This window comes from Mustelus asterias, chromosome 23 (assembly GCF_964213995.1).
Source record: "Mustelus asterias chromosome 23, sMusAst1.hap1.1, whole genome shotgun sequence".
Lineage (NCBI taxonomy): Eukaryota > Metazoa > Chordata > Chondrichthyes > Carcharhiniformes > Triakidae > Mustelus > Mustelus asterias.
Genome location: NC_135823.1, coordinates 51,402,127 through 51,474,215, shown reverse-complemented (window position 1 = coordinate 51,474,215; position 72,089 = coordinate 51,402,127). Strand labels below are relative to the sequence as shown.

Sequence of the window (72,089 nt, the reverse complement as noted above, 5' to 3'; positions counted from 1 at the left end):
GGAGGTGCGTCAACACCAAATTCATCAGCCGCACTCACAAGACAGCCCCGAACATCACCCAAGCACAACGTAACGCCATCCACGCTCTCAAGACCAACCGCAACATTGTCATCAAACCAGCAGACAAAGGAGGGGCCATCGTCATACTGAACAGAACGGATTACTGCAAAGAAGTGTACCGACAACTCAACAACGAGGAACACTACAGACAGTTACCTGCAGATCCGACCAAAGAACACACCCGTCAACTCAACACTCTGATCAAGACCTTTGATCCGGACCTTCAGAACACCCTCCGTGCTCTCATCCCACGTACTCCCCGCGTTGGAGATCTCTACTGCCTCCCGAAGATACACAAGGCAAACACACCCGGCCGTCCCATCGTATCGGGCAATGGGACCCTGTGCGAGAACCTCTCCGGCTATGTCGAGGGCATCCTGAAACCCATTGTACAAAGAACCCCCAGCTTTTGTCGCGACACGACGGACTTCCTACAGAAACTCGGCACACATGGAGCAGTTGAACCAGGAGCGCTCCTCGTCACAATGGATGTCTCAGCACTCTACACCAGCATCCCCCATGACGATGGCATTGCTGCAACGGCCTCAGTGCTCAGCGCCAACAACTGCCAGTTTCCAGATGCAATTTTACATCTCATCCGCTTCATCCTGGACCACAATATCTTCACCTTCAACAACCAGTTCTTCATCCAGACACACGGAACAGCCATGGGGACCAAATTTGCACCTCAATATGCCAACATCTTCATGCACAGGTTCGAACAAGACTTCTTCACCGCACGGGACCTTCAACCGGTGCTATACACTAGATACATCGATGACATTTTCTTCCTTTGGACTCATGGTGAACAATCACTGAAACAACTCTATGATGACATCAACAAGTTCCATCCCACCATCAGGCTCACCATAGACTACTCTCCGGAATCGGTTGCATTCTTGGACACGCGCATCTCCATTAAGGACGGTCACCTCAGCACCTCACTGTACCGCAAGCCCACGGATAACCTCACGATGCTCCACTTCTCCAGCTTCCACCCTAAACACGTTAAAGAAGCCATCCCCTACGGACAAGCCCTCCGTATACACAGGATCTGCTCGGATGAGGAGGATCGCAACAGACACCTCCAGACGCTGAAAGATGCCCTCATAAGAACAGGATATGGCGCTAGACTCATTGATCAACAGTTCCAACGCGCCACAGCGAAAAACCGCACCGACCTCCTCAGAAGACAAACACGGGACACAGTGGACAGAGTACCCTTCGTTGTCCAGTACTTCCCCGGAGCGGAGAAGCTACGGCATCTCCTCCGGAGCCTTCAACATGTCATTGATGAAGACGAACATCTCGCCAAGGCCATCCCCACACCCCCACTTCTTGCCTTCAAACAACCGCACAACCTCAAACAGACCATTGTCCGCAGCAAACTACCCAGCCTTCAGGAGAACAGTGACCAAGACACCACACAACCCTGCCACAGCAACCTCTGCAAGACGTGCCGGATCATCGACACAGATGCCATCATCTCACGTGAGAACACCATCCACCAGGTACACGGTACATACTCTTGCAACTCGGCCAACGTTGTCTACCTGATACGCTGCAAGAAAGGATGTCCCGAGGCATGGTACATTGGGGAAACTATGCAGACGCTGCGACAACGGATGAATGAACACCGCTCGACAATCACCAGGCAAGACTGTTCTCTTCCTGTTGGGGAGCACTTCAGCGGTCACGGGCATTCGGCCTCTGATATTCGGGTAAGCGTTCTCCAAGGCGGCCTTCGCGACACACGACAGCGCAGAGTCGCGGAGCAGAAACTGATAGCCAGGTTCCGCACACACAAGGACGGCCTCAACCGGGATATTGGGTTTATGTCACACTATTTCACATAAATATTTCTGCTTTTTTCCTCCTGAGTCTTTATCATGCGATCCTAGAATCAGAATTTATGTCACACTATTTGTAACTCCCACAGTTGCGTGGACCTGCAGAGTTTCACTGGCTGTCTTGTCTGGAGACAATACACATCTTTTTAGCCTGTCTTGATGCTCTCTCCACTCCCATTGTTTTGTTTCTTAAAGACTGGATTAGTTGTACGTATTCGCATTCCAACCATTATTCATGTAAATTGAGTCTGTGTCTTATAAGTTCTGTTTGTGAACAGAATTCCCACTCACCTGAAGAAGGGGCTCAGAGCCTCGAAAGCTTGTGTGGCTTTTGCTACCAAATAAACCTGTTGGACTTTAACCTGGTGTTGTTAAACTTCTTACTGTGTTTACCCCAGTCCAACGCCGGCATCTCCACATCATTTAAGAGTAGCCATATTGCAGTGGGTCTGGAGTCAAATGTAAGCCAGACCAGGTAAGGATGGCAGATTTCCTTCCCTAAAGGACATTCGTGAACCAGATGGGCTTTTACAACAATCGACAATGGTTTTATGGTCATCATTCGACTTTTAATTGCAGATTTTAATTGAATTAAAATTCAATAAATTTAGGGTTTTGCATCACAAAATCCATCCTTTTCAGTCCCATTTTCCACCAGTAAAATGAGGCAACATTGAGCTGATTTCTCATCTACCATTTTATGTTTCACCATTGCAGCCCTGGGGAATAAATTAATTATCGAGCAGACAATTAATTATTTGTGATAATATGACAAACAAATTGAATAAATTAGCATTATGTTATGAAGTGTGTTGACAAAGGTGGGATAGAGGTGTTGGATCAAACTAGCCACACCAGGTAAGGGTTAAAACCTCTGAACTTTACAGTTGTTTGATCTGTTAGTTACTTTATTGGTGGTTTTAAAAACAAAGGGCAAGAATTTCACTACAAATTAATTCTGCCATGACGTTTAGCACTGCTGCCTCACAGAGTCAGGCGCCCAGGTGATTCTGGCCTCGATTCTGGCCTCGGGTGACTGTCTGTGTGGAGTTTGTACGGTTCTCCCCATGTCTGCGTGGGTTTCCACCGGGTGCTCTGGTTTCCTCCCACACTTCAAAAATGTGCAGGATAGGTTGATTGGCCATGCTAAATTGCCCCTTAGTGTCCCAAGATTTATAGGTTAGGGGAATTAACGGCATAGAAATGTGGGGTTATGGGGATAGGGCCTGGGTGAGGTACTCTGTCGGAGAGTCGGTGCAGACTCGATGGGCTGAATGGCCTCCTTCTGCGCTGTAGGGATTCTACGATTCTGTTCGATGATTCTACATAAACCAATTACTGGGGCATCAAAATGCACATGATTTACTTTGACTGCCTTAATGCAGTCAGTTTAATAGAGGTAGGTGTGTAGGAAGAGATGTAACAGCCACCAGCATCTTATTAAAGACGTGATTTTAAAATGACTAATTAGAGAATGCAATTTTTATAAATGTATAGTTGATTCATTAAATAATTGACAGTGTTTGTTCATATGACTTATGTTAATAAAGGTACTTGTCATTATGTGCATTACATTTCTGATTAAACAATTTCTCCTTCATTTACTGTTCAGCTGAGCACGTCATGTAAAAGTCACTGCAGCTTAGCGCTGAAACCCAGTCCAGAGACCACTGACGATAGTCAAACATGTTCCTATAAACACTCTATGACAGATATATTTAATGAGTTCAAATATATGCAATGTCGCAAATGTGCAAATTGGAGTGCAGAAGTAGAATTATGGTTCAGAAAGGTATGCAGTAAGGAGTGTTGATTACTCTCAGAAGGTGCTCTGACACAAGATTACGAGAAATCCACTTGAATAAGGAACAATATGCACTTACAAAGCACTAAAGCGGTTCTGCAATAAATGCGGCATAAATTTCACGTGTTGAGATGTCATCCCTGTGTAGCTGGACTGTTGGGCTAAGCTTCAGGTAGATAGTTACATAGATGAAGATATAATTCTAGTTATTGTTGAATGATGTTAGATGCAGCATATTCAGAGAACTTTACACCTTTGAAGAAAGTCTTTCAGCCCACCATGCGTGAGCCAGATATTCGGACATGTGACCAGGATTTTACTCAGTGAGTCGAGAAATTAAGGAGCACATTACTTGAGGAGAGAGGGGTAGGCAGGCTGAGAGGTCCTGGGAGGGAGTTCCAGAGCTATGGGCCCTGATGGCACAACTTTGATGCGATAAAAACCAGGATTACGCAAATTGTACACAGGGGTACAAACATCGACGGCAAAGTTTAGCTAAAGGAAATACTGCAAATGGATTGTTTATTATTTGTGGGACATGGGTGTCGCTGGCTGGCCAGCATTTATTGCCCATCCTTAGTTGCCCTTGGAGGACAGTTGAGAGTCAACCACATTGCTGTGGCTCTGGAGTCACATGTAGACCAGATTGGGTAAGGGTAACAGATTTCCTTCCCTAAAGGACATTAACGAACCAGATGGGTTTTTCTGACAATCGACAATGATTTCACAGTCATCAGTAGATTCTTCATTCCAGATCTTTGTTATTGAATTCAAATTCCACCATCTGCCGTGTGGGATTTGAACCTGGGTCCCCAGAATGTTAGCTGAAGTTTCTGGATTAATAGTCCAGCGATAATACCACTCAGTCATCGCCTCCCCTTAAAATTGGAACAGGCCAGACATATAGGATTTAAAAATAAGAACACAAAATGCTGGAAAAGCTCAGCAGGTCAGGCAGCATCTGTGGAGAGAGAAACATAGTTAACCCTTTGGGTCTGTGACCTTTCATCAGATCGCAACTGGAGAACACATCAACATGGGCTGGTACCAGTGAACGGCTTGTATTCATAAAGAAGTTCCTATGTCATGGGTTTCCGAAAGCTCGTGGCTTTTGCTACCAGATAAACCTGTTGGACTTTAACCTGGTGTTGTTAGACTTCTTACTGTGTTTACCCCAGTCCAACACCGGCATCTCCACATCATGGGTTTATTAACCAGAGTGAGCCCCTTTCTGTGACAATGGCTGGAATTATCCAGTCTCACACACCTCGCAGTCACTGACAGTGGGAACGGAGAATCTGGCGCTCAGCCAAATCTCCATTCGCCACAGCGGGAACGGAGAATCCCAGCCATGGACGAGGTTGGAGAATTCCGGCCCATGTGTGTCTTTTCCGTTTGGAAGAACAGAGCCCTGGTGAAGGGTGTATTATTCTTTCTGCCTCTAAATTGACTCCTAAAAGTAGGGCATTTGTAGGGTCCATTCATTCCTTTGAACAGACAAGGGGACAGCACTTGGTACAATTTTTAAAATGAATTACTTTTATTGAACAGAACTTAAAAATTTAACATGGCAAAAACGAAAAGAAAAAGCAAAGCTTACTTGGAGACTAGCTTCTAAGCAAGCCAGTCCCTTCACTGATCACACTGAACTGGATCTCGAAAACAAACCAACTGAAAAACTGAACACACAGGGGCCGATTTTACCAAATCGGCTCGAAGTGCCGGGTGCGGTCGTAAATCAGACCCGCGCCCGGCAGCCGTGCTCCAGCGCCCCCATACGCCTTTTTTCGGCCCGGGTCCAGTGGGCACGGCCTAGCGTATTTGCATCTGTCGGAGCACTGACCTGCGCATGCGCAGTTCGAAGCCGACAGCACTCAGCGCGCCCGAGCGCGAACGTCAAAGGCAGCGCTGACAACACTGCTGTCTGTGCTGCCTTTGGCTTTCCCTGGGGGGGGGGGGGGGGGGGGGGGGGTTGGGGGGGTGGGATGTGACGTCTCTTCCCTGGGGGTGGGGGGGTAGGGGGGAGGGGATGTGACGTCTCTTCCCTGAGAGGGAGGGGTAGGGGAAGGGATGTGACGTCTCTTCCCTGAGGGGGGTGGTGGGGGGGGGGATGTGACGTCTCCGCCCCCCCCTCCACCCAGGGGCAGAGACGTCACATGCCCCCCTACCCCCCCCCCTCAGGGAAGAGATGTCACATCCCCCCCTACCCCCCCTCAGGGAAGAGATGTCACATTCCTCCCTCCTACCCACCCCCCCACCCCCCAGTGAAGAGACATCATCCTACCCATCAGGACCCCCGGAGCAAGGCCATGATCCAGGATCGCAAGATGCTTTTGACGGACACCAGCGATCAAGGTATGTTGGGGGCCCGGGGGGTCCGATCCCGGGGGTGGGGGGGGGGGGGCGGGGGGGCTGCTGGCAGGGCCTGCGTCCCAGGGTGGTCTGATCGGGGGGGGGGGGGGTGGGGGCCTGCCGGGGTGGTTCGCGGGGGTGGTCCGCGAAGGGTGGTCGGGGGCGATTCGGCAGTTCAGTTGCTGAGTTGAAGCCCTATCGGACTTGAACTCAGCAACACGGTAAATGCGCGGGCGTCGATCGGATCGGAGCCTCGTAAAGTGGAATCCTTGGGTGAGTTGGGCGCGGGCTTCATTATGCTGATTTAAATGCATGCAAATGCATTTAGAACATAGAACATAGAACATTACAGCGCAGAACAGGCCCTTCGGCCCACGATGTTGCACCGACCAGTTAAAAAAAAACTGTGACCCTCCAACCTAAACCAATTTCTTTTCGTCCATGAACCTATCTACGGATCTCTTAAACGCCCCCAAACTAGGCGCATTTACAACTGATGCTGGCAGGGCATTCCAATCCCTCACCACCCTCTGGGTAAAGAACCTACCCCTGACATCGGTTCTATAACTACCCCCCCTCAATTTAAAGCCATGCCCCCTCGTGCTGGATTTCTCCATCAGAGGAAAAAGGCTATCACTATCCACCCTATCTAAACCTCTAATCATCTTATATGTTTCAATAAGATCCCCTCTTAGCCGCCGCCTTTCCAGCGAAAACAATCCCAAATCCCTCAGCCTCTCCTCATAGGATCTCCCCTCCATACCAGGCAACATCCTGGTAAACCTCCTCTGCACCCTCTCCAAAGCCTCCACATCCTTCCTGTAATGTGGGGACCAGAACTGCACACAGTACTCCAAGTGCGGCCGCATCAGAGTTGTGTACAGTTGCAACATAACGCTACGACTCCTAAATTCAATCCCCCTACCAATAAACGCCAAGACACCATATGCCTTCTTAACAACCTTATCTACTTGATTCCCAACTTTCAGGGATCTATGCACACATACACCTAGATCCCTCTGCTCCTCCACACTATTCAAAGTCCTCCCGTTAGCCCTATACTCAACACATCTGTTATTCCTACCAAAGTGAATTACCTCACACTTCTCCGCATTAAACTCCATCCGCCACCTCTCGGCCCAACTTTGCAACCTGTCTAAGTCTTCCTGCAAACTACGACACCCTTCCTCACTGTCTACCACACCACCGACTTTGGTGTCATCAGCAAATTTGCTAATCCACCCAACTATACCCTCATCCAGATCATTAATAAATATTACAAACAGCAGTGGCCCCAAAACAGATCCCTGAGGTACACCACTTGTAACCGCACTCCATGATGAATATTTACTATCAACCACCACCCTCTGTTTCCTATCCGCTAGCCAATTCCTGATCCAATTTCCTAGATCACCCCCAATCCCATACATCTGCATTTTCTGCAGAAGCCTACCATGGTGAACCTTATCAAACGCCTTACTAAAATCCATATATACCACGTCCACTGCCTTGCCCCCATCCACCTCCTTGGTCACTTTCTCAAAAAACTCAATAAGGTTAGTAAGGCACGACCTACCTGCCACAAAACCATGCTGACTATCACCTATCAATTCATTACTCTCCAAATAACTATAAATCCTATCCCTTATAATTTTTTCCAACATCTTGCCGACAACAGAAGTGAGACTCACCGGTCTATAATTCCCGGGGAAGTCTCTGTTCCCCTTCTTAAACAATGGGACAACATTCGCTAACCTCCAATCTTCTGGTACTATACCAGAGGCCAACGACGACCTGAAGATCAGAGCCAGAGGCTCTGCAATCACTTCTCTTGCCTCCCAGAGAATCCTTGGATAAATCCCATCCGGACCAGGGGATTTATCTATTTTCAGACCCTCCAGAATATCCTGCACATCCTCCTTATCAACTGCGCGCCCGAATCGGCCCAGTGGCCGATTCGGGCGCGCGGCGGGCCGGCGCCCGGATCGGCCATTGGTAAAGGCGTGATTGGCCTTGGGTTGGGTCTGGACCGCGTTTTAGGCCCGACACCCAACTTTACCACGATTTCACGCCCGAAAACGGGCGCGAAAATTTGGTAAAATCGGGCCCACAGTTCCAAACCATATTTCAATTTTTATCTTGATATCTGAAGTGTTTTTCACATGCTGTCTCTCTGTCTGCAAAAGCAACTCTTGCACCTATGGTTGTTTGCCTGAATTGTGTACCCTTCAGGAATGCAGTCAATTTTCAGCTACCCCAGCATGCCTTCTGAGTTTTAAAATATAGTCAAGTTAGCAGACGATATTTTAAGCTTAGCAGAGTTAGATGCATTGACAGAAATATCTTAAAATGAAGTCTTTACATAATGAAGCAAACAGGGCTAAGCGTACGTAGGATCTCTCAGCATTGAAAGTCAGCTGACCAAAGATTAGGGGGGGAATTTTCCCATCCCACCTGTCACAGGAATTGTAGCAGGTGGGGGGACGGACCATACAAAAGCCTGTTGACTTCGGGTGGGATTTTCCGGTTTTGGGGCGAGCGCGTCCGGAAGGTCCCACCCGAGATATCATCAAACAGCCACGCAATCTTGGCTGAATAGACACACTTGTACAGAACATTAAACTGCAACTGTTTTAATTAACTATCATTTCATGCTGATGGCTTTCTGCCAGCAGCTAATTGATATTTTGTCAGTCTATTACCACAGGACAGCGGAATCTAATTGCCCCTGCCTGTGAGGTGTCTGTTATACTCCATGGGGGTGAAATGGGACCGCTCTGTGAAGCTGTCTGCTGGCTTGCTTCATGGCAATTGAATAACGAAAGAAGGTACATGCATTTCTGTAGCACCTTTCACAGCCTCAGCACATCCCAACATTCTTCACAACCAGTAAAGTACTTTTGAAGTGTTGTCACTGTTGAAACGTGGAAACAAATTTTCATGCAAGAAGTTCTCTTTGACAGCAGTGAGATAGCCTCAAGATGCATATCCTGATGATGGTGTTGAGAGATAAGTGTGGTGAAGGAGGGAATGTTCTTTGAAAATAGCGACGGTGGAATCTTTTACATCGCCTGAGAAGGATGGCCAGGCTTACCATCTGATCAGAAAAATAATCCCTCTGACAGAACAGCACTCCCTCAGCACATTGCTACCTGACTGGATCTTATGTTCGAGTCTGTAGAGTGGGGATTCTAGAATCATAGAATGGTTAAAGGACAGAAGCAGGCCATTCAGCCCCTCGTCTCCATGTCAGCTCTCTGTAAGAACTGCTCAGCTAATTCCGCACCTTTACCCCGTAACTCAGCAATTATTTTCTCTTCAGATAATTATCCAATTCCCTTTGGAGAGCCACAATTGAATCTGCCTCCTCCACATTCTCAGGTAGTACATTCCAGATCCTCATCACTCGCTACATAAGAACATCTTCCTCACATCACCATTACTTCTTTTGCCATTTACCTGAATTCAGCGTCCTCGAGATCTTGACCCTTCAGACAATGGGAACAGCTCCTCCCTATCTACTCGATCTAGATCCCTCATGATATTGAACACTCCTTTTGAATCATCTATCTACTTTCCCTTCTTTGAAGAGCCTTGAACTTATGAGTATCGGACTCAGTAGAGAGGTTGCCACTCACTGCTTAGCAACTGGAAGCTATCTTGAATATAAACTGAGGACAACATTGATTGACCATCCCCAATTGCCTTTGAAAAGGCAGTGGTGAGCCATCTTCATGAACCGCTGACAACCATGTGGTGTAGGTACAACCACTGTGCTGTTAGGGAGGGAGTTCCAGGACCTTGACCAAGTGACATTGAAAGCAATATAGTTACAAGTCAGGATGGTGTATGACTTAGAGGGACACATGCAGGTGGTGATGGTGATCTGATGTACCTGCAGCTCTTGGTCTTCCAGGTGGTAGAGATCGCAGCTTTGGAAAGTTTTGTCGAAGGAGCCTCGGCAAGTTGCTGCAGGGCATCTTGTAAAAGCTCACTGCTGCCACTGCGCACTGTTTTTATGGAGGGAGTGAATGTTTAAGTTGGTGGTTGGAGTGCTGCTCAAACAGGTTGCTTTGTCTTGGATGGTGTTGAGCTTCTTGAGTGTTGTTGGAGCTGCACTCAACCAGGCAAGTGAAGAGTATTCCATCACACTCCTGACTTGTAGATGGTGGACAGTCTTTGGGAAATCAGTGGGTCAGTTACTCCCTCCCAATTCCCAGCCCCTGACCTGCACCTGCAGCTGCAGTATTTATATGGTAGGTCCAGAAATGTTTCTGGTCAATGATAACCCCCAATCCCCCCCCCCCCCCCCCCCCCCACCCCGATGTTCATGATGAGTGTCTCAGCAAGGTTAATGTCATTGAATGCTAGGGGTTGATGGTTAGATTCTCTCTTAGAATCCTATAGTGCAGAAGGAGGCCATTCAGCCCATTGAGTCTTCACCGACTGCAAACCCAACCAGGCCCTATCCCCTTATGCATTTACCCTAGCTAGTCCCCCTGACACTAGCACGGCCAATCCACCTAACCTCTCCTTGTTGGAGATGGCCATTGCCTGATATTTGTGCTGCAAATGTTACTTGTTACATGTGAGCCCAAGATTGAATGTTGTCCAACTCTTACTGATATGAAAATGGACTGCTTCAGTAACTAGGGAGTTGCAAATGGAATTGAACCCTGTGCGATCATCAGCAAACACCCTCACTTCTGACCACATGTTGGAAGGGAGGAAGACCATGCGTGTGATTTTCTGGCCACGCTCGCCCCAAAACCGTAAAATCCTACCCGAGGTCAACAGACCTTGCATGGTTCCCCCCCCCCCGCCCCCCCCTCCTCACCCCACCATACTGCCCGCCACAATTTCCGTGGTGGGTGGGACAGGAAAATTCCCCCCCGCCCCATCTGTTTCCTGTGCAGTTAATTCTCCTGGGAATATAGTTCCACAGGATAATGCCATCTTTTACATCTCCTTCGATAGCACCTTCCAAACTCACGGCCTCTCCTTCCTGGAAGGACAAGGGCAGCAGATGCACAGCAACACTGCCACCTCCAAGATCCCCTCCAAGGCACTCACCATCCTGATTTGGAAATATATCATCACCCCTTCACTGTCACTGGGTCAAAATCCTGGAACTCCTGCCCAAACAGCATTGCGGGTGCACCGACACCACATGGGTGGCAGTGGTTCAAGAAGGCGGCTCACCACCACCTTCTTAAGGGGCAGTTTGGGACGGGCAAAACTTGCTGACCCAGTTAGCAACGCCCACAGCGTGTGAACGGATTTTTAAAAAACTGAGCAGGCTGATGGAGTGTAAGGATAAGATTCTCACCCAATGATGGCACCTCCAGCTAGGCTGCATTTCCACTTTACATCACTGAATTGTCACCCTTGGGGCAGGATTTTCCAGCCCCGCTCGCCCCAAGACCGGAACTTCCTGCCTGAGGTCAACGGAGCTTTGCATGGTCTGCTGAAGTTTCTATCCCGCCCGCTACGATTCCCGTGGCGAGCGGGACAGGAAGATTTCACCTTAGGTCACAAGTTCCAGCAAATGGTGAGGCTCAAAGCTTCTTCACTGCTTTCACCTAACTTACAGGGCAACCTGGTACATTATGCAGTAAGTAATATGGGTTTGAAAACAGCAAAAGTAAATAAAGATATGAAACAGGAATTAATTCCCCTTTCTTATTGATGCTTCTTCCCTTCATGGGCAGTTGTGTGAATCCAAAATATAAATAAATACAAGTTCCCATCTTCCTGTTAGGCTTCCTAACCATTCCTGTATGATGCCATCACTGGGTACGACACCTCTAATACAGTGTTTTAATATTCCGTCATCTGGCATAACATATCCTCCCCCACCCCCACCCCAGTGAATAGTAGGAGTTGGAAAATATCCAATTATCTCCAGATGTTAGCATTGCTACATGTGAGGCTGCAGTTGCCCAGATGTTGGAACAAAGACAAGTACAATATAAACAACAATAAGTGGATTTAATTTCTCACGAGCCGTGGGCTTGATTTATAATCAGGATTTAAGACGCAAAATGCAGGAAGAATGGGGTAAAATGAATAATGCCATTTCTCCCAGCTTCCAGCTGCTCTGCTATTGAAATCGCAGTGGAAGCTTCACAGAAGCGAACGGAAATCTAGGGACAGTGCCTTGTGAGCGAGCGGATTGATATAAAATTCACAGCATAGAAACAGAACATTCAGTCCCATTGGTACATGCCACTCTTTATGCTCTTCATCTCACCCAATCAGCATATCCTTCCATTCTGTCCTCCCTCAAATACCTCCCAACTTCCTATTAAATGTATCTGTACTATTGACCTCAACCATTCCCTGTGGTAGTGAGCCCCGCATTCTCACCACTCTCTGAGTAAAGAGGTTTCTCCTGAATTCCTTGTGAGATATATTAGTGACTATTTTACATTCAAGGCCATTAGCTTTGTCCCATGAAAATAAGTGGATGATTTGGATGGTGAATATTTGAATTTCAGAAAATGGAGATTCTATTATACGCAGTTGTCAATATAAACTTTACCAACTCATTAATTCTGAACTGGAACAGACACTATAGCGTGCTCATGACAAAACTGGCCCAGGGTTCATGAAGATGTGAATTGGTTTCATAGGTAATCTCAGGTAATGGATTCCAGGTCCTAACCACTCACTGCAGGAAAGAGTTTTTCCTTATGTCACCATTGCTTCTTTTGCCATTCACATTATATTGGCACTCTCTGGTTCTCCACCTTCCTGTCAATGGAAACAGTTATTCTCTATTTACTCGGTCCAGACCCTCATGATTTTGAACACCTATACTAAATCGTGTCACAACCTTCTCATCTCTAAAGACAACATTCCCAGCTTCGCCCACCCATCTACTTACGCAACTGAAGTCTCTCATGCCGGAATCATACTCAAAAATTTTCTCTGAACCCTCTCCAATGCCTTCACATCCTTCCTAAAGTGTGGTGCCCAGAGTTGGACACAATGGGTGGGATTCTCTGGCCGCACTCACCCCAAAACCAGAAAATCCTGACCTTTGCATGGTCCATGTCTCACCCGTTATGATTCCCGTGGTGGGCGGGACAGTAAAATTCCACCCTATATTCCAGTTGAGGTTGAAACAGTATTTTAGAAAGGCTCACCATAACTTCGTTTCTTTTGTACTTTATGCCTCAGTTTATAAAATCCCAGATCCCGTATGGCTTATTGATGGCTTTCTCTGCCTGCCCTGCCACCTTCAATGACTTGTATACATATCCCCACAGGCCCTTCTGCTCCTCCACCCTCTTTAGGATTTCATCCTCTATTTTATATTGCCTTTCCTTGTTATTCCAATCACTTTGTGCTTCTCTGCATTAAGCTTTGTCTGCCACGTGTTCACCCAGTCCACCAGCCAATCTACATCCTCTCGAACTTTATCACTATCCTCTTCGCAGTTCACAATCCTTCCAAGTTTTGTGCCGTCTGCCAGAGAAACTTCCATTCTGGAAATAAATCCCAGTGCCCTGACCAAGATACAACATAAATGGAAAATTAGAAGGGGAGCATCTTCAACTTTGGAAGTTGATATGTGAATGAATTTGGGTAGATTGGTCATTTTCTAACCAAGATGCACAGCCTTTGGTGAATAGCGGAGAGGGTAGGCTTACACATTGTTGGTCTACTTTGAGCTCAGGATTTTGGGTCTATGCTGGCTCAACATAAAGCTCTCCACAACTTCACAGCCTGTCGCCTCTTAGATTAGGGTTGAACACAGAGAAATATAGAAACATAGAAGATAGGAGCAGGAGGAGGCCATTTGGCCCTTCGAGCCTGCTCGCCATTCATTACGATCATGGCTGATCATCCAACTCAATAGCCTAATCCTGCTTTTTCCCCATAATCTTTGATCCCATTCGCCCCAAGTGCTATATCCAGCCGCCTCTTGAATACATTCAATGTTTTGACATCAACTACTTCCTGTGGTAATGAATTTCACAGGCTCACCGCTCTCTGGGTGAAGAAATGTCACCTCACCTCCATCCTAAATGGTCTACCCCAAATCCTCAGACCGTGACCCCTGGTTCTGGACTCCCCCACCATCGGGAACATCCTCCTTGCATCTACCCTGTCTAGCCCTGTTAGAATTCTATAAGTCTCAATGAAATGCCCCCTCATTCATCTGAACTCCAGCGAAAACAATCCTAACCTAGTCAATCTCTCCTCATAAATCCTGCCATCCCCTGAATCAGCCTGGTAAACCTTCACTGCACTTCCTCAGGAGCAAGAACATCCTTCCTCAGTAAAGGAAACCAAAACTGCACACAATACTCTAGGTGTGGCCTCACCAAGGCCCTGTATAATTGCAACAACACATCCCTGCTCCTGTACTCGAAACCTCTCGCAGTGAACATAAGAACATAAGAACTAGGAGCAGGAGTGGGCCATCTGGCCCCTTGAGCCTGCTCCACCATTCAATAAGATCATGGCTGATCTTTTTGTGGACTCAGCTCCACTTAGCCGCTCGCTCACCATAACCCTTAATTCCTTTATTGTTCAAAAATTTATCTATCCTTGCCTTAAAAACATTGAATGAGGTAGCCTCAACTGCTTCACTGGGCAGGGAATTCCACAGATTCACAACCCTTTGGGTGAAGAAGTTTCTCCTCAACTCAGTCCTAGGCCAACATACCATTTGCCTTCTTTACCGCCTGCTGCACCTGCATGCTTATCTTCAGAGACTGGTGCACAAGGACACCCAGGTCCCACTGCACTCTCTCCTCTCCCAATTTACAGCCATTCAAGTAGTAATCTGCCTTCTTGTTTTTGCTTCCAAAGTGAATAACCTCACACTTATCCAAATTATACTGCATCTGCCATTGATTAGCCCACTCACCCAACCTATCCAGGTCATTCTGAAGGATCTCTGCATTCTCATCACAGTTCACCCTCCCACCCAACTTGGTGTCATCTGCAAACTTTGAGGTGTTACATTTTGTTCCCTCATCCAAATCATTAATATATATTGTGAATAGCTGGGGTCCCAGCACCGATCCCTGTGGCACCCCATTAGTAACTGCCTGCCAATTTGAAAATTCCTACTCTTTGTTTCCTCGCTGCCAACCAGTTTTCTATCCATATCAATACACTTCCCCCAATCCCAGGTGCCTCAATCTTGCACGACAATCTCTTATGCAGGATTTTGTCAAACGCTTTCTGAAAGTCCAAATATACTACATTGACTGGCTCCCCCTTGTCAACTCTACTAGTTACATCTTCAAAGAATTCCAACGGATTTGTCAAGCATGATTTCCCCTTCATGCTGACTCTGTCTGATCCTGCCACTGCTTGCTAAATGCTCCATTATAAAGTCCTTGATAATGGATTCGAGAATTTTCCCCAATACCGATGTTAAGCTTACTGGTCTATAATTCCCTGTGTTCTCTCTACCTCCCCTTTTGAATATTGGAGTGACATTCACTACCCTGAAATCTGCAGAGGCTGTTCCAGCGTCTATAGAATCCTGGAAGATGCCCACCAAAACGATGAATAAATTCTGCTAGTTGTGGGCACCCCTCACCCATTCCTCTGCCAAGTAGAAACTGAGATGGGATGGGTGATGACTTTACATCCCGCCTGATATGCATGGCCTTTGAATGCTGACACCCCAAGCAGATATTATCATCCCAGCCTCCTTAAGAGGGAACTCCAGAGGTGCAAGGGAAATATAAAGGCAGCAGAGAGAGTGCAATGTGTCTCCATTCTCATTTCCATTACTTTGTCCCTGGGAAATCAATGTCTTCAGGCACAAAGCAAAGAAAATGTGATCCTCCCACCCTTGTACAGAAGGACAAGAGAGAACTGGATACTGAGCAAGAGTGGGAATCCTTCATTTCTTCCCACATGGAGCTTTGGAGTTGATCCCGGATATGGAGAGATTTTCTTGTGAGGAGGGGTTGAGTGGGTTGGGCCTCTACTCATTGGAGTTTAGAAGGATGAGGGGCAACCTTATTGAGACATATAGGATTCTCAGGGGGCTTGACAGGATAGATGCTGAGAGGTTGTTTCCCCTTCTGGGAGAGTCTAGGATCAGAGAGAATAATCTCAGAGTAAGGGGTCGCCCATTTAAGACAGAAATGAAGAGAAATTTCTTCTCTCAAGAGGGTAATGATTCTTTGGAATTCTTTACTGCAGAGGGCTGGAGAGGCTGGGTTGCTAACTATGTTCAAGGCTGTGATAGACAGATGTTTAATCAGTAAGTGAATCAAGGAGGATTATCACATTAGATCAATCACGATCTTATTGAATGGCGAAGGAGACTCGATGGGCCGAATGGCTTGCTTCTGCTCTCATGGAGGCCATGTTTAGTGTGTGTCATACCAGCCTGGGTAAGACTGGGAGGAAAATGGGCATCAGGCAGGAAGTAAATCTGGGAGGCTGGGGGATTGGGCGTCACTACACACACACACACACACACACACACACACACACACACACACACGCACACACACACATACACACGCACACACACACAAACACACACACAGACACACACACGCACACACACAAACACACACACCCACACATGCACACGCACGTACGCCCATACACAAACAAACACACACAAACACGCACACACCTTGTGAACTGCAAAATTAATATATTCACAAAGCAAATTAAATATTTTTTTCCAAATGAAAGCTAATGAATGAGTCAGAAATATTCAGTGAAAACATTCAAGTGCAGTTATTCCTTTTAGCATAATAAAAAAATCACACTTGAATATGCATGAGTCTATGTGCACATAAAGTGCAGTGCTAAACATTCAAGGTCAAAATCTGAAGTGGTAAGGAGCTGAATAAAATAGTTTTTTCCTCTAACATCAGTGCATGAATGCAGGCTGTGAGTTGTATTGAGAATCCAAGCAAACAAATTCAAGAGGATCCATAGTTAATAGAAATGATCTCCCCAATCCGACATGGGCTCACAATGTGAGAAAGTCCCCAATAAACTCAATAAGGGATTCAGTATAAACCTTTACCAAGGGGGTTTTAGTTAAGTCAGGCAGCATGGTCGGTGCAGGCTTGGAGGGCCGAAGGGCCTGTTCCCGTGCTGTAATTTTCTTTGGTTCTTTGTTTTTTAGAAGAGAATGATGAGAATGTGGAACTTAGTACCGTCGGGAGTAGTTGAGTTGAATAGTGAAGACGGGAATGGGTTAATGAATTCTAATACTCAAAGCGTCAAAGTGAACTCTGTGATATTTAGAGATTGTGTGAGAAACACTGTAGAACTCATGTTTACGTTAGGGTGTTTTCATGCTCATGTATCCAAGAACAGATAAGGGTAGCAGCTGTGGTATACAAGAATATGTTGTGCCGGCTAATCTGTTCCGGAATGTGGCTAACCTCGCCATTTTGTATTCTTTTAATATGTACCGCTGTGTAACAGTAGAAGCCTACATGTAGGCCTTCTGTGATTGTATAATGATACATTCATATACATTCATCATAACCTGTACCGATATACATTATACAAGTACCTACGAACATATATAAATTGTTGTATGCCAGTTAACTTGTTTGTACGAGACTGTAACCTTGTACGTTAGTAAGATACCCCACCTGTGTTCAGAGAACAACAGTCACGGCCTTGAAACAACCTTGAAGAAACCGCCAAGGCAGCAAGGTTCACACGATGGAAGACAAGGCACAGCCTGGGAACCTGTGAGGCCTGGGAAACTGAACTTGGCAGGGGGGGGTGTAAATATATGTTTTTAACCTGTATTTGCTGAGAAGTCAGAGGCCATGTTAGGCATCAGACGGTCTCCCACAATTGTGCAAATAAACGACTATATTTTGACCGACAAATAGACTCAGAGGTATTTTTACCTACAACAAATAGGAAGGATGTATTTAATGAAAAGCTTGGTAAGTACAGTAAGGGGCTCCATTCCCTTCCTGCTTACAGTGATTCTTGAACCCCGGAATTACAAGAACAAAACTTAATCCAAGAAAACCCCCTTTATAATTTTAAAAAACTTTTATTCCTTTTTTCAGAGTTACAAAGCCAACACGCAGAGTGGATGGGACCAACCCTTAATCCATCTCCTTGCTTGCTCCAAAAACCAATTCAAATTCAGATTGAATTCAGTTCATGGTCTCCACAAGAGAGACATACCAGATCCAAGCAGACAGGAGCAGGCTTTACCCCCTTGTTTTTGCAAAAATATACTTTATTCCTAAAATATCTGAAAGAACATTATGAACATTTCAAAGTGGCCATCACATGAAGTGCAATAATATTCACGTTCTCTACATATATCACTTGCACTCTGAGGTGCTTCAACACAGTCTAAGTGACGTTACAGACATTTCAAAATGGTCGTTACAAATGGTGTAATGGTGTTTAAGTTGTCTATATAGATCAAGTTGCACTCTGAGGTGCTTCAATATCATTACCCCTTTATTCATATAAATCTGAAAGACACATTACAAATCATTTCAAATTGTTATAACAGTAAAATGCAATGATATTTATATTTTCTCCGGCGATCAATAGAATATAGAACATAGAACAGTACAGCACAGAACAGGCCCTTCGGCCCACGATGTTGTGCCGAGCTTTATCTGAAACCAAGATCAAGCTATCCCACTCCCTATCATCCTGGTGTGCTCCATGTGCCTATCCAATAACCGCTTAAATGTTCCTAAAGTGTCTGACTCCACTATCACTGCAGGCAGTCCATTCCACACCCCAACCACTCTCTGCGTAAAGAACCTACCTCTGATATCCTTCCTATATCTCCCACCATGAACCCTATAGTTATGCCCCCTTGTAATAGCTCCATCCACCCGAGGAAATAGCCTTTGAACGTTCACTCTATCAATGTGTTCAGAGGTGCTTCAGTTCAGTAATGAAACATTACAAATATTTCAACATTTCAGAGAGTACAATTCTTTACAAACTATATACATCGGTCATGTTGTACTCTGAGACGCTCCAATATATTTGCATAGGTTTAGGATTAAGCTCACACTCCAAGGGATTTTACACAGTTACAAGCCCCGTGGTGTACATTGGCTGAAAGGCCTTACACAGTGGCCTTTCCCCATTGTGCCGTGGCAACGGCCGTCCCTCAGCACATTGCCCTGGATCTTGGAATGTGCCAGTCTGCAACACTCGGCCATGGACAATTCTTTGCGCTGGGGGGGGTCAACATGTTTCAGGTAGCTAAAGAGCATCTTTCACCGAGTCCAGCAGCAATTGATATTTGTCCCATAGAGTGCAGAGTCCTGTGTCACAGATCTGCTCAGGATGAACCCTGAAAAATACCACTGCATCTCGCTCCCGACAATTACCCCTTTATGATTTGATTGAAACACACAGTCACCCACATAAGTGGTTGTTACAGGTGTTGGATCCCTAGTTCTGGAGGTGACTCATCCCAGTCCTTGTTCATCTGACTCTAGTGCACACACACACTGTTATCCTTTTTTTATATGGTGTCTCAATCACACGGCCACACACACGGGCCTCAGGCAGAGATTTAGTTAACAGCCTACTAGATAACCTGGTCTCTCGTATTTCTTTATCTTTGTTTCTCAACCTCTGAGAAGGTCAACTGCAAGGCCAAAGACATTTCATTATCTCCTCCCCCTGCTACTTACACAACAGAAGATAAACACCGGAATTCTCCGGTCTCACTTGCCCTGCCCCCGCTGCCAACAAAGACAGAGGGCAAAATTCTCCCAAAAAAATTCTAAGTGTCGAATTCGTGTGAAAACTGGCGTAATTCACTCTGGTTTTTCCAGTGGGAGTTCAGACAAGAATCTCCCACTCTCCATGCACTGCAGAGGCCACCAGTGTGAATATCATTAAATTTCAGGGGGGGGGCCTATTTCCTACTGGAGAGGCTGAAATCAGGGTGCTGAGCGGGCCACTGTGCATGTGTCGAACTGTCAGTGTCGGGATCGGCGCATGCGCAGTAGCCCTGCACTGACAACCTTCCTCTTTTCTGGTCAGCTCGATCAGAAATCCAGCCCTGGGAGACACAAGCGCGGCGCGAACGCTCACAGGAACCCCCGCGAATTGGCTGACGCGTGATCCTCCCGGCCTGACGGGAGAATTTGGCACTCAGACAAATCTCTGTCCACAGCAGCGGGACCGGAGAATCCCAGCCGCCAACGAAGTCGGAGAATCCGGCCCAAGGTGATTTTCCTGATGGTGGCCGGAGCTTAGCCAACAGCATTGTTCTGATGTTAATGCCCGACTCACTGTTTCCAGGAACTGACTGTGATTCACAATTACAGTTAATTTCTGGCATTGTCCGGTTCCTAACATTCTCCAAACCCATCATGAGTCAGGGTTCCAATTAACATACCTTTGCCTGTGCATCAAGGTTAACTGTTTCACGTCCTTCAGCCCATGAAGGAGAAGTAATTAGAAATGATTGTGTTGATAGGGTGAGATGAATCCGGGTGGGAGCAGGCTCGTGTGGAGGATAAACTTCAACATAGACCAGTGGGCCGAATGGCCTGTTTCTGTGTTGTAAATTCGATGTAATGCAATAGGTATTGAAGGTATTGAAATAAGTTAGCAGAGGCTGGTATCCCTTCACCAGGTTCCCTTTTATTTAAAAGCTCTATTCTAGTTCATAGAGTGTTCTGTGTCCGCATCCGAAGTGCCAGGAGACCTATGTACAGAATGTACAGAAACGGCTGTCTGAGCAATAATGAGTTCAATCAGGGCTTTCATATTGCAAGAGGCCAACCTCAATGGCCTCATTGAAGTCATTACAGGTATGCTCTGATGTTTTACATTTCCAAAGTTGGTCAGAAACTTTCTGTGCAATAATCGCCTCTCCACATGTCCCTTCTGTAATACTATCATGAGCTGGCCATTTGCACCATTTGCCAATAAATCCTTTTTAGCGGTCAATTTCCATGGGTTCAAGAATGAAATCAGACCATGCACCATGAATGGTTTTCCAGCATTCTAAACACTGCTTAGGATGTGTGCACCAGCATTGCTGATACGCTGGGGTAGAAGGTTACTCCAACTTGACCACTGATGATAACCCATGGGCCGGGGATTTCTCTGAACTGGTTCTGCCCCGCCGTTGTAACTTTGCCAAAAGTGCATCATAAATCCGGTTTACCTGCACATGAAACTTATTGTGTTCCCTTCAGCTTTTGTACCATTTCCCACCTGGTAAGGCAAACGAGCTGATTATTCTATTGAGATTTGCATTCTCGTGCTTTTTTAGTGTGATGAAGCAGCGAAAGGAGGGGATCATCACAAGAAAGCGTTGAGAAACATGTTGCAAATGGTTGTTGTGATATGGAATGCACTCATTGAAAGGGTGGGGAAGCAGGTTCATTAGTAACTTTGGGAAGGAAAAGTTTTCAAGTGGAAAACTTGCGGTGCAATGGGAAAAGAATGAAGGGAAGTGGAACTAATGGGAGAGCTCTTTCAAAGAAGGAACATAAACACGATGGAGCGGTTCACCTCTTTCCATGCTGTAAGATTCGATGATTCTATGAAATATTGTACCCCAGAAAGACAGACCTTAAGCTCCCTCTCTTTCATCTTTATTCAAAATGTCACAAGGAAGCTGATTTATTTCATTATAGTTTTCTGTCTCCAACTGGAGCAGGAGTAACTTAACCACGAATAATGGAATGATTTGCTTATTGCGAACTCTTGCTGGTACTGGTGAATAGGCCTGCACCTTTCACACTCAAACGCTTACTGCTGCAATTCCTTTTTTACCCGATCTAAAGGCAAGTTGTTGTGCTTGACAGGCACAATCTGTTTCATGTTTAGAGACAGAGAAAGAAACCCAGGGCTCCAAGGTTTGCAAAATTGGCAACTTGCAATCTGTAAACATCTTGCGAATCAATATGCGGACAATGCCAATGGATTTGCAACAACTTCTTGTCACAAGATTCTACTAAAACTTGCTGATTTGGCCTTTTAGATTTGCAATGCATCACATTAAAACATTGACTGTGCTTCAGAAGACTTTCATCAAACATTTTGGTTGATCCTGACTTCTGTAAAGACGCTATGTCAATGCAAGATCCTTCGTTCTTACACCCCCTTGGGATGGCTGAAACCTGTCTAGAGGAAGATCAAGAACACTGCACTGTTCCTATCAGAAACACCATCTTATCCAATTCAAATATCAACCCATTAATTTAATAGGCAGGAAACCTAGACCATGTTCTCCTTCACAAAGAGATTCACAAGTGCTTTGATATCTGAACTGTTCAGGGAGATATATCCCACTGGTACCTATTGTTACAGATTTTCCACAACTTTTTTTTAATGGAAATGTACGTTATTCACCTGAAAGAAACATTCAAAAACATTTCAAATTGTCATGACAGGGAAGTGCAATGCTGTTCACATTTTCTACAGATATCAAGCTGCACTCTGAGGTGTTTTGACAGTAATGAGAACATTACAAACATTCCAATATTTTTGTTACAGAGAGTACAATGCTGTTCGAATTACATACATCGGACGTGTCACACTCTGAGGTGCTTCAACACAGTTATGTTTACTATATATGGTCAGGATTAACCTTACAGTCCGAGGGGTTTTAAACACTTACCAACCCCGTGGTGTATATTGGCTGAAAGGCCTTACACTGGCCTTTCTCCATTGTGCCTTAGTGGCAGCTGCCTCAGGCTTTAGTGTGTCCACAGCTTCACAGTTCTAAACAATCAGCTTTGATGGACCTACCATTTGCTGTAAATTCACAGCATCACGAATTGCATTTTGATGGGGGGGCGGGGGGGGGTGTTTCCTGGGTCCTGTTTTTGAGTTGAATTGATTAACCTTCAGAGAAATTCTTTAACTCATCATGAAAGTGGGTGGCACGATGGCACAGTGGTTAGCACTGCTGCCTCACAGCGCCAGGGTCCCAGGTTCAATTCTCAGCTTGGGGTCACTGTCTGGTTTCCTCCCACAGTCTGAAAGATGTGCTGGTTAGGTACATTGACCCGAACCCAGGTGCCGGAGTGTGGCAACTAGGGGAATTTCACAGTAATTTCATTACAGTGTTAATGTACGCTTTACTTGTGACTAATAAACTTTACTTTTACTTTAAAGTTCGAAGAACAAGATTTCAAACTGATTCCCGATATTGGGAAAATAATTCTTGGCTTCCTGCCAAACCTTGCTGCCCTGCCCAATATGATTCTCGCTGTTGACAGCGGTAGTTAATTTCACCCATTGTGTGAAACAGGAGACTGTGGACCAGCCCCGGGTACTCCCCACCCTATTCCTTCACGGAGATGAAAATTGGTCAGTTTGGACAATAGATTTCTGCCCATGACAAAATCAAAACTGACCTCTGAGGCCCCACCTGCCGGAGCGGAAAAGAAAGGAGAAGTGAAGGGTGATAAGATAAGTAGCCAGAGACAACATAAGGAGAAGCATTGTACACAGTGGGTGAAGTTCTCTCCCGCTGTCAACAGTGTGAATCGTAATGGGCAGGACAGCAGGTTTTGGCGGGATGCCAAGCATCAGTTTTCCAATGTCGGGAATTAGTTTGAAATCTTGCTCTTCCAACTTTCATGCTGGGTTAAGGGTGGGCCAAGTGTCTCGTGGATCTATATCAGGGACCCCATTTGCATCTCATGAATCTTCATTGAAATCCCAGCACACTGGAATCTAGTCCCCCTTCAAAATTTAGGACCTGCCAAGTAGGAAGTTAGAACGTTCTGTTTCGCAATGCACCCAGGGAGCTGGTCTTCTCCCTGGACTTTCAGGTCAGTGGACACTGCTTTCATCTTCCTTTCACGCTGTCACTGTGAGCTATCAGCTGCCCGTCACACACGCTGTGCCAAAGCTCGGCGCAGGGGAGGGTGGGACTGGGGAGGAGCCGTGGGGAGGGAGTAGTCAAGGAGCAGACTGGAAGATCTGTCTTCCAGTGGCTGTCCGGCAGGCGCTTAATTATAGTGCCCAGACATTGGAGTGCATGAGGTGATGGTGGGGCATGAGACTTCCAGCCTGCCCGCCCCCCCCCCCCGCATGATGTTTGGCATGAACCTCGGGGCTGCATAATTAATGAGTTGAACAGCACAAGATCAGCCTCATCCCACTCTCAAGCCACCGGACTTGGTCTCAGGGGTGGAAAATTCTATCCATTGAGTGGTTAGGGTTTGGAATGCACCGCCTGGTCTGATTCAATATAAGCCTTCAAATGGAAACTGGAAAGTAGTTGAAGGAGAAAGCAATGGGCTAAAAGTGGCGGAGTGGGACCAGCTGGATTACTCTTCAGAAGAACCAGCGCCAGATCAATGGACTGGATTTGATCTCCTTCTGCACTGTCCTATTCTGTGGCTCCATGAAGGAAATGAGAAAGAACTTGCATTGATGTCCAGTGAAGTGTTTCTGAAATGCAGTTGCTTTTATAATGTAGGAAATGCAGCAGTCAATTTACACAGCAAACTCCCTGAAGGGCAGCACGGTGGCACAGTGGTTAGCACTGCTGTCTCGCAGCATCAGGGATCCAGCTTCAATTCTGGCCTCGGGTGACTGCCTGTGTGGAGATAGCACGTTCTCCCCGTGTCTGCGTGGGTTTCCTCCGCGTACTCCCCGTATCTGCTCCAGTTCCCTCCCACAGTCCAAAGATGTGCAGAGAATGTGGACTGGCCATGCTAAATTGACCCTTAGTGTCAGGGGACTAGCCGGGTAAGCACATGGGGTTATGGGAATAGGGCCTGGATGGGATTGATGTCGGTGCAGGCTCGATGGGTATACTATGTGATGACCAGATCAAATGTTTTTGTGATGTTGATTGAAAAGCAAATATTAACCAGGCCATCCAGAGAAACTCTTCTGCTCTTGCTCAAAAATTGCCATGGGATCTTTTAGCTCCACCTGAGAGGGCACACAGAGTCTCACAGTGCCGTGCTGAAGAGTCGGAATGCATTTCATGCTTAAGGCTGGGATTTTCCAGTCCCGTCAGCAGCAGGCATTGACGTGGGCAGAATGGTGAAAGATGGCCACTCTCCAAATTTTCCCACTCTGCCCACCATGATGCCCACTGCTGGCAGGACCAGGAAATCCTGCCCCAAGTCTCTGGGGTGGGACTTGAACCCACAACCATCTGACTCAGCAGCAGGAGTGCTAACTACTGAGCCATTAAAACACACGCTGAAATCTCGCTGCCGTTTACGCAGGCAGGGATTTACGGTCATGCCAATTGGCACACTCCCACCGCAGGTTTCCCAGTATGCCCACTGGGGAACCCCATTGACAACAGCTGGACCATAACATTCTGCCGCCAGCAAGCAGCTTGTTGCCTCCCACCGTCAAGAAACACACCACAGAGGGGGTGGAAAATCCCACCCACAGACTGCCCAAGACACCCAGCACGTCAATTACAGTTTTAAGAATGGCAAGTGCTGAGTCGGCACATAGTGCACAATCACTAACTCTCAGAAGCCCACTGCCAATTAATGCCCACTTGGGCATTGATTGGGAATGGGTGGGACTTCCGTCTGCCCTTGGAATCTTCCTAGCCCATCCAGGCACAGTGCTGCACTGGTCAGAAGAGGTACTGCAATGCTCTGTCTGTAACAAAGTCCTGGGGTCGCTCTCAAGGTAAGTCCCAAGGGTCCCAAGCCGGGAGGATGAGGGCGGTGGGGGGGGGGTGGTTTTAGCTTTGGTGGGTTGGGCCAACGGGGTAGGGAAGACCGCAGCTCCAAGTCCCAATGGGGAGGGCACTCCAAATCTGAAGGGGCCTTCAGATTGAGGTGCTGGCCCCGCTCCCCCTCTACCCAAGATGGAGAAAAGTTTATTTATCTGTTTCCGGCCCTCCCCATACCCACACCTGCTATCCTAAAAATTGGGGCTGGGTGGAATAAGGCCCTTAAGTGGCCATTAAGTGGCCTTAGTAGGTGACAGGGTGGGCTTCCTGCCCAAGATACTACCCACTCAAACATGAAATTGCACCTGGGTCGGGGCCGGTGGGACCCCTTGGGGGAATCCCATCCATGCAACCCCTCCCTCGCCTCAGAACCCGAATCGGGGAGAGACTAACATTCTGTCTATAAAATCTTACAGCATAGGAGGAGGCTATTTGGCCCATCAGGTCTGGTCCAACTCTTTAAGATAACTACCCAAATCAGTCCCATCCGAACACACAGGAGTACAACTTTTGGGCTGATTTTCACTTTTATTGCTAATGGATAATGGGCATTAATGGGTTGTCCACCAGTTACATTCAAAACCTGGCTTCGCTCATGTTATTTCCATTATCTTTCATTTTAGTTTCTGTTTTTTGCATTTTTCTGTGTAGCATGTGGCTGTTATTAACCAGGTATTGAAATGAGCTCAACTGAGTCTCAAGTCTCAACTGACTTGTGCTTGAATTAGAAGATGGGATGTATTTATGTGATTTCCCAATTGTAAATAAATCAGCAGCAGCAAGTTAAAGTGAGTTTAAATATATAGCACGCTTTCAGAATTTCCAGGGAAACTGTTCAGCTGCATGCAACTCTCAGGCTACTTGTTCACAATGACATCATGTTTCAACATAAAAACACAATATCCGATTTCAAGTAGTTATTTCAGCCTGTTCATTGCCTGAAAGGACCGAAGTTTGCCCCACCTTCTGGAATCCAGAACCTCCCCTGGTCCTATTTACAGGTGACCTTTTCCCATGACATAGGAACAGGAGGAGGCCATTCAACTCCTCAACTCTTTTCCAACATTCAGTTGATGATGGCTTTTCTGTACCTCAACTCCATTTGCCCGCCTTTGCTCCATATCGCTTGGCACCTTCAACCAACCAATATCTACCCATGGGTGTCTCGGCATCCAAACCTTTTCACAGAAGAATCCCTACAGTGCAGAAGGAGGCCATTTGGCCCATCTAGCCAGCACTGACAACAATCCCACCCAGGCCCTATCCTTGTAATCCCACGTAAAAATCCTGACACTAAGGGGCAATCCCATCCAGACCTGCTCCCCATAACACCAAGTATTTACCCCACTAATCCCCCTGTCCTACGCATCTTGCAATTTAGCATGGCCAACCCACCTAACCCACACATTTTTAGAGGTGAGAATTCCAGATTTCCATACCCCTTTGGAGAACTGAACTTGAATATTGCTGAAAAGAGAAGCACGTTGCTGAAGCTTTGCGCCTTGAACTCAACAGGACAAACACAAGAATGCCAAACTTCATACAGAAACTCTACTACAGTAGAAAAGGGTGTTGCTTGCTTGGTAAGTCAACTCTGATTGGTCCATGTTTGCAAAACCCAAGACAAAATATCCTTGATTTGATTTGATTTGATTTGATTTATTATTGTCACATGTATTAACATACATGTGAAAAATATTGTTTCTTGCGCGCTATACAGACAAAGCATACCGTTCATAGAGAAGGAAATGAGAGAGTGCAGAATGTAGTGTTACAGTCATAGCTAGGGTGTAGAGAAAGATCAACTTAATGCAAGGTAAGTCCATTCAAAAGTCTGACAGCAGCAGGGAAGAAGCTGTTCTTAAGTCGGTTGATATGTGACCTCAGATGTTTGTATCTTTTTCCCGATGGAAGAAGGTGGAAAAGAGAATGTCCGGGGTGCGTGGGGTCCTTAATTATGCTGGCTGCTTTGCCGAGGCAGCAGGAAGTGTAGACAGAGTCAATGGATGTTAGGCTGGTTTGCGTGATGGATTGGGCTACATTCACAACCTTTTGTAGTTCCTTGCGGTCTTGGGCAGAACAGGAGTCATACCAAGCTGTGATATAACCAGAAAGAATGCTTTCTATGCTGCATCTGTAAAAGTTGGTGAGAGTCGTAATGGACATGCCAAATTTCCTTAGTCTTCTGAGAATGTAGAGGTGTTGGTGGGCTTTCTTAACTATAGTGTCGGCATGGGGGGATCAGGCCAGGTTGTTGGTGATCTGGACACCTAAAAACTTGAAGCTCTCGACCCTTTCTACTTCGTCCCCGTTGATGTAGACAGGGGTATGTTCTCCTTTATGCTTCCTGAAGTCGATGGCAATCTCCTTCGTTTTGTTGACATTGATGTTTTGTTGACATCTGCTGTTAGGTGTGATTCCATGATTGGGCAGCACCAGCTGAACAATCCTGTGTGTGCTAATAGCTGCACTAACAACCAACTTAAGATAATTAGTCAAGCTCGTCATGTGATTCATTAACATTTGCTAGAAGCGACATACATCTTTCCACAGGGACCTGTTCTCTGCAAATAAAAGGAATATGTTCAAACCTTAAGTCCTTTTTGAATTAGCTGGGAGCTTGGGGATCCTAAAGTTCCCCTTTGCTTTCTCTACGGCAATATCTCCGCCAGTCTGAGTTGTTTTACCAACCAATCAGCACCCTTCCTCCTATAGTTATAAACAGTTGATTTGGCATTCTTGCATTTGTCCTGTTGAGTGTAAGATGAAAAACTTCAGCAACATATATCTTCTTTCAGCAATACATAAGCCTTTGTGTGAAAAAATACTTTGCGATTCCACCCCTGAACAACCTGTCTCTAATTTTAAGATTGTGCTCCCTTCTGGGATTTCCCCACCTGAGGAAAGGATTCCTCTGAACCAAACCTTTGATGATAACCTAACTGCTTGTATCCATGTTTCCTTTGATTGCTGTTCCAGATTGATCCTGTCCTTCCTTAATGACAACAAGCACTGTTCCAAGATTATGTTGGCATTTTGACAGACTTTCAACGAAACATTATCATAAGTTGCCTGATCCAGCCTCGGATGGATGAAAGCAAATGTTCAGCTTCTCCTGACAGTTGACATTGTCTGAAGTAAAACATTTTTTAAATTTATTAGTGTCACAAGTAGGCTTCCATTTACACTGCAATGAAGTTACTATGAAAATCCTCCAGTCACCACACTCTGGCGCCTGTTCGGGTACACTGAGGGAGAACTTAGCATGGCCAATGCACCTAACCAGCACATCTTTCAGACTGTGGGAGGAAACCAGAGCACCCGGAGGAAACCCATGCAGACACAGGGAGAATGTGCAGACTCCGCACAGACAGTGACCCAAGCCAGGAATCGAACCCGGGTCCCCGGTGCTGTGAGGCAGCAGTGCTAACCACTGTGCCACCGTGCCACCCATAAGTTTTACTTTTCCTCTGTACTGTATAAGTTGTGACAATTCTATAAATTTCAGCACACCGATCAACCCGAACTCCAGCAAAACTACTTGTTCATGTTGGTCAAACCCAGCACAACAGGGAAATCGTTGTCAGCGACAATTTCGAAAATGTGGCACATTTGCAAAATATACAACAACAACATCAACCTGCATTTATGTAGCACCTGCAATGGCGTAAAAAGTCCCAGCACGCTTCACAGAAGCTGGCAGTGAACACCATCAGAGGATATTAGGTTTCAAGGAGTGTTGTAACTGAGGAGACAGAGAGGTAGAGAAGCAGAGAGGTGTGAGGAGGGAATTCACTTGGAAATGGACACCTGAAGGCACCAGCCAATGCCGGAGTGATGGAAGTTGTGGTTGTCCAAGTACTGGAGGAGCATGGAGGTCTTACAGGCTTGGGGAGCTGGTGTAAGCCACAGGGATAGGGCAAGGCCAGAGATGGGTTTGAAAAATAGGTTGAGAGTCTGATGACTGGTTAGGTGCATTGACCCGAACAGGCGCCAGAGTGTGGCGACTAGGGGAATTTTGCAGTAACTTCAGTGGAGTGTTAATGTAAGCCTTACTTGTGACTAATAAATAAACTTTACTTTACTTTTTTTACAAGGTGGAAGCTGCAATTCCTCAAGTATGCATGAATCAACAGATCCCAGCACGGGTGCCTTCATTTCCTTTGAGCAGAGCTTCCATGTATCTTTTGGGCTGCAGTTTAAAGTTGAGTTGTTCAGGCAGTGAAAGAAGCAAGAACTTGTATCCCTGTGGCATCTTTCACAACTTCAGGATGACCCAAAGCACTTCACCGCCAGTTATGTGTTTTCTGAAGTGCTGTCCTTGTTACAACGGAGGAAAAAGTATGATAGACGGTTGGGGATAGTTTGAGATTGGGGTGAACGTAAAGATGATTGGGACCAAGTTCAAGAGAGTTTTACTTTGCATCTGGCTCAAGCTACACCTGATTAGAATGTGGGATGATATTTTGGAGGCAACACTGGCAGAATGTTCCATATCTCAGCACCGAGATTCTGCAATTTAATAGAGAATCTTCCAAAAAGCTGGAGAATTAAATTATAGGAACCAAGGACTTAGGAGTAGAAGTAGGCCATTCGAACTTGTTGCTGCTAATGTGCATTATTCATGCAATTTACAAAAAGGCGTTTTTGTTAGTGCTCCTAAAGTATGTGTAAGGTGGTTAGTTAGCTCAGTTGGTTCACCTTGCACCATAAGAATATCATGGAACCATGATTAGCAACCATTGGTCAACTGCTATATGTTAGAGGGAGACTTGTGAGTCAGGGTGACACAGTGGTTAGCACTGTTGCCTCACAGCGCCAGAGACTCAGGTTCAATTCCTGGCTTGGGTCACTTTCTGTGCAGAGTCTGCACGTTCTTCCTGTGTCTGCGTTGGTTTCCTCTGGGTGCTCCAGTTTCATCCCACAGTCCGAAAAACATGCTGGTTAGGTGCATTGGCCATGCTAAATTCTCCCTCAGTGTACCCGAGCAGGCACCAGAGTGTGGCGACTGGGGGATTTTCATTCTAACTTCTTTGTAGTGTTAATGTAAGCCTACTTGTGACATCAATAAATAAACTTTAAAAGGAAGTGATTGAATTCTTCGTATTAACCTTAGCTTTTTAAGTGTGTTTCTGTTACTAATGTTCAAGGGTTTCCATTCAGACAGTATTATAGCTGATTAGGAGTGACCACCAAAGATATCTCTGTCAGATCCAGCCTTGAAAACGCGCCTACTCAAGATGTGAAAATTAAGTGAGTGAAACAAGTGATTCATGTAAAAACTGGAGTTGCAGCGCGAATTGGGTGAGTTAATGCTTTGAAAAATGCTGACCCTAATATGGCAACAATGGAAGAAAAATATAAAAAGAGGGAAGTTGGAATAGATTCCTCAGAATTCACAAAGATTGGGCAACCGATCCCCTCTGGGTCAAAACTTTCAAACCAATATTTTGTAAGTGTGGCTGTAAGTATGTAAGATTATTATTAATGATAATCTGCACTGTATTCTTAAATCCTGTGAAAACTGATAAATGCCTCTGATGCATATAGTTTTTCAGAATAACTTGTAAAATTATAAGTGAAAGCATTCATTCCCTAAGGGCTTGGTGCATGAGAATGATAAATGCCCTTATAGAAATATTAATCTCAGCAATGACCATAAAGACCAGAAATATTTCCGCTATTATAAGTACTGTTTCAAGGCAGACACAGGGGAGTCCAATGTATTAAAGTTTATTTATTAGTGGCAGAAGTAGGTTTACATTAACACTGCAATGAATTTACTGTGAAAATCCCCTAGTCGCCACATTCCAGCGCCTGTTCGGGTACACTAAGGGAGAATTTAGCATGGCCAATGCACCTAACCAGCACGACTTTCGGACTGAGGGAGGAAACCGGAGCACCCGGAGGAAACTCATGCAGACACGGGAAGAACGTGCAAACTCCACACAGACAGTGACCCAAGCCGAGAATTGAACCCAGGTCCCTGGCGCTGTGAGGCAGCAGCACTAACCACTGTGCCACCGTGCTGCCCACGTGCTGCTGTATATCATGCTGTTCTATGGGTGATTAATACTCGCCCTGTGCCCCATGTCCTAGGACAGGGAAGAAGCATTGGACTTGCATGAAAGATAAAGAGTTAATCTTCAAATGGGTGAGATGCAAGGGTGCTTTCTTCTAAACTATTGCTCGTGTTAAAATTCATTTTCAGGTGGTGGAGCGAGAGCAAATAATTTGCATAATTTATCGTGACAGTAGCCATCTGTAACTTGGGTAACAGATGCAGTGCTGCCAACTGTGGGAGCAGCTCAGATAGAGCTTTGGAAAAGAGCCAAAGAATACTGAGTTGGCATTGGGATCACGTCCCAAAATTCCTCCATCAGGATTTCCCATGGCATCTGAGTGCGGCTCCAGGAGGTAAGCGTTTTCGCGCCTTCCATTTACCCAAGGGTTGCAGACTCTTTAGAAATACTGTCCAGTTGGTCATGATTACGGCATTCACAAACAACTGGACAGATCCCAGCATCCCAGCGCCAAGAGACTGATTAAAAATAAATCATCGTGGAAAACAGGACTTGGCTTCGTTCAATGGCCCTGGGCAATATTTTTTTTTAAGTCATTCTCATGGTGTGGGTACTGCTGACAAGGCCAGCATTTTGCTGCTTGTCTTGTAAATGTTTGATGCAACTGAGTTAAGGGAGTTAAGAGTCAATCACATTGGCATGAGACTGGAGTTTCATCAAACCAGATAGATAACTCAGATAATGTAGACTCAGAACAGAATGGACAGCTGGATTCAGCCACCAAACGACATTGGAAACGTAGAAACATAGAAACTAGAAGCAGGAGGAGGCCATTCAGCCCTTCGAGCCTGCTCTGCCATTCATTTTGATCATGGCTGATCATTGAATTCAATATCCTGATCCTGCCTTCCCCCGCCCATATCCCTTGATCCCTTTAGCCCCTAGAGCAATATCCAATTTCTTCTTGAAATCGCACAATGTGAGCCAGTCAGCTTTTTAACAGCTCGTGATCACTTTTACTGATACCAACATTTTATTCCCCCATTTGTTTGCAAACTGAAATCCGGTTCTTAACCTGCAATGGTGGGATTTGAATTCACATCCTCTGGATTATTAGTTGATGTCTACTGTATTTCTAGTCTAATATCGTCACCACACCCTACACATTTCGTCATTGAGAGAAATCACACATTTTCTTCCTTCTACACTAATACACTAATATACCTTTTTTGCCCATAGAATTGCAATGGTTTGAACATAACCGAAAAACCTGACAGGATTTTTAATAAACTACAAAATGTAATCATTTATATTGTAGGTGGACAGATGTTGGAGGGTTATGTAGAGATTATTGAGTCGAAGGCAGAACATGGCATTTCAGCTTGGATAATGAGATCAGGATAGCATTTGAAGCAGATTATGGACATGAAGTTGATTGCTTGCCTTCAATCAGAGTGACTGCAATATTGTCATTTTATTCAGACTTAATGTACGCATGCATAAACTGAAAAAAGCTATCTTTCAGGGTTTTAGAGCTAAACAAAAAACAACTCTCCCAAATAGAATCCCTACGGTGCAGTAGGAGGCCATTTGGCCCATCGATTCTGCACTGACCACAATCCTACCCAGGTCCCATCCCTGTAATCCCACATATTTACCCTACTAATCTCCCCCTGACACTAAGGGGCGATTTAGCACGGCCAATCAATCTAACCCGCACATCTTTGGACTGTCCCAACAAATTTTCCAACAGATCTTACATTTTACATTCTATGGCACTCTAAACAAACTTGAGATGCCCCTAAGCGATTCACAGACAATGTAATAGTTCTGAAATGCAATTACTGCCCCATTGTAGGAAATACACAGCCAATTTGTGCACAGTAAACACCCATTAATAGCAGTGAGCTAACTAACCAGATCATCTAGTTTTAAGTGATGGCTGAGAGACAGTGGGGAAAACTTCCCCAGCTTGTCTCCAAAAATCATCACTGGATCTTTTTGCATTCACCTCAGAGGGCAGATAGGAGGTGAATGCCAGACTTGCCACTGATGCCCACATCAATGTGAATGCCTTTTAATAAATCCCAATGTGGAGTTTGAAACCCACACTCTACAGACCCGAGCAGGTGAGCCAAGCTCACACGCACCATCTCAGCTTGCCTCTGCTTGACACCTCTCTGATAGTTCAGCTGGAGAGCAACAATTCACTTTGTGAAGAATGATTGGTGAGAAAGCAGTTCTACACCATCATGCTCATTGTAATGATTAACCATTATACCATGGCGCATATACACCCAGACTACAGACGCATTATGACAAAATATATGCTTTTGTAGACCAGTTCCACTTCAGAGTTTGCATAGATGCAATCTGCTCAGCGGAAAAGTAACTAATCTCCTAAGCGAAAATTTAGAAAGTAAAGGAAGAACTTACATTCATATAGCAACCTTCAAGACCCCAGGACGTCCCAAAGCCAATGAAACCGAAAGAGAAAATGCTGGAAAATCTCAGCAGCTTTGGCAGCATCTGTAAGGAGAGAAAAGAGCTGACAAAGGGTCATCTGGACTTGAAATGTCAGCTCTTTTCTTTCCTCTCCTTACAGATGCTGCCAGATCTGCTGAGATTTTCCAGCATTTTCTCTTTTGGTTTCAGATTCCAGCATCTACAGCCAATGAAGGTCTTTTGAAGTATAGTCACTGCTATTGCATAAGGAATACAACAGCTAATTGGGCACAGAAAGCTCTCACAATCAAGATCAAGATAAATAACCTGAGATTGTGTTTCCCATTCAGTGTTGGTTAAGAGATAAACATTGACCCAGTGACAGTAGAATATGGTTCCAAGTCAAGATGGCATGTGACTTGGAGGGGAACTTGAGGGTGGTGGTGTTCCCATGTATCTGCTGCTCTTCTAGCTGGTAGAGGTTGTAGGTTTCAAGGTGCTGCCTTGGCAGGTAGCTGTAGTGCATCTTGTAGATGGTACACCCTGCTGCCACTGTGCACCGAAGGTGGGGGAAGTGATCATTTAAGGTGATGGATGGGGTATTGATAAGAGGACTGCTTTGTCCTGGATAGTGTTGAATCTCTTGTGTGTTGGGGCAGTATTCACCCTGGCTAGTGCCATGTACATAGTGGAAATGTGCGATGGCATTAGCTGTTTTCGGGTTTTCCGGCCATAATCATCATTGCACTAATACAACAACTGACCAGTGGAAAATCTGGAATCCGTTTGGTTCAGACATCCCAATTTGTTTTTAAAACACATGCCACCTCAGAGGGAAATGTGCTAATGGAAGCAATAGATTCTGAAGATTTTATTATCTCTGAGTTGTCTCTGGATGGGAAAGTTGTCCAACAGTACATGGCTAATACTGAAGTTTGGATTTGAATATTTTGAAGTAGATCTTGTCCTTTGAGTGGTCAACCTATTGGGCTAGTGTGAGGCCTGAACTGTTTCAGGATTGTATTAATATGGAGCCATTCGAATTAACCTGCCTCTACGGCAACAAACTTAATCCTTCCCTGTCATTTCCCTATGCAAATTACAATCAAGATCCCATGTATCTTGCTAGTCTGGCAAAGTGGAATATTCTTCATAGAACCCACCCAGTATTCATTCCCTAGGTTTCAACACCATGAAAACCAGACAGATTCTACTGCGGGCATTCAATCTGCTCTGTCAGATCTCCAGCCACGCAATGACGAAGAGAGAATTTAACCCATATAATCTGGTGTAACTTGAAGCATTTACCATTGAGGTTAGAGTGGGTGTTTGAAACCTGGACAACATGAGATTTATTTTCAACCTCAGTTTAGTGCCTCAACTGAAAGACAGCATCAATATTTATCAAGAAACCAGACAGACCTCCCCTGCTCTTTTTCAAAAGATCACCTTGGTTTAATGTCTCACGATAGGGGCAGCACAGTGGCACAGTGGTTAGCACTGCTGCCTCACAGCGTCAGGGATCAATTGCAGCCTCGGGTGACTGTGTGGAGTTTGCACATTCTCCCCGTGTCTGCGTGGGTTTCCTCCGAGTACTCTGTTTCCTTCCACAGTCCAAAAATGTGCGGGTTAGATGGATTGGCCATGCTAAATTGCCCCTTATTGCCCAAATATGTGTAGGTTAAGTAGATTAGTCATGGGGTTACGGGGTTAGGGCCTGGGTCAGATGCTCCTTTGGAGAGTCGGTGCAGACTCGAATGGCCTCTTTGCACACAGTAGGGATTCTATGGTTCTATGAAAACAAGCCCTCCAACAATGCAGCACTCCCTCAGTTCTTGACTGAAGTGTCAGCATTGGTTATTTGCTCGAGGTTGGAATCTACAGTTTTCTAATTCAGCCACTGAGTCGAGACTGCTTATTCAGCACCGTGCTTACAGTCGAGACAGCGGGGTTCACAGGTGTCACCTTTTCCAACTCATATCTTCAAAGACTCACTGATATGAACCTGGAGTCAGGCAACCTTAAAAACTTGAGTCAGGAACCTGTCATCAAAACAACCCAGCAGTCACGGTCCCCTGCTTTGTAGCACTGGTTCTCATCTACTGATGAGCAGTTTTGCTCTGCTTTGATGTACAGGCCTGTAATTGGACCCATGCTGAGGGCAATGTACACATCTGAAGAAAGATGAATGAGTCTATATCCTTGGATTTTATTTTTGAGTCATACAAACAGATCCACCTGTGCAGAGTCATTTTCAAAGAGTGACATTTATGAGGGTTTGTGACAAGTTGGTGAACAGACTTGTGAGCAAGTGGATGCAGGACATAGGAACTGCTTAAACCAAGAGAGACCAAGGGCCACCTAGTCCACCTTCACATGACATGATAACAAAGTTGTTAGTTGGCCATGGTAACAACAGGGTTTCAAAATAGTTCACCATAAAGGGAAGGGGTTGTAAAATTGGTGTGGTTTACCAATGGTTCATGATTAGACGGCACACATTCTCCCATTGACATCAGTCCACCTTGCACAATTAACACAGTCCTAAACAAAATCTTGCCAGAAGGAGGCAGAAAAATCTGAATCTTCATGGTTACCTCTAGTCATGACAAAGATCTCAGTGTTCTTGCCTCAACAACTTCCAATTCCGCCTTCAAACCATTCTCTGGGTAAAATGTTTCTCCTGAATTCTTTATTGGATTTATTAGGTTGTCAGAAAAAACCATCTGGTTCACTAATGTCCTTTAGGAAATGAAATCTGCCGTCCTTACCTGGTCTGGCCTACATGTGACTCCAGAGCCACAGCAATGTGGTTGACTCTCAACTGCCCTCGGGCAACTAGAGATGGGCAATAAATGCAGGCCAGCTAGTGATTCCCATATCCCATGAATGAATAAAAAAACTTGTTATTAAATTGCCTTCTGAAGGTTACTGTTGAATCTGTATCCACCACCAAATGTGGAAATAGTTTTTCTCTATCTTCCTATCAAACCCTTTCATAATTTTGAAAACCTCTAGCAAATCATCCCTTAGTCTTCTCTTTTCTAGAGAAAATGACCCCCAACCTGTTCAGTCTTTCCTGATGGTTATAACCTCTCAGTTCTGGTATCATCCTCGTAAATCTTGTTTGCACTTTGTCCAGTCCCTTGACGTGATGTGGAGACCAGAACGGCGCACACCATGCAAAGGCAAAAGAATGAAAGTAGGCCAGAGTGTAAGTGATATACTAATATAATGCTTTCATTTTTATTCAGTTTCCTTTTTTTTCCAAAAGATATAACAATCATTTTGATGCAAAAACATCAAATAAACAAGAGGACTAAAGGCATTAATGTATACAGTCAACGTAATGAAAAATAATCACAAAATACAAACTGAGAATGTTTCATGAAGCTCCAATATCTTACATGAAAAGAGTTGGCCAGTATTTAATGCAGTCAGTAACACTGGCACATCGGAAACAACTTCACATCAACGGACAATATGACACAGTCCTGCGGGATGACGAAAGACACATTTCTTTCGACAGCCGTTTTAAAAAAAGAAAAATGTGATAGATACAGAGTAAACCATTTAGCAAGCATGAAGTTGGGCTACTTTCAACATGAGTTTCAGACAGTTTAACTATGTCGTTTATCCAACTCATTAAATCAGACACTTTGGGGATGGGGTAGATCTCGAAGTTATTTTAAAGCTAAAGTTTATTTATTAGTCACAAGTAAGGCTTACATTAACACTGCAATGAAGTTACTGTGAAATTCCCCTAGTCGCCACACTCCGGCACCTGTTTGGTCAATGCATCTAACCAGCACGTCTTTCAGACTATGGGAGGAAACTGGAGCACCTGGAGGAAACCCACACAGACATGGGGAGAACATGCAGACTCCGCACTGACAGTGGACCCAAGACAGGAATCAAACCCGGATCCCTGGCGCAGTGAGGCCGCAGTGCTAACCACTGTGCCACCGTGCAATGGTTTAGAAAGAGTGATTGTGAACCGGCTGTCTGCCTCACCTTAACTGCAGCAGAAATAAACGTCAGGGGATATTTAATAGAGGCGTCTGAAATCATGACGCGTTTTGACAAGAGTACATCGGGAGAAACTGCTTGCAGGGAGGCTTTGTAATCAGAGGACGCAGCTTTAAGACAATTGACAAAAGAATCGGAGGCGAGATGGGGAGAATTTGTTTTTGCAGCGAGTTGCTGTGAACTGGAGCATACTACCTGAAAGGGCAGTGGAAGCAGATTCAATAGTAACTTTCAAAATACTTTGTGGGGGGGGGAGAAAAACTTCTCCATTGCAAGGCCATGGAGAAAGAGCCAGGGGGATAGGACTAATGGGTTGGTATTTTCCAAGAGCTGGCACAGGCACGGTGAGCTGAATGGCCTCCTTCTACGCTGTAAGATTGTATACCACATCTATCACCCATTTTCTACTGTCACACAAAGTCAAAATAACTTTCTTTCTTTTGTAAATGCGCTGAAGGTTTTGGGAAATATAATACGCACTAGACGCTAATGTGGGTGTATCAATTAATAAATTCACGTTAAATTCCTGTCTGCAGTATGTTAAAACAGTTTTCAGACTATGTAATATTGGTTCGACAATTGCATCCACTAGCACACACTGACTGGTGCAATGAGAATATCACAGAGACCAGACTAAAGATACAAATCTAGGCCCCTTTGAGCAATCCAGAACATCCTGGGAATTTAGTGTTTCTTATTCACACCCTAACATGGAGAAAGTATTTCCACTGGCAGGAAGCAGGGGACACAGATTTAAGATAGTCGCCAATAGAGCCAGAGGAAAGGATCAGAATAAATTCCTTTATGTAACGGTGATCTGGAGTGCACTGCCACAGTGAAAGCAGAATCCGTGGTGATTTCCAAAAGGGAATCAGACTAATTCGTGAAAAGGAAAACATTCCCAAACTATGGGGAAAGAGCAGAGGATTGGGACTAATTAGATAGCTCTTTGAAGGAGCAGAAGAACCACGATGAGCCAAATGAGCTCTTTCTGTGTTTTACAATTTGTGCGCTGCTTTTTGCAGCTCAGATTAATCTTGTGTGGATTGGTACTAATTGGTTAATTAAAGGATTGAACTCCCTTTAAAGGGTAAATGGCCTCTCCTGGGGTCGTACTACTTCATTCACCAATGGCCAATCTGTGCATATATCAGCTGGAAATGCTGCATTGATGGCAGTGTTTCCATTCCTTATCATGTCTCAGTGACCAGGATTGGAAGGTGCGTACATGTGGATATCATTCAGAACTGGATTGGGTTTAGCTGTGACTCCTCACAAAGTCAAATAGCCTGTCAATACCCAGCATCTAGACTCAGATAAAATGGACACTTGATGCTCTCAGCAAATCTCAGTGCTTTGAGAAAGAAGAGAAAAAAACTGGAGAGTGAATTTAATTCCCTGTCTATTATTTCTTGTTAAATGATATTTTGATGTTTGGTTTTAATCCCATCCCAGAATGTGGACTGGTAAATCGAACTGGGAATGAACAGCTCTGACAGGAATACTACCAAGACGCACCAATGTTGCTTTTCTATCTGCTGAACTGTGAAAGGTACTGCCAGCTGATTATTGATGACCCATTTTGTGCTCCCACCCAAGGACTATTTCACTCTCAGTTGCTATCAGGTCTACCAAGTTCCGGTCACTGAATGTTTTATTCCTAAGCCCTTGCATCTTACCTGGCTAGAAAGATTTGTAATCTAAAACCAAGAGCCTAAAATACCCTAAACCCAATCCCTTCTGCACTGTTTGTGAAGGTTCATGTTTTATTCCAACCAGCCTCTTTAATCAACAGCAGTGACCTTTCAATGGAGAGGTTGTTGCATTGAAGCTCATTTGAATGTCACACTGGTTTCTACCAGGCTGACATCTACACTCTTTCGTTTTGCACCTGATTCAATCTCAACCCCATTGAGTACAAGCTGGGACTGTTTGCCTCTTTCTAGGCCTTTTCATCTGAGCGCCCGGCCCCTTTTAAGCCCCAGTGAGGAAACTCACAGCACAGAGGTCAGAAACCAAGGGCGTAATCTTACTGGCCGTTAGACATCTCCACACTCCCACTGCAGCGAGGTCGGAGAATTTGGCACCCAGCCAAATCTCCATTCATTGCAGCTGGATGGGGAAATTCCGCCGGTGTGAATGGCCATAACATTCCGGCCTATGGTTTTCAGTGATGAAACTGGGCTGGATTTACTGATGGCACACAACGCTGGGGATGTTAGGATTGGTCTCAGCACCTGGGCGAGAGGAGTGGGGGAATGAAGACATGTCAGCCAGGACTTCTGGGTCCAGTTGAGAAGACGCATTGGAGGACAGGATTGGGTGTCCACATGATGCCCTTCAAGGTCGAATAGCCCACCGTTCACTTATTGACTTGGCTCGCTAGTGCTGAATGGTCTTTTGGCTGAGATGCTGGGGGTTTGCTAAGGGCGAACAACAACACAGACAAAATAAGTCACATCTGAAGGACAGGGGACAAGCTAGCCTACATCTAGCAAAGAATATCAATCTTAAAAAGAAAACAAAGTACTTTATTTCCTCTGAAATCTGGATAAAGCACCTTTGGCACAAATTGTTTAACAAAGCCACTCAAACTCAAGAATAAAGCTCCTTTAAATCCACTGATCCTCAGTTGACAATTCAGAAACGTCTGTTAGATGAAGATTATGAATTGTCATCCCAATAAATAAAATGATTGGTTGCCTTTCACTCTGTATTTCATGAGATCTATTCAGGAAATAGTACTAATACAACAAAACAATAAACCTTGTCTTTCCTCAAATATCAGGAATAAAAGCAATGGCATGTAAAAGTTGTGCTATGTTTATCTGGCTGAACTATCTGTCCTGTGGCTGTACTAGAAGGTCAACTGACTGTAAAACAGAGAACATGTTGCAGCAGGAATGTTTCTGCAGCTCCTCTTTTCCCCAGCTGAATTTTTGTGATGTGAAAACAGGATTACTTCATGAGAATAGAAAGGGGGGGGATTTATAGTCGTAACAATGGCAGAAGTGTCAATGTTCACCATCATTACTCCTTTTTTTTCATTCATTCATGGGATGTGGGCATCGCTGGCTGGGCCAGCATTTATTGCCCATCCCTGAGGACATCTAAGAGTTAACCACATTGCTGTGGCTCTGGAGTCACATGTAGGCCAGACCGGATAAGGACGGCAGATTTCCTTTCCTAAAGGACATCAGTGAACCAGATGGGTTTTTACGACAATCAACAACAGTTTCATGGTCAGCATTAGACTCTTAATTCCAGATTTTTATTGAATTCAAATTTCATCATCTGCCGTGGTGGGAATCGAACTCAGGTCTCCAGAGCATTACCCTTGGTCTCTGGATTACTAGTCCAGCGACAGTACCACTATGCCACCAGCTCTAAAAATTACAATAACTTCTGGAATCCACATGTACATAGTTAAATGAGGAAATCCAGATGTTGCTGTCAGTGATCTCTGCATCCCTATAGCCTAAGATGTTGAAGTCTTCACAGTCTGCAATCTAGTCGGAATTATTGAACCGAGAGCTTGCCTGGTTTTGCTAATAATCTTGCAATTAAAGTTGAAAAATTTGCACTTTGTGGAATGAGTTATTCCTATGATGTGTGGAGATGCCAGAGTTGGACTGGGGTGGGCACATTAAGAAGTCTCACAACACCAGGTTAAAGTCCAACAGGTTTATTTGGAATCACGAGCTTTCGGACCACTGCTCCTGAAGGAGCAGCGCTCCGAAAGCTCATGATTCCAAGTATACCTGTTTTACTTTAACCTGGTGTTGTGAGACTTCTTACGGAGTTATAACTAGGTTCTAAATGGTTCATTTTCAAGTTCATTGCTGCTGGAAATTGGCTCTCTGGCTTTGAAAGACTAATTTTATGTTGGTTGAAGGTTAAGTTTCTTCCATTATGATAAAATAATCTCCATATGTTTTGAAAGTAATATTTTAAGTAATGTTAGTTAAACTTCTATCTTAATCCCACGTGTATGTTCTAATCCTGAATTTGATTTTTGAGAAGTCTAATTAAAAATGAAGGATAATAAGTACATTTTGACTTCCTGGCTTACTGTTTGTGAAAAAACTTCAACGTGGTTGGCTGCTCACCCTGCTTGGTAACATCGCTGTTGCCGGAAACTGGGAGGCCCCTTGACTTGGGGCCAGATTCAAACTTAAATTGAGAAAGGAGAAACCCAGACCCGATCTGGATCTTCATGGGCAACTTTCTTCGAAGTCAGTGACGATCACCATCACTGCAAAGTCTGAGCCATGGTGACGAGAGTGCATCACAACACAAGTCAATCGGCATTAGAAAAGTTAACATTTCAGGCAGTGGTATCTTCCCAGATGCTTCTGCACACCAAAAAGAAAGGGACTCACATTTGTACAGCACCTTTTGTGACTTCAAGATGCCCCGTTGTGCTTTGCAACCAATGAAATCTTTTTTGGAGTGTGGTCAATATTACAATGTAGGAAACACGTCAGCCAATTTGAGTGCAGCAAGTTTCCACAAACAATGTGATAATAACCAGATTGCCTACTTTTTGGTGAAGTATCTTGAGGGATAAATATTCGCCAGGATACAGGGGATTTCATCCCTGCTCATCTTCGAATACGGCCACAGGATCTTTTACCTTCAGTAGAGAAAGCAGGCAGGACCTCAGATTAATGTCTCTCCTGAAAAATGGTACCCCCACATGTGCAGCATTTCTTCGATACTGCACTGAGAATGTCAGCTTGGGTTTTCTGTGTTCAAGTCTCCAGTGTGGGGGCTCGAACCCATGGCCCTCTGACCCACAGGCGAGCGTGCTACCTAATGATATATGGCTGACAGCATTATTAAGTTTTAAAGACACAAAATAAAATACCACAGTCAGTGCTCCCTCCCAGCAAGTGCAAACTCAGCAGGGGAAAAAGAATGTTAACCATAATCACAGAGAGTTTTGTCTGTACGAAAAGAAAGCGGCACTTATGTGAATCCTGACCAGTGATCAGGAATTAACCAAGCGCTCCTGGCAGGTCTCCAGTGGCAATTTTGTGGCTCCACCATTCACAACCACATTGTTGTCAATCCAGGGAATGATATTGCCGGCCAGGTTGGCAGAACAGTTGGCCATGCTTCTGATGTCATCCGAGGTGAGAATGCGGTCCCAGATATTGAAGTGGCTGAGTTCTCCAACAAATGCCTGCGTGGCATCGAACCTGCCTCCCACTGTGTCCTGGATGAGAACAAAGTTACATACAAATGTAAAAAAAGCAAGGGAATACTCAATGAATGGGAAGATATTAAGAGGGGTCAAGGAAGTGAGAGACCATAGAGTGCATGTCCGCAGGTCCTTGAAGGTGGCAGGACAGGTGAAGAAGGTGATCAGGAAAGCATACGGAATGCTTTCCTTTATTGGGCGAGGTATTGAATACAAAAGCAGGGATGTAATGATGGAATTGTATAAAACATTCGTTAGGCCATAGCTGGAGCTTTCCGTACAGTCCCGATAACCACATTACAGGAAGGACATAATTGCTCTGGAGAGAATGCAGGAGAGATTTACAAGAATGTTGCCCGGGCTTGAAAATTGCAGCTATGAGGACAGATTGGATAGGCCGGTGTTGTTTTCCTTAGAACAGAGGAGGCTGAAGAGTTTAACAGAAAGACTTGTTTCCCCTCACTGAAGGGTTAATTACCAAGAGTTAATTAAGGTGATTGGTAGAAGGATCAGAGGGGAGATGAAAGAAAATGTTTTCACCCAGAGGGTGGTGGGTGTCTCTGGGAATTCATTGCCTAAATTGGTGGTTGAGGCTGAAATGCTCAACTCATTTAAAAAGGTATCTGGATCTTCATCTGAAGTGCTGTAACCTACTAGGCTACAAACCAGGTGATGGGAAGTAGGATTAAAATGAGAGGCTGATTTCTTTTTTTGGCCGGGGCAGACTCTATGGGCTGAATGGCCTTTCTCTACACCATAACTTTTGTATGGTTCTAAATCATTGCTGCAGAACATTCAATACAAATGCCAATTTAATCCCGATTGCTATGACTTTAGTGTTGCAGCCTTTGAGTTCCATGTCAGGAGAGTTTGTGTCTTGGGTTTCTTGGCAATGTGAATTCACTCATAGTTCATAGGAAAAAGAGGAGGCCATTTAGTGCCTTGAATCTGTTCCATCATTCATTTAGGTAATGGCTAATGTGCACTTCAGCTCCATTCGCCTGCCTTTGCTTATTACCCTTGCTCCTATGTCCTGTTAAAGTTCCCCCTCGAGTCCATTACAGCAATGTTCGACTGTTGCTCACATTTCTTTTTCTCTGCTATCCTGCCTGGCATTCAAAACAGGCATCACTCTGAATGGAAACATTCTTCCCAATGTACATTATATGGTCATAATGTGAAATAATATTATGGATGTGTATCCATATCCATTTAATATTCACGTACATTGACAAAATCCACCAACAACCACCTTTTTTCCAAACTCTCCACATTAAGCTTCTTCATTGTTACATGCGAATATGATGCAAATATTTTGGCCAATGCACAATGCTTTCAATGCAACTATGTTAAGTTGCAGTTACCAATTGTTTGGTCAGTTACCTAGCCAATGTATTTTTTTGCTGCAATCACTGTTTCTGTTAATCTCCTTCTTAAGCAATAAATTTGCCTACATGTGGCTTAAATAACTAGCCCATTAATGCAAATTATATCTTTACCAGTTATGTCCACATCCCATGAATGAATAACAAAAAAATACAACTAGAATTCAAGTACTGACCTCCTGGAGGACTCCATTTAATACTAACTCCATTTCAACCGTTATCCATACCCGGTTTCATATTTTAACTCATTTTGTATCCAGTTCCATATTTTGTCCTGGATTCATTAGAAGTCTTGCATGTGGAACTTTTGCAAAAGCTTTCTAAAAGTCCAAAAAACTATGTCCTAGAAGGTTATGATATCTGCTGTATATGTTACATTCTCAATGACACCAAGTGGGTTTATTCCACACCTGCTCGACATGAGGTGAGGAAAGCCAGAGTGGTGGAGAGCCTTGGGAGCCATATTTACCTGTCTCTTCCAAGCACATTGCACTTCCTACATGTCGGGCGGGATTTTTCAGCAGCGCTTCCCTCGAAACTGGAAAATCCCACCCGAAGTCAATGGACCTTTCCATGGTCCGCCCCTTGCCCACTACGATTCCTGTGGCAGGCAGAACGGGAAAATTCTCCCCTCATGCCTCAAATTGCTAATTTATTGATTCAAAAATGTTACTATCAAAAATAAATCTACACTTTCTCCTGTAAAATCTTTATTAAAAAGTCTTTTCTCCAGAAAGATGTATAACATTTATGCATTTCTGTTGATCCTTCTTACATCCCTAACATAAGACAGAATGTGGAGACCATTATAACGTTAGTACAGTGACACTCACCTGCTCCTGTCCCAGGATCAGGTCACCACCTGCTTTGATGGGATGCCAAGGTGCCAGGTTCTCCCCCGTGCCACGCAATTGGCCATCTTGATAAGCCTCCCACATGCCATCCCTGGTGGTCCATGTTATGCAAATGTGATGCCACTTCCCATCATTAATATTCATGGAAAGTTGGGCTACCTGTTGACAAAATACTTAGGATAAAGTCAATGAATGGTTCACACAAGGGTTCATTTTCATGCAGTGTTAAATAGGTTGTCTTGCCTAAATGGCTCCAAAACAAAAGTTAGCAGATTTCTGCATTTTCTAATTGGAATATTAGAAAAGTGTATGTACTTGCCAGATCATAGTCACACAAGTGGGGGTTTGGGGAATATGGTAAATCTTGACAGGGGGCAGCTGGTCCATTATGTGGGAATTATTTTAAATATCCTGACATAGCAGAAATCTTGTATGGAAGTGGAAGGTTGTTAAACTGGATTGGAAGTCTGCTGGTGCAATCAATTGCCACGTTTAATTAGTGGCAGCAAGGACACCCATGCCAATGGCATCCCAGTGATGGCCTGGAAACCTCGCTGCCATTTTAATAATGGCCCAAGTGGACAAGCAGCTGGAGCTTTCTCAACAAGATAATCTCCTGATTACTATCATGATTCCACTCCCACCCCCCACCCAACCCCAATCCCCACAATAACAAGTAACCAGCAGCACTCATGGCCTGTGTCAGCCATTAAACACATCCAAAAAAGCAACTACTTACATTTAGAGAAGCACCATTAACATAGTAAAAGGCTCAAAGCATTTCACAGGGACATTCTCAAACCAAATTTGACACCGAGTCACCTAAGATGATGTTGGAACAGATGACCAAATGCATGGTCACAGATGTGGAGGTTAAAGAAGCATCTTGAAAAGGGGGAGGAGAGATAGCTAGAGAGGCAGAGAACTTAAAGACCATAAGATATAGGAACAGGAGCAAGCCATTCGGCCCCTCAAGTCTGCTCCGCCATTCAATACGATCATGGCTGATCTGACATTCCTCACATCCACTTTCCTACCCTTTCCCTGTAACCCTCAATTCTCTTACTGACCAAAAATCTACCCATCTCAGCCTTAAATATGCACAAGGACTCTGCCCCCATGGCACTCTGTGACAAGAAGTCCCAAAGACTCAAAACCCTGAGAAGAAATTCCTCCTTGTCTCACTCTTAAATTGGCACCCTTTATTCTGAGGCTTTGCCATCTAGTCCTAGACTCCCCCTTGAGAGGAAACATCCTCTCAGCATTTACCTTGTCAAGCCCTTTAAGAATTCTATATGTTTCAATGAGATCACCTCTCATTCTTCTAAATTCCAGTGAGTCCCAAGCTGATTAATCTTTCCTCATAAAACAATCCCTCCATAGCAAGGATCATCCTAGTGAACTTTCTCTGAATTGTCTCCAAGGAAGTAATAGCTTTTCTTTAATAAGGGGACCAAACCTACTCACGGTACTCCAGATGTGGTCTCACCAGTGCCTTGTACAGTTGCAGCAAGACTTCCCTACTCGTACTCCAACCCCCTTGAAATAAGGGCCAACGTTCCAATAGCCTTCCTGATTACCTGCTGTACCTATATGCTAGCTTCCTGTGTTTCATGTACAAGTATCCCCAAGTCCCTTTGTGTTACAGCTTTCAGCTGTTTTTTTCCCATTTAAATAATACCCCTTTCTTTTTTTCTTCCTTCCAATTGAACAACTTCACATTTTCCCACATCATACTCCATTTGCCCACCTTTTGCCCACTTATTTAACCTATCAATATTTCTTTGTAAACTGTTTGTATCCCTCTCGTAACTTGCCTTTCTACCTATCTCAGGGAGAGAAAACTGGGAATGTTCAAGAGGCCAGAAATGGAGCAGTGTGCGATCTCAGAGGGTTGTGGGTCTGCAGGATGTGATAGAGATAGGAAAGTATGAAGGTTTGGAGTTTGAAAACTCAAACAAGTTTTGAGAGTTTTAAATTCATGGTGTTGCCAAACTGGGAGCAAAGCACAGGACACTGGATGATTGTGAATTCAACTTTATGGAAAGTATAAGGTGGGTGGACAGCCAGAAGAGTGTCAGAATCAAACAGTACCATTAAGAGACATAGTTGAGGGTTTCGGCAACAGCTGAATAGATAAGGTGGAGCCAGTTGATATTACAGAGGTGGAAGTAGGTAGTGCTGGTGATGGAGTGGATTTCGGATCATCTGAGGATCAAATAAGTTGCCAAGGTTGTGAATAATCTTGCTGAGCCTCAGATAGTGGCCACGGTGTGGGGTGGAGTTGGTAGCTAAGGAACCGAGCTTGTGGCAAGGACTATTAACAATGGCTTGGGTCTTCCCAACCATAAAGTATGATCATTTGGGCAAAGCAGCTGAAGTTGACAACTCACCAACAGTTACAACATACACAGGAGAAAGGGTATCAAAAATGGTCCAAATAATATACTATTCTTAAAAAACTATGAGCTGACTGAGCTGAAGAATTCGCCAGTATTTAGTTCATTGGCTGGTATCAGATGTGAAGTCTGCTTATGACATTTAAAGGACAAAAACGTGAGGTAAAAAGAGCAACTACCAACCAATCCAGCTCTTCCATATGAAGGACTGCATAACAATCTCCGTCCCGCTTTCAAATCATCGCCCTCAAATTCTAGACATCTCCAATAGCTTAGATAATGCACATAACCTAGTGGAATTCTCAACGTGCATTACAAAAGAGAGATTCAGAGTTAGGGGAGAAGACAATGATGAGGTGCAAGGCAAACATTATGTTGAAGTTTTGAAGGAGGAGAAGAAATGAAATAGCAAAGCAGAGACGTTTAGGAGCAATGGCAGGAATCGGAATTATATCTTCCTCTGTAAATCTATTTACAAAAATGAAAACTTTTTGGCCCGTGTTTCAAAATGGCAATGAAATGTTTGACTTAAAAAACGGCAATCCATCTCTCAAATATATTTTGACACATGTAAATTCATAAGTTCATAAGAGACAGGAGCAGAATTAGGCCATTCGGCCCGTCGAATCTGCTCTGCCATTCGATCATGGCTGATATGCTTCTCATCCCCATTTTCCTGCCTGCTCCCCATAACCCTTCAATTCATTACCAATTAAAAATCTGTCTAACTCTTTCTTAAATTTACTCACTGTCCCAGCATCCACCGCACTGTTCAGTCAATATACGATCAACTATTTATTTGTGCCATATGGAAGACCTACCTTGTCATTAATAAGCAGTTCAACTGGATTTTTTCCCCATTCAATGAGTACAATTTCATTCGCTTGTCCAGACACGGCATACGAGAAGGGTGTCCCAATACCAGACGATGCCCTGGACCGAATCCACATAGACACAGTGAAGGCGTACATCTCAGGGAGACTCTTCTTTATTCTGGCAAATAGGTAATTAGTTCGCAACGGTAGTGCCACCTTAAAATCATCAGGTGACTTAAAGCCACTGCTCTCTATTGGGTACAAAAAAATAATGATTAAAAAATAAACTTCTTATTTGTCAGATATAAATGAAATAGGATATTTTGTGAAGATTCTGAAACGTAAAAGCAGCATTTCTGAAGAATTATTTACAAAATATTTATAACTTTAACAGATATTTGATCAGGAACATCTGATACCATTATTAAAAGGATTCTTTTTTTGTATCGAGCCATTTTACTTGCTGATTACATACTTCAAGGTCAGACCTGTATAACACTAGAGAACAGAGGGATATTAATTCATTGCACTTAAGCCATTGGAATTACTTGACAAGCTAAGGTTTGGTGATTTGAAGTGGTCATGTTGCAGCCTTGTAAAGAAAGAACCGACACTCAAACAAATCCTTTCACAACGTCAGGACATCCAAAGCATTTTGCTGTTAACAAAATACTTTTGAAGTGTAGCTGCTGTTGTAATGTAGGAAAGGTGGCAGTCAATTTGTGCACAGCAAGATTTGACAAGGACCAGATGATCTACTTTTTGTCATGTTGCTTGAGGGGCAAATATTGGTCAGGCAACCAAGGCATAACTCATCTGTTTTTCTTCTAAATAGTGCTGTAGGATTTTTATTTCCACCTGAGAGGGCAGACTGGATCTCAGGTTAATGTTTCATCTGAAAGGTGATACCTCCAACAATGAAGCACACCCTCAATATCGCAGTGTTGACTTAGATTATGTGCTCAAAACTCGGGAATTAAACTTGAACCCACAAACTCAAGCACTAGGCACTGAACCAAAACTATAAATAAATTATGATAGACAACTTTTAGTCCATGGGTGTGAATTTCAAGATTACCTTAGTCACATAATTAATATGTGAATAACAGTTCACAAATAAGACTTGGAACAATTTCAAATGTTTGGTTCTGCGGTACATTGAATTAGCACAATTAGTATATTGGGATCTCTAATTTAAGTGTAAATCAATAACTGGTTGAAGATGATAAAAATCAATTTTACCATTAATCATATCAGGTAGATTGCATTTTCATTTTTAATAATCTAAATAAGCATTATTCTAAAATAACAAAAAGTCATTGATTCAAGATGGATATTCCAATAACTTTGATCAATCAATACCTTTCTCTAACTCAGTAACCCTTTCATGCAAGGCATTGAGAGCAGATTCTGTCTTGTAACGGTGGGCTGCAGTCTCATTCAGAAGAATGTATTTCTCATCCTCGAGCTCAGAGACTTTGTTTAGCAGTTGACTTTCCAAATCCCCCAGCTTTCGCTGAAGCTGTGCACGGATGTCACTGGGGAAAGCATGGTTGGAAAGATTGGGGCGTGTCTGTTGCTGTTGCAAAATAAAACACAGACCATAAGCACTACGAACTGAACCATGATCAATAAGCTTTGAAGCATGGGTTCACTCACTAACCGAATACATATTGATATGTTCTGTACTTTCATTATCATCTAGCTCATAAATTTTCAAACTAAAGACATCATCCTGAGAGAGGTCTGTGAAGTCATCAGATTTATCTATTTATCGACTTAGCAATGGATTATTTCTATTGCTGCAACATAACAATATTAAAAATCAGTTACTACGTCAGCATTATTTTCTTTTAGGTAGTTAACACTTCTGGAATTTAGGATACCCAGAATATATCAATATTTGCAGAAGATTCCTAGAAGGCCATCAATATTTTGCAGGCGACCCTCCACATAATTCCTTGAAAACCCCTGGACAGTGAAAGGGTTGGGAAATGTATTGCACGGGGAATAACTGCAGGCTGGGAGTGTGTTGTACCATTGAACAGGCTGTCTCTGTATTAACACATGATATTCTATTTTTCACCTTAGTGATCTGTCCTCTTGGAATGTTGTTGTGAAGAGTTCGCATGTTCCATTATTGACTCCAGTTATTCCCCCGCCCCTGTTATTGCTAATTGCCAGGCACCAGCTTTTGTTTCACATCATGGAACAAGGACCAGTTGAATGTTTCTGTTCAATTAAAATGATTTTTATGCCAGTTCTATAATTGTTAAAGGACTTAAAATTACATAGTCTGATTTCCAAATGCTAATACTTAATGAGACTATATTGCCTGATATATTCATGGAGGCATTCATCAGTTCAAAATTAATTAAATCAGTGGGCCAAAACATTTTGATGTAGACAAGCTAAACTCTGGTTTGCTAATATTAAACAAATTCAAACTTATATCATTAGTTGAAAGGATGTGAGTGGTTAAACCATACTATCTTTTATTGGATTAAAGCGTTAATAGAACAGTTAGTCCATTGAAGTTAAATTATTCTCTATCATTTGGTTTCCAGATTTCTCTCCATAACATGTTTGGTTGATCACAAAACTGCTCAGTGTACAAGGCTGCCCTTAATGTAGTGAATCCCATGAAGTAAAAGGGTTGCAGAGGTGAGTATGTGGGCCAAGTACAGTTTTAAAATGGAGTAAATTAATCTATTCTAGATTAGGATTGGGAGAACTTGGTGCTTAGATTATGTGAATGTTGCAAATGAATGTCTATATTTTTGCTTGGTGCTGAAACTGTACATCTTAAAAATAATTTATTTGATTGTGTTCAAGTTTCTGTGAAAAATTAATCTTTTCATCATATTCTCAAATTCCACAGCATAATTGTGTCAACATTAAATTGAATGGAATGATACATAGCATTAGTTAGTAAGCCACAATAGTATAGAGCAGACTACATGAACTATGTAACAAAAATAAAGCACATTATAAATGCTGCAGGTAAAATTATATAAAACACCATCAAGATTAAAAGGAAAAACTATAATTTCCATTTTATGTAACAGAGCGGGCGTGAAAGTAAAGTTGGAGAACTAATTTAAATTCAGTTAAATCAAGAGAACATTAGCACATCTGTTCAATAAATTATTAATAAACATTAGACTCATGTCAGAAAGGCACCTATGCCAATAATTTAATCACAACATACTACTAAAATGTCCAATTTTTTTGAAGATGCCATGCTTAATGTTTATACAGAATGAAATAATTGTCAGAACTGTCATTCTCTGATTAAAATACAATTTAGAATAGGAACTATTGGATTAAAAGTGAATGAATATACTAATAGGCAAAGACTGTACTGCATTCTTCTAAAATTGTCTTTTATATCCAACCATGAAATAAAATTGATATAATGGATTTGGAGATGAAATATCTAAGCATTGATCCTGATTACAATGAGCCACATCTTATTTTTGCACAAAGCTGAATGGAACAAATGTTATTGCTAAGTAAAAACTAATTATGGACTCATAGGTTGCTGGTAGTACTAGTATCAAACTAATTAATTGACTCATTGGGAAATTTATTTATCACAACTAACTAAACAGACTGACCTTTTTTACTATATCTTCTAGTATATTGCAAAGTGCTATTTAAGGCCTTGCCGAGCCTGAGTGTGACCATCTGGCCATTAAAACAAAAGCCAAATAACTCAGTTCAATTATCATCTATGTGTGCCTCATTTGGACCAAGTGTGATTATTTTTTGTATTGACTTGATTGAGATAATGCTTGGGTTCATTAAAAAACTGTCTACTGTGAAGATATTGGATTACAGTTAATGAAGATGCACAAATTAATCTGAAGTGGTTTGGCATCAACAGCAAGTGTCACTCGGGCCCAATAGATTCAGAATCAATAATCCTTCCAAGTTAGAACCATAGGAACTAAAGCATTATAATGACAATAAATGATAACACAAAACAGATGTTAATATTAAATAATTCCCGTTATTTGACATTAACAGAACTCTTCTTTAATGTTGCAGAGTAAAACTTTTTTTTCTATTTAGTTGATTTAATTAAGCATCATCCTAGCCAAAAAAACAAAGGCCATTGATTCAATTTACGTATTCCAAAAATTTAGAAGGATTGCTTTCCTAGTTCACAGAATCATGGAATGGTTACCACACAGAAAAAAGTCATTTGCCCCATTGTGCAGTGCTGGCTCCATGAAGGAGCAATTCATCTAGTGTCACACGTCCCCATAGCCCTGCACAGTCTTCCTTTTCAGAAAATTATCTAATTCCCTCTTGAATTGATCAATTGAACCTTCCATCATCACACTCTCTGGCAGTGAATTCTGAATCCTAATCATTTGCTGCATAAAAAAGTTTTTCTTCGTGTTACCATTGCTTAATTTGCCAATTGACTTTGATCTGTTCCTCAATCTTTCCCCGAATGAGAACAATTTTTGTCTTTCCACTCTGTCCAGTCCTCTCATGATTTTGAATTCCTATATTAAACTCTACTCCCCTTTCTCTTCTCCAAGAAGAACAGTCCCAACTTTTTCAATCTTTTGCCATAACTGAAATTCCTCAACAATGGAACCATTCTCATGGTTTTCTAACCCTCTCCAATATCTTCACATTCTTCTTAAAGTCTGGTTCCCAGAACTGGATTTAATACACAAGTTGAGGCAGAACAACTGTTTATATACATTAAACGTAACCTTCTTGCTCTTGTGCTCTATTGATAAAGTCCATGATGCCTTTTCTTTGTTAACTGCTCTCAACCTGCTTTGCCACTTTCAATAATTTATGTATATATGCACCAAGTTCCTTCTGTTTTGAACTCCCTTTTGAATTGTATCCTTTATTTTATATTATATCTCCACATTCTCCCTACCAAAATTATTACTTCACATTTATCTGCATTAAATTCCATATGTCACTTGTCCACCCATTTCACCAACTACGACACTTCCATCTAGAAGGACACCACCACCTTTTCAGGGGCAACTGAGGATGGGCAATAAATGCTGGCCAGCCAGTGACGCCCATGTCCCACGAATGAATAAAAAAGAAAATGTAAACCTACAAGTGTTTGAATTACTTTCTCTTTCATCATGGCCTACACAGCACCTTCTTTCCTGGTATAGATAGAGCAAAGTACTCAATTGATATCTCAACAATGCCCCCATCTCTATTTTTATATCCCTTCTTTGATTCCTAATCAACCCCACTCCTCCAGTTGAACACAGCTGATCTATTTCACCACCACCTTCACTCCCCATTCTTATACCAATGCCCACTCCCACAAAACACCTCCCCACTCCCACACAACACCTCCCCACCCCCCCCCCCCCCCCACCCCCGCCCTGCCCTGGGCTTCCTTTACATTGTGAAAGTATACACATAACTGATTCCTAGTAAATTATTAATACAGACTTCTTTAACTCACCCTTCCTCTTCAAACCAATGCTGTTCACTTGATTATCATGGCAATTACTGTAATTGACTAAATGTCATACATGAGCAGTTCCACCATTGATAATGACTTAATCCCAAACTATTTGTCTAGTGCTGAAAGGGTTGCTCATTGTGTTCAAATAGGGTTTGTTCTATTGTTTGGCACAATAGTTACCATAATATCAAGACAATATAATTTACCCAGCACTGCACTGCCTGAAAGGTTGGTGGAAACAAATCCAACAGCAACTTGCAAAAAGAATCAGATAAATACTTAAAGGGGAGAACATTTGCAAGACTATGGTGAAAAGACCGAGGAATGTGATTAATTGGATAGCTCTATCAAAGAGCAAGTACTGGCAAAGTGGGCCGAATGACTTCCTTCTGTGCCACAAGGTTCTATGAATCTATAAAACCAGAGCAAGTAGTTTTTAGATGGTATTGTTATTGGTGATTCATTTGCAATGTAGGTGCAAAACCAGAGTGACTTTCTGTTCAGTTTAAAGAGACACGTCAATTGATGATACTTGTTGGGTCAGAGTATGTCACTGTTGATACTCAGTCCCATCTGTGTCACTGGCAAACATGACCTTTGCCTCTGAAAGTGCCTCAAACAGAAATTTTTTACCAGTCAAGAAGTTGAAAGAGGAACACATCTATTTTCTCTTTCTTGCTTCGTCCTATTCACAAAGCTAAACGGATTTTATTTTAAAAAGAACACTGTATTACATCCTAACACAGAGATTATACCTTGAACTCTAGCCATTATCGGGTTCAGTCTGATTATTATCCAATATATGCTAAAAGGCTCTGTGAAAATCCAGTGCTACCCTCAGCACTCTGATCCAACGCAGCTTGAGCTGCCGTGATATCAACAATTACTTTAAAAGCAAGATGAGCGCCGCAAGAGGAGATGGGTTTTAGTTCACACATCTGGAGATTCCGCATCGGGGACAGCTCCGGTCGTTGCCTCTTGGTGGGTTTGCTCAGTTCAGCATCCGAGACAGCTCCGGCCATTGCCTCTCGGCGGGTTTGCTCAGTTCAGCACCAGGGACAGCTCCGGTTATTGTCTCTGGGCGGGTTTGCTCGCTTCAGCACCCGGGACAGCTCTGGTCATTGCCTCTGGGCGGGTTTGCTCGCTTCAGCACCCGGGACAGCTCCGGTCATTGCCTCTGGGTGGGCTTGCTCAGTTCAGCGCCAGGGACAGCTCGGTTATTGCCTCTGGGAGGGCTTGCTCGGTTCAGCACCCGGGACAGCTCCGATCATTGCCTCTGGGTGGGCTTGCTCAGTTCAGCACCAGGGACAGCTCCGGTTATTGCCTCTGGGTGGGCTTGCTCAGTTCAGCACCAGGGACAGCTCCACGCCCTGGACCGCTGAGAATGCAACAATGCCTGAATGAAAAAAAACCTGTTAAAGCCTGAAGGGGAAACCATCCAACTGAGTGGTAATCATCGTTCCTGCCCAATTGCTGAAGCTCTCCCAGCCTGACTCTCAATCTGTGATACAAACTCACACCCTCAGCTGGTTGTCGCCCCTCTGCAACAGAAGCTGGAGCACATCAGAACACTCACAAAGTCCTCGGCACACGAAAGGAATAGAATAAAACGGTAAGAGATGTGGTTGACAACTCTCACATGTCTTTACCTGTGGGCTTGGAGTTGTTGAGCTTACCTCCAGGCTCCCGAGTCTATCCTTCAGCGCTTGTATGGTTCGACCCAGGTGATCGACCACTTCGCTGTGGTCTCGGGGGAGGTCGCCCATGGTGTCTTTGCCATTCGTCCTGTCATGCTGTTTCCTCCGGTTCCCCTTGTACTTGGTTTCCAGTTGGGCGCTCTCACACCTGGTCAGCTTGCTGGTCAGTTCCTTGATGGTCTCCTTCTGGTTGCCCATGGTCTCCTTCTGCTGCAGGATGGTTTCCCTCAGGTGCATCACCGTGGCGCGGAGGTCCTGCTCCTGGGGCGTGTGAACCTGGACGGGCACGGCTGGGACCGGGCATGTGGGGTCCGCATCTAACGGTATGGAGGTGCAGACGAAGCGAGTGGTCTTTGAGTCCTGGCCGGGTGCCGTGGAGCTGATGCCGGTAACGAGAAGGGCGCCGGCAGCCAGCAAAAGCAGCATGATTGTCGTGGCGACAAGGTAATTCCGAGAGATCCGGCTATTCCACCCGGCTATGGGAATAAGCGAACCGCGATTGGAGAGGGTTGTAACTGGCGGTGCCACCAGACCACAAAGCCGATTAATGCTCTTGCCGCCTTCATCCGCGCCTATTTATTGGTGGGAAAAGATTTTGCGTCATCTGGCCTCCCAGCAATGAGCGAGATCCTGACAGTTGCAGCTCCGCCCCTGTGTCGGTTTCCACATCCCTCATGTTGCAGTATCCAAACAGTCAGGGGGCTTAGGAGAAGATAGCCTCCGCTCCAGTTCCGAGCAAAATCAATATCTGTTCACTCATCATCGCTTCATTTTCATTCCATACTCACCTCCACTTGCATCATCATCGAATGACATGGGACTGATGGAGATTTCACACCTGGGCGTTGGATAAAAATAGGTTAACGATCTGTTTGAAAGATTACTTGATGAGTCAATCCTCAATCGGTCCATTTACCCAGGTAAAGATTACCTGGTGAGTTACTATCTATTTGGCTCGAGCTAAGAACGACGGGTGTACCATTGTACTACTGGGTATATGCTATAAGCCACTTATTGCAGAAAGAAATTGAGGGATGAATTTGCAAGGAAGTTATTGATGCAAGAATTATAGAATAGTGCTAACTTCAGTTATTCTAATATAGACTGGAATACACATGATGTAAAGGACGTAGAGTGGGGGGATTTGATTTGATTTGATTTATTATTGTCACATGTATCAGTATACAGAGAGAAGTATTGCTTCTTGCACGCTTTACAGACAAGGCATACCATTCATAGAGAAGGAAAGGAGAGAGTGCAGAATATAGTGTTACAGTCAAATTTAGGATGTAGAGAAGGATCAACTTAGTGCAAAGTAGGTCCATTCAAAAGTCTGATGGCAGCAGGGAAGAAGCTGTCCCCATTGATGTAGACAGGGGTATGTTCTCCACTATACTCCTGAAGTCGATGACTATCTCCTTTGTTTTGTTCACATTGAGGGAGAGATTATTGTTGTTGCACCAGTTCGCCAGATTCTCTATCTCATTCCTGTACACCGTCTCGTCGTTATAAGAACATAAGAACATAAGAAATAGGAGCAGGAGTAGGCCATCTAGCCCCTCGAGCCTGCCCCACCATTCAATAAGATCATGGCTGATCTGATAGTGGTTTAGTTCCACTTACCCGCCCGCTCCCCATAACCCTTAATTCCCTTATTGATCAGAAATCTATCTACCTGTGACTTAAACATATTTAACGAAGTAGCTTCCACTGCTTCAATGGGCAGAGAATTCCAAAGATTCACTACACTCTGAGAGAAGAAGTTCCTCCTCAACTCTGTTCTAAACTGACTCCCCCTTATTTTGAGGCTGTGTCCTCTAGTTCTTGTTTCCTTTCGAAGTGGAAAGAATCTCTCTGCGTCTACTCTGTCTAGCCCCTTCATTATCTTATATGTCTCTATAAGATCTCCCCTCAGCCTTCTAAACTCCAACGAGTACAGGCCCAATCTATTCAATCTCTCCTCATGTTGTTTGAGATTTGACCCTCTATGTTGGTGTCATCAGCAAACTTGAAAATCGAGTCGGATGGGAATTTGGCCACACAGTCATAGGTCTATAAGATGTATAGCAGGAAGGATTTCTAAAGCACGATTAGGATAATTTTTATATCAGCATGTTTCCAGTCCAGCAAGGAAGGAGGCATTGCTGAATCTGGTTCTGGGGAATGATGCAGGAGACATGGATCAAGTGTTGGGGGGGGGGGGGGGTGGGGGGGAACATTTGGGGAATAGTGATCAAAATATCATAACAATTAGATTAGCTATGGAAAAGGACAAGGAGCATGCCACAGTAAAAAAAATAATTAATTGGGTGCGGCAAATGTCAATGGGGTGAGAATGGATTTGGCCCAAGTAAATTGGAATCAAAGATTGGTGGCAAATTTGTAATTGAGCAATAAGCTGTAATTAAAGAGGAGATGTTTTGGGTATAGTTGAGGTACATTCCCAATGAGGGGAAGGTAGGAAAAAGAAAGCCAGAGCTTCATAGAAATCATAGAAACCCTACAGCACAGAAAGAGGCCATTCGGCCCATCGAGTCTGCACCGACCACAATCCCACACAGGCCCTACCCCATATCCCTACATATTTACCCACTAATCCCTCTAACCTACGCATCTCAGGACACTAAGGGAAATTTTAGCATGGCCAATCAACCTAACCCGCACATCTTTGGACTGTGGGAGGAAACCGGAGCACCCGGAGCAAACCCACGCAGACACGAGGAGAACGTGCAAACTCCACACAGACAGTGACCCAAGCCGGGAATCGAACCCAGGTCCCTGGAGCTATGAAGCAGCAGTGCTAACCACTGTGCTACCGTGCCGCCCTCTTTCATCATTCCTAAATGATGAAAGAGGTCATGAGTGTGACAAAGTGGGAATGGATATGTAAGAATGAACAGATGTCAGGTTCATAATAAAAGTGGGAAGTGAAATGAATATAGAAAGTTCAGAAAGGAAGGGAAAAAAGCAGTAGCAAGAAGAAAGTATGAGGAGATACTGGCAGCTATCATAAATTGGAATCAAAAAGTCTAAAGGCGTATGAATATTAGAAAGGTGATGAAAGGAGAATTGAGGCCAATTAGGCTGACTGAAGTGTGAATTTAAACATGGAGGCAGGGGCATAGCTGAAGGGTTAAATGAATACTTTGCACCTGTCTTTACCAAGGAAGAAGATGTTGCGTAAGTCTTGGTGAAAGAGAAGGTAATTAAGACACTTGGCTTTAAAATTGATAAGAAGTGGATATTGAATAGGTTGTCAGTACTTAAATGTTGATAAGGTACCAGGACAGAATGATATGCATCTGAGGATACTGGGGGAAGTGAGAGTGGAAATTGCAGAGGCACTGACCATAAACTTCCAATCCTCCTTAGATAAAAGGGTGGTGCCAGGAGACTGGAGAATTTCAAATGTTACACCTTGTTCAAAAAAGATGCAATATTAAACCAAGTAATTAAAGGCCAGTCAGTTTAACCTCAGTAGTGGTAAAGTTAATAACAATCCAGGACAAGACTAACCATTACTAGAAGAAATTTGAATTAACTAAGAAAAGCCATTGTGAATAGGTTAAGGGAAAATCTTGATTAACTAATTCAATTGAGATTTTCAATGAAGTAACAGAGAGGGTGCATGTGGGTAATGTGGTTGATATCATGTACGGGTGGCACGATGGCACAGTCGTTAGCACTGATGCCTCACAGCACCAGGGACCCCTGGATTTTATTCCCAGCTTGGGTCACTGTCTGTGCGGAATCTGCACGTTCTCCCGTGTCTGCTTGGGTTTCCTCTGGGTGCTCTGGTTTCCTCCCACAGTCCAAAAGATGTATTGGTTAGGTGCATTGGCCATGTTAAAATTCTCCCTCATTGTACCCAAACAGGCGCCGGTGTGTGGTGACTAGGGGATTTTCACAGTAATCTCATTGCAGTTTTAATGCAAGCCTACTTGTGACATTAATAAATAAACTTTAAACTTTAAGCATGCACTCCCAAAAAACGTTTGATAATGTGCTTGTCAGCTATATTTTTGCTCAGTTATAGATTCTTGTCTCTGAACCTTTCAGCAAATAAATTACAAAAAAACCTCTGCAACTTTGAAGGCCAGCAAATTATCAGAAAAATTGAAGCCCATAGAATTAAACTACCAGTGGCAGCCTGGATACAAAGACGGCTGAGTGACAAGAAACAGAGACTAGCAGTGAACAGTTGTTTTTATCCATCTGGGGGAAGGCATAAAATGAGGTTCCCTAGGAGCCAATGTTAGGACCACTGCTTTGATAACATAGACTTTGGTGTTCATAGTGCAAATTAAAATTTGAAGATGAAAACACTTGCAAGTATTGTGAACTGTGAAGAAGATAGTAATAGACTTCAAAAGGACATAGAAAGGCTGGTAAACATGTGGGGAGGTTATGTGTGCCATGGTGACCATGTGCTCCTGGGGCATGCTCTTAAAATAAATGAGGTGATAGTCCCAAGTGGCCAAGCCCCATTCATTCAATTCTCCAAAATAGCTCCATAACATTAAGCTATCTGTTTTCTTTACAGATGCTATATAACCTTAGCATATACTGATCATTCCAAAGTGACCAAATACAGAAAAATAAAATTTGTTCTCTATAAGTGGCTCTCTTCCTCATAACTGTCCTTTGTTACTAGATTATTGCTATTCCATTAGTTTAATAGTGTTATTCCTGAAGTCACAAAACTTCTTTTGATTTTCTTTCCAGCTTCAGGCTCTTCTTGAGATTGTGTTTAGCCCAGCAGACATCTTGCCATTCATGTATCACCTTATATGACTTCAATATGTCTCAACTGAAGCATTTCTGTAGAATAGCCACTGTTGTAGTATTGGAAAAGTGTCAACTATTCTATGCTCAGCAATCTCCCATAAACAGCAATGACCAGACCCTCTGTTTTTTGAAGTGGTATTGGGCAAGGGATAAATATTAGCTGAGACAACAGGGAGGACAGTCCCGGTTCCTCTTAGAGAAACACCATGAGATCTTTTAAGTCCACCTGAGAGGGCAGACATTGATGGCACCTCCAACAGTGTTGCACTTCTTCAGTACTGGAGTGGAAAGGAACTAGATTTTGTGCTCAAGACTCAGTAACTCTGATGCAGAAAAAAAATGTGCCACCCACCGAGCACAGCTGACACCTTAGCATTTCCCTATGACTTGTTACAATCTCCCTAGAGACTCATCACTTTAAAAAAAGAGAGATTCAACATCCAGTTAGTAGCTTTTACTGTAATAAATGGCCAAGAAAACCTTATTGACTAAATACTATTTTCTAATTGTACTTTAAAATACAGAAATAAAAAAAGTTATTTTCCATTCTTATCACATGTTGCATGCTCCACAGAATTACAGTTCTTACATAAAGCTGTCCATAGTTACTCTCAGCTTCTAATTAATTATTTCTTCTCACTTTCCCAACCGGGTAACATCTAGTCCCAGTATTGACTTCCTTTGTGAATGTTATACTGTAGATTCCTTTCTTCCAGCTCCAAGCTAGGTGAATTTTCAAGCCTCACTTGAATCATCACAAATTTGGTCTTCAATACCTGAGTTTGATTTCCCACCTGCATTCATTGTGATGAATAATAGAGTCAGCGTTTCCTCTGGTTCAAGTACAGGTATGTTCATTTCTATCACTTGCTGTCTACTTCTAAAATGGCTGCAGACCATGTCAAACCACCAATTGTTGTCTGTGATATTCATGAATTGATAGGGAAGCCTGTAACCTGATCTCAAAAATAGCTTTCTTTGCCCCCTTCCCCATGACAACATAACACATTAGCTTTGTATCTAAGTAGAAAGGCTAATTAGTTATCTTTATCCCAACTCATTTTAATCTTAAAAGTGAATGTATAGTTCACAGCACAACTGTTTATAATTCGATATCCATAGCATCTTTCTGGGACTTTAGGAGACTCAGGATCTACTCACAGCTTAATCAGGGATTGCCACCACTGTCTCCAAGCATACATATTTTGCACCTTCTTCTTTGTAAAACTATCTACACCCTCCTTTGATGTCTAACAATTAACCCACCCAGACTTACTGTCAGGCAGACTGAAAAGCAGGTCACTTACCCTAAATTTAAAGGTACAGTCCCAAAAATACAATAATCATATAAACCTCTTAATTGTAAACAGACTCCAAAATGACCTTTCCACTTCCAGCGACAAGATTAGTCAGCATTTAAATGACACAGCCTGTGAATTAAGCTTAAATTTAAATTTAAACAATGCAAGAATATAGCATAATTTCCAATGGCATTAACACTAACTTAGAATCTCTTTCACAAAATCATCGCAATGCATAACCGAGGCAGAAGATCATTTTAATTACTCATGGTGCAATGCTACAAAAAAAGAGTAACATCTTCCCTACAGTGTGATTGCCTCATGTGACCTTTCTGCATTCCATTTGAACTCTGTCATCCAAAGATAACTGGCAAAGCTGAAAACATCTGTGCATCAGCCCCTCTGTATCAGCTGTAGACTTCACCGTACAAACATCTGACAGGTCAATGCGAGATGCTTTTGCAATATGTTAATATAAAGGCAATGAGCAAGAAAATATTTTGTTAAGCAGTGATCCTCAGAAAGCAATTACTGATTTTATATTTTAAATCAAAATGGCTGGGTCCTGAAAATTGATCCAATCTTATGGGATAAAATATGTTTATTCTCTCGGCAAAGGATTCGAAATGAAATAAATCAGGGAAATCCCAGCCCAACTAACAGGGCAAAAACTACCTGTCATTTGTTCTGAATTGACATTGAAATGTCAGCGAGACCCGCTGGTCAAATGGTATCACAACGCCTTGAAGACGTTGTGACCAGGAAACAGTTGGCTTGGGCAGGGGAGTTGAAATGTCGTTCTTTAACCCATGGTTATAGTTTCAAATGTCAGTGCTGCACTAGGGTAAACATGGGAGCATTAAGTTTTACAGTTCTGTTGCTAGAATTGGCATCCCTGACTTCGAACAACATAGAATAGAATCCCTACAGTGCAGAAGGCCCATCAGGTCTGACCGACAACAATCCCACCCCAGACCCTATCCCCACAACCTCACACATTTACCCGACTAATCCCTCTAACCTACACATCCCGGGACACTAAGGGTCAATTTAGCATGGCCAATCCACCTAACTCACACATCTTTGGACTGTGGGAAGAAACCGGAGCACCCAGAGGAAACCCACGCAGACACGGGGAGAACGTGCAAACTCCACACAGACAGTGACCCAAGCCGGGAATCGAACCGGGTCCCCGGAGCTGTGAGGCAGCAGTGCTAACCGCTGTGCCGCCCTTGTGTTCATTAAGGGTATTCAAAGTTACAAAACCAAGGCAGTTGGGTGAACTTAAGATGCAGATCAGCAACGATCTAACTGAATGCTGGAATAAGTTTAAGAGCCTGCTTGGCCACTTCCTAATTAATAATATTTACACATGTTTTTTATGTCTATGGGAACACACATTTTGCCAAAAAATAGCAAAATGTAATAGAGGTTTTGAACATATTGTTATGTTTTCAGGTCTTTACGCCATAGCCCTGATTTTAACCTAATTATTTATATAGGTGGTTCAGTTGAGCTTCTATTCAACAGTGAGCATAGATTGTTGAAGGTGAGAGGGTTCAATGATGGTAATGCCATCACTCACTTGAAAAGGTGATAGAGACAGAAACCCTCATAATATTCGAAAAGCACTTGGATATGCACTTGAAGTGCCATAACTTACAAAGCTATGGACCAAGAGCAGGAAAATTAGATTAAGCGGGATGGCTCCTTGTTGACCATTGTAGAAAGGATGGGCTGAATGGCCTCATTCTGTGCTGTAGATTCAATAATTCTATGATTCTATGAATATCAGGAGGAGGTGGTTAGGCTCTCTGTTGTTGGAAATGGTTATCACTTGGCGAATGTTACCTGTCACATATCAGTCCAAGCCTGGATGTCCAAGACTCGCTGTAAATGGGCATGGAATACTTTATTATCTAAGGCCTTGTGAATAGAGCTGAGTGGAGCTGGTTAGCAAACAGCCCCTTCTGATGGAGGGAAGATCATTGACGAAGCAACTGAAAATAGTGAACACGTGTATAGAATCCCTACAGTGCAGAAGGAGGCCATTGCAGCAATCCCACTGAGGCCCTATCCCCGTAGCCCCACATATTTAACCCCACTAATCCCTCTAACCCATGCATCCCGGGACACTAAGGGGCAATTTAGCATGGCCAATCAAAATAATCCACACATTTTTGGAGTGTGAGAGGAAACCGGAGCACCTGGAGGAAACCCACGCAGATACAGGGAGAATGTGCAAACTCCGCACAAACAGTGACCCAAGCCGGGAATCGAACCCAGGTCCCTGGAGCTGTGAGATAGCAGTGCTAACCGCTGTGCCACCGTGCCGCCCCAAAATGCATGTGAAACTCCTTTCTCCACTATTTTAATGAAGGCTTGAACCAAGTTATTTAGAAGTGGCTGTTAATGTGGAGTTCTATAACACTCCATTAATGCAATCATTTTTTAATATCATGGAGTGCAATTTCAACCCTTTGGGTATCAGTTATCAAGATAACAAATATTATAGATGGGTTCGAAATGCAACTAGATGCAATTTCTGGAGGTTACACGAACAAAAAGATTCGAGCGAGAAGGTTAGATTGAGATCAATGGGAAAAAAGACTGTGATTGTTGATTCTGAAGTTCCTTTCTTGTTCCTATATTTTCCGCTGTTCCCATCGCAGTTTATTATGGTGTTATGAGCACTTGTATTTGGAATATTTAGTAAAATCTGAATGTCTTTGGAATAACAGATTGGGGCTCAGCCAGGTTGTCGCATGAAGGAACAGCTGTCCGCTATCCAGAGTGTGAATATCAGGGATGGGTTAAAAGTAAGAAGAGGAGATGTGAGAATGGAGCTATGAATGTGGTGGGTGAATCAGTTAGAAGTCATGAAAATTATTACCGCCTTACAAATCCATTGGCTGCAATCCTATAGTTATTCATGATAGCAACCACAACATTATTCATGCCAACAATGTAATTTAGTCCATCAATATGGCAGCTTTCGCTTCTGCATCAGACCTACTACATTAGGGTGGGTACAATTCCAGCAATACTCAGGAAACTCCAATGCTATCCAAGACAAAGCAAGTCGTCCACCACCTCAAACACCGGCACCAGCGACAGAAGTATCATCCATAAGTTGCACTGCTGCAACTTGCCAAGGCTCCTTCAACAGCACCTTCCAAATTCGCAACCTCAACCAACTAGAAGGACAAGGGCAACAGGCGCGTGGCAACACCACAACTTGCAAGTTCCCCATCAAATCACTAAACATATTGGGCAGGTTTTTCCAGCCACACTTGCCCTAAGGTCGGAAAATCCTGTCCAAGGTCAACAAATCTTTGCATGGTCCGTGTCCCGCCCACTATGAAGCTCGTGGCAGGCGGGACAGGAAAAATTAGTCCCTTGACTCAGAAATGTATCGCTATTCCTTCATCATTAGTGGGTCAAAATCCACAAACACCCTCACTAGTAGCACTGCAGTGATTCAAGAAGGCAGCCCATCACCTCCTCAGTGGAAATTAGAGAAGGGTGGCACAGTGGTTAGCACTGCTACCTCACAGTGCCAGGGACCCAGGTTTGATTTCCAGCTTGGGCCACTGTCTGTGCGGAGTTTGCACATTCTCCCTGTGCCTGCATGGGTTTCCTCCGGGTGCTCCGGTTTCCTCCCACAGTCCAAAGATGTGCGGGTTAGGTGGATTGGCTATGCTAAATTGTCCCTTAGTGTCAGGGGGACTAGCAGGGTAAATGCATGGGGTTATGCAGATAGGGCCTGGATGGGATTGTGGTCGGTGCAGGCTCAATAGGCTGAATGGCCTCCTTCTGCACTGTAGGATTCCATGATTCGATGATTCTATGAAATGCTGGCCTTGTCATGATGTTGACACCCCATGAACAAATAAAAAAGAGACTGAAGGCATTACTCTGCTGAATTCCTGCAATGCACAACTTTGAAAACCTCCCAGTTACATTTTCAGCAGCATTGCATTTCTATAATCCTAATGTACTATTCCGAAAAGAAAGTGTGGTGTTACCTAAATCACCGACGGGTGCATGGGAATGAGAACATTCCTGGTAAAGCACTGTTTCACCTTCCGCCTTTTGAAGTTTCAGAACTGCCTCTAATTAGAACAAAACATTCTCTGCTTGCTTGAAGAGCTAAGGATGAGGTTTGCGCATCACGCTGCTCCCTCCTCACTTCATGCTGATTCCAGGGATGTGACAACCCATCTGCAAACAACGTCGCTGGTCCCATCTGCTGGGTAGAACGCCCTTCCTCAGTCTCCTTCTGTGACTGATGCGACTGATGCCACATGCGGCACATCCATCAAACATTAATGATCTACTCCAGAAATGTGAAGGGTTTTGATAGAATAACTAGCGATGACACTGCTTTCACTGGCAAGAGGATCAGCCATCAGAGGACACAGATTAAAGGTAATTGGCAAAAAAATGCCAGAGGTGAAATTAGGAGACTTTTGTTTTGAAATTCAGCAAGTTGCTATGATCTAGAATGTGCTCCCTGACAGCCAGATGAAAGCAGATTCAACTTTCAATCGGAAATTGGATAAATACTTGAAGGGGAAATTTTTTTAAGGCGGTGGGGAAAGAGCGGTGGTGTTGGATTAATTGGGGAGCTCCTACAAAGAGTCAGCATAAATTGCACAGTGCGTTGGATCAGGCTGTGTGAAACTCGCTGACCCTCCCAGATGCCTTCCTTCACCACGAGGGCGGCATGATGACACAGTGGTTAGCGCTGCTGCCTCACAGTGCCAGGGGCCCAGGTTCGATTCCCAGCTTCGGTCACTGTCTGTGTGGAGTTTGCACGTTCTCTCCGTGTCTGCGTGGGTTTCCTCCGGGTGCTCCGGTTCCCTCCCACAGTCCAAAAGATGTGCAGGTTAGGTGGATTAGCCATGCTAAATTCTCCCTCAGTGTACTTGAACAGGCGCCAGAGTGTGGCGACTAGGGGATTTTCACAGTAAATTCATTGCAGTGTTAATGTAAACCTACTTGTGACTAATAAATAAACTTTAATTTAACAACACTCTGTGCACTTTCAAAGTGCTGGCGAGGACCACACAGCCAGCTGGAGGGGTGGGGCCTAAACTTGCCAGAAAAGCCAGGATTGGGGCGCCCTTTAAATGTACATTTAAAGCCACCCCCCCCTCACCAATAGGCATCAAAACCACCCATGGAGATCAGAACCCCCCCAAACTTGGGGAGACCCTTTGGTTTAACACCTCATCTGAAAGATGGCACTCCAACAATGCAGTAAACTCTTCAGATGTCACAAGGCACACACTTATTGGAAAAGAAAACCATTAGATCTCCATGCTTATTATTTTCTGTGTTGCTACAAACCAGATTCTGCACCATTCTAAAATTTCAGCCTCGCCACCATCCGTCTCAACTGGAGTTATTTTTAAACCTACCTTGCTGCAGTTCAAATTCATTGATTAAACTTCTCTTTTCATTTTCATGGGAGACAAATGGTTTCAGGAAACTACCGGTAATCAATAAGATATTATATGCTTAATTTAGCTTTGATGTTTTCTCAGCATCTGCTACCATATAATAATATAAAACACTTCTGCCAATGCCCGTAAAAAGCTTTACTTTTCATCTGGTCTCAGGATGATTAAATGGCCCTCTCCATGGTCACTATTTGAGCTGAGATTGGGACTGTTCATTAGCAAGTGTCTGTCATTGGTTATTCTGGGTCTATGTGAGCACATTCAACAAGGAGTCAGCAGACTGAAATCTGAGACATGGGGCCCGATTTTACCATCAAGTTGCGCCCCCTTTCGGGTGTGAAAACTTGATAAGTCGGGGGTGAGGCGAGTCGCGCGATCCGCGCCCGCCTCCGCACCGGTTCCCCCTTTACCAAGGCCCGAAAATGACTGCGATCGGGGCCGTGCTCAAAACAGGCGCGATGGCCATTAAATGCATTTGTATTAAATTGACTTGATGAGCTGCTCGTCCAACCTTACCAGCACTTCCATCTTTACCACCGCGTTTGCCCATCCAGAATCGGCACGAAACAGACATGCTCTACAAAAGTCTGATTCAGGCACTCCAATTAGTGAGGAGGTAAGTGCCGAGCATCCGACGGCTCTCTGCTTGAGATCGGTGGGGTCGGGGGGCGGGGGTGGGGGAGGGGGGGGGGGGGGGGGGGGGGGGGGGATGGGGTCCGCTGCCACTCTGCCTGAGATCAGTGAGGGGAAAGGGAGAAGGGGCCCGCGATCAGTCTGTGTGGTGGACGGGGTGGGGGGAGAAGGGGGTCAGTAATGTTGTGGGGGTGGGGCAATGTGCAATGTCTGTGGGGGCCAGGGGGAGGCATTATCCAGCCCGGGAGTGATGTGGCAGGGGAGTGGCATTCTATCTTTTTTTCCTGCGCATGTGCAGTTAGAGACGCTGATCAGGGCTGCAGGTTTTCGAGCGCATTAAGCCCCGCCCATAAGCTTGTGCAGCGTGATTTGGAATTGTTGATATTTTTTCAGGCAGAGTGTGTAGGGGGCGCCTGAGAACGGGTCTTAAAGTTGGATCTGAAACACTCCCAGTTTCAAGTCCGCCCAGAACTTAGAATCAAAATGGTGAAATAGGGCCCACTGGCTCAGAAGTTGCAGGAGCAGGGCATCTCCGAGTACACCCCATTAGATCTTTCTCCCCAGCAAAGCAACTACAAGTCTTGGGTGTGAAGTGTTTTGAGCTGAAGACTGGCATTTGGCCAACACAAGTCCTTTTTTCCCTTTCGTACTAAAAGGGAGGGTCTCCAGGCAATAAAGTGCCATTTCTGCTAGGCTATAGCCCAATATTTAATGATGGGTGTATTTGTCTTCCGAGATCCCTTTGTTCCTCTACCCATTCTATATTTGCATCTTTCAAGAAATAAATGACCTCCCTATTTTCCCGACCAAAAGTGTACCACCTCATATTTATTTATGTGGAACTTCATTTGCTCATTATTTGCCCATTGTGCAAGTTTATTAATATCCTCTTGTAATTTGTTGCAGTTCTCAGGATTGACTATCACCCAGTTGTTCTTTTAATTCCAAAGTCCAAATTGTTAAAGTATTATATGATATAGGCCTAGACTCCTCAATCTCCCCTTATTGGGCAATCTCCTCTTTGTAGGAATTGGTCTCGTGAAACTTTGTTATAATCCTTGGAAGGCAAATATATCCTTCCTTAGGTAAGGAGCTGAGGAACTACACAATACTCCTGGAATGGACTCACCAAGACTTTAATCATTGACAAACATCAATGAAATTCACTGAGACCTGACATCAGTAAGAGGTCACCTGCGGCTCCAATCTATCTGATTCAACTCAACATTTTTAGAAAGCTTTCTGAGTAATCTAATAGTTTTGGTCATGGGAGGGATATTTTCTCATTATTACTCTTTAACTAATGTAGGATTGCAACCAATTATTCCACAGTATATTACAGAATATATCTTTAGAGAGTCCCTGATTCATTAAAGTAGATGGTTGTTTGCGGACATTTGTTTTAGATGGGTGTGAGTTTGAGGCAGCTCTGATCATACTGATTTCACAATCCCCAATGATTGTAGAACTGGGTGGGGAGGGGAAGGTTGGTGGTTCTCAACATAAGTTCCAAGATACCCTCATTCCTGACCCTGCCTAAAGTCATGGGCGTCAGGGTTAATTGTGCAAATTATCATCTGAGTGACAGGGCAGATTCACCAACACTTCGCTGCTTGGAGTCATACCTGACACAAAGTAAAACGGTTGTCGTTATTGGAGGCCAATTATCTCAGTGTCAGGACATCGCTGCAGGAGTACCTCAGGATAGTGTCCAAAACCAATCCATCTTCAGCTGCTTCAACAATGACCTTCCCTCCATCATAAGGTCAGAAGTGAGGATGTTCGCTGATGATTGCTTGATGTTCAGTACCATTCACAATTCCTCAGATACTGAAGCAATATGTGTCCATATGCAGCAAGGCCTGGTTTGGGCTGATAAATGACAAGTAACATTCCTGCAATGACCATCTGCAACAAGAGAGATTCTAACCATTGTCCTTTGACATTCAACTATTGCTGAATCCCGCACCATAAACATCCTGGCAATTATCATTGACCAAAAACTTAACGAGACTTGCCATATAAATACTGTGGCTATAAGAACAGGTCAGAGGCTGGGAATTCTGCAGTAAATAACTGAACTCCTAACTCCCCAGAGCCTGTCCACCAACTACAAGGCACAAATCAGGAATGTGATGCAAGATTCTCCACTTGCCTGGATAAGTGCATAGAGTCAGAGAGGTTTACAGCATGGAAACAGGCTCTTTAGCCCAACTTGTCCATGCTGCCCTTTTTTTTTAACCACTAAACTAGTCTCAATTGCCCATGTTTGGCCCATATCCCTCTATACCCACCTTACCCATATAACTGTCTAAATGCTTTTTAAAAGACAAAATTGTACCCACCTCTACTACTACCTCTGGCAGCTTGTTCCAGACACTCACCACCTTCTGTGTAAAAAAAGTGCCCCTCTGGACCCTTTTGTATCTCTGTATCTCTCCCCTCTCACCTTAAATCCATGCCTTCTAGTTTTAGACTTCCCTACCTTTGGGAAAATATGTTGACTATCTACCTTATCTATGCCCCTCATTATTTTATAGACCTCTATAAGATCATCCTTCAGCCTCCTACGCTCCAGAGAAAAAAGTCCCAGTCTATCCAGCCTCTCCTTATAACTCAATCCATCAAGTCCCGGTAGCATCCTAGTAAATCTTTTCTGCACTTCTTCTAGTTTAATAATATCCTTTCTATAATAGGGTGACCAGAATTGCACACAGTATTCCAAGTGTGGCCTTACCAATGTCTTGTACAACTTCAACAAGATGTCCCAACTCTTGTATTCAATGTTCTGACCAATGAAACCAAGCATGCCTAATGCCTTCTTCACCACCGTGTCCACCTGTGACTCCACTTTCAAGGAGCTATGAACATGTACCCCTCGATCTCTTTGTTCTGTAACTCTGCCCAATGCCCTACCATTAACTGAGTAAGTCCTGCCCTGGTTCAATCTACCAAAATGCATCACTTCCCATTTATCTAAATTAAACTCCATCTGCCATGGACTAATCGATCAAGATCCGATTGCAATCCTAGATAACATTCTTTACTGTTCACTATGCCACTAACCTTGGTATCATCTGCAAACTTACTAACCATGCCTCCTAAATTCTCATCCAAATCATTGATATAAATGACAAATAACAGTGGACCCAACACCGATTCCTGAGGCACACCGCTGGTCACAGGCCTCCAGTTTGAAAAACAGCCCTCTATAACCAACCTCTGTCTTTTGTCGCCAAGCCAATTTTGTATCCAATTGGCTACTTCACACTGGATCCCGTGAGTTTTAACCTTATGCAACAACCTACCATGCAGTTAGTACCTTGCCAAAGTCCATGTAGACAACGTCGACTGCACTGCACTCATCTACCTTCTTGGTTACCCCTTCAAAAAACTCAATCAAATTCGTGAGACATGATTTTCCACTCACAAAGCCATGCTGACTGTCCCTAATCAGTCCTTGCATCTCTAAATGCCTGTAGATCCTGTCTCTCAGAATACCTTCTAGCAAATTACCCACTACAGATATTAGGCTCACCGGCCTGTAGTTCCCAGCCTTTTCCCTACAACACTCCTTAAACTAAGGCACAACATTTGCCACTCTCCAATCTTCGAGCACCTCACCTGTGGCTGTCAATGATTCAAATATCTCTGCTAGGGGACCCGCAATTTCCTCCCGAGCCTCCCACAATGTCCTTGGATACACTTCATCAGGTCCCGGGGATTTATCTATCTTGATGCGCTTTAAGATTTCCAGCACCTCCTTCTCTGTAATATGTACACTCCTCGAAACATCACTATTTATTTCCCCAAGTTCCCTAACATCCATGCCTTTCTCAACAGTAAATACTGATGA

General features: G+C 43.9%; 1 protein-coding gene across 1 annotated transcript; it reads right to left on the bottom strand.

Annotated features, from left to right (window-relative positions):
- Positions 1-43,210: 43,210 nt before the first annotated feature.
- LOC144510438 (neuronal pentraxin-2-like) lies at positions 43,211-67,816 on the bottom strand. Its single transcript, XM_078239885.1, has 9 exons — positions 67,743-67,816; positions 67,559-67,629; positions 63,796-63,799; positions 56,832-56,911; positions 56,023-56,615; positions 50,239-50,455; positions 48,883-49,127; positions 45,642-45,821; positions 43,211-43,438 (listed from the first exon to the last, which is right to left on the bottom strand). The coding sequence occupies exons 1-9, from the start codon at positions 67,814-67,816 to the stop codon at positions 43,211-43,213; spliced, it is 1,692 nt and encodes a 563-aa protein (XP_078096011.1).
- Positions 67,817-72,089: the final 4,273 nt, after the last annotated feature.

Coding starts and splice junctions, on each gene's coding strand:
- LOC144510438 (XM_078239885.1), bottom strand. CDS start 67,816: ATGAACAGTCCCAATCTCAGCTCAAATAGTGACCATGGAGAGGGCCAT. Junction 50,456..56,022: donor ATAGACTCGGGAGCCTGGAG/GTAAGCTCAACA, acceptor ATTTTGCAACAG/CAACAGACACGCCCCAATCT. Junction 45,822..48,882: donor AACTGCTTATTAATGACAAG/GTAGGTCTTCCA, acceptor TTTTGTCAACAG/GTAGCCCAACTTTCCATGAA.